Source organism: Cornus florida, unplaced genomic scaffold, assembly GCF_030987335.1.
Source record: "Cornus florida cultivar Cherokee Brave unplaced genomic scaffold, ASM3098733v1 CherokeeBrave_3.0.0_Hap2_Chr05, whole genome shotgun sequence".
In the NCBI taxonomy this organism is placed as follows: domain Eukaryota; kingdom Viridiplantae; phylum Streptophyta; class Magnoliopsida; order Cornales; family Cornaceae; genus Cornus; species Cornus florida.
The window spans coordinates 49,278,516-49,350,604 of NW_026775575.1; the positions used below are offsets into that span (position 1 = coordinate 49,278,516).

At 37.5% G+C, this 72,089-nt stretch overlaps 1 non-coding gene and 1 pseudogene across 1 annotated transcript; both read right to left on the minus strand.

Annotated features, from left to right (window-relative positions):
• Positions 1-8,843: 8,843 nt before the first annotated feature.
• On the minus strand, positions 8,844-8,950 carry LOC132310668 (small nucleolar RNA R71). The gene has a single exon (XR_009482670.1). It is a non-coding gene; the product is annotated as a small nucleolar RNA R71 (small nucleolar RNA).
• Positions 8,951-43,549: 34,599 nt separating this feature from the next.
• Positions 43,550-52,369, minus strand: LOC132310144 (trans-resveratrol di-O-methyltransferase-like; annotated as a pseudogene).
• Between the last annotated feature and the right edge of the window lie 19,720 nt (positions 52,370-72,089).

A 72,089-nucleotide genomic window follows, 5' to 3' on the forward strand; every position in this document is an offset into this window, starting at 1 on the left:
ACTTGTTTTGTTTATGATAATTGCCAAATACAAAATAATATCTCACAAACATATACTCATATCATCACAAACAAGCTAGCATGTAAATGCAACCAATAAATCTTCCAACTAAGCAGTACAAGTATAATAATACACATCATTTTTAGCATGTTTTCACTACATAATCACATCACCATCATCTTAACTCATATTTTACACTAAGGAATGAAAATAAGAGAAATCATAGCATGCTTACTTAATAAAAGATAAAGTTTAGAGCATTAGAAATCCCTACCTCAAATATGCAAGCCAGACAAGCCTTTAGCTAGCACCCAATTTCGAAATTCTCTAAACCCTACCAATAGTGGTATCAATTTGAAGCCCTTGCCATGTAGAACAAAACTTCCTTCTTGGCCATTAGCAAATTTTCACTCAAAACCCTTTAAATATAAGCTTTAAACAAAGAGAACATATGTATGTATATAGATATAAAGAGAGAAGAAGATGAAGAGTTTGGAGAGAGAGAGAGGAAATATTAAAAATGAGGAGTAGGAAAGAGGTTGGTCAAGTCTTCCAAACCCAAATGTGGTCCTTGTGCCACTTGTCAACAAATGGTAGATTCTGTAACGACACACTCCACCACATGGTATGATATTGTCTGCTTTGGGCCTGAGCCCGCACGGTTTTGTTCTTGAGCTTTACCCCAAAAGGCCTTATACCAATTGGAGATAAAACCACCACATATAAGCATTTCACATTTCCTTTACCCAGGCGATATGGTATTGTGCACCTGTATCTCGCCCAGTGTGATAGCCTGCCAGTGCCTAACACCCGCCTACGGCACACCTGTCTACATGGCCGCCATAATCACCCCCCTTTGGGCCCAACATCCTCATTGGCCAAGCTTCTGGTTAGGTCAGGCTTTGATACCATTTGTTACGATCCACTCCACCATATGGTATGATATTATCCGCTTTGAGCCTGAACCCGCATAATTTTGCTCTTAGACTTTACCCCAAAAGGCCTTATACCAATTGGAGATAACATCACCACATATAAGTACTTCACCTTTCCTTTACCCAGGTGATGTGGGATTATGCACCGTAGCTCGCCTAGTGTGGTAGCCTGCCAGTGCCTCGCACTTGCCTACGGTACACCCTCCCACAAGGTCGCCACAATCACCCCTCTTTGGGGCCCAACGTCCTCGTTGGCCATAATTCCAGCTAGGTCAAGCTCTAATACCATTTGTAACGATCCACTCCACCACATAGTATGATATTATCCACTTTGGGCCTGAACCCGCACGGTTTTGCTCTTGGGCTTTACTCCAAAAGGCCTCATACCAATTGAAGTGACACACCTACATATAAGCACTTCACCTTTCCCTTACCTAGGTGATGTGGGATTGTGCACCCATAGCTCACCAGTGTGGTAGCCTGCCAGTGTCTCACACCCGCCCACAGGGTCGTCATAATCCACCCCCCTTAAAGGCCCGATGTCCCCGTCAGCACATATCCAGCTGGGTTAGGTTCTGATACCATTTGTAACAACTTACTCCACCACATGGTATGATATTGTCCGCTTTGGGCTTGAGCCCGCACGATTTTGCTCTTGGCTTTACCCCAAAAGGCCTCATACCAATTGGAATGACACACCTACATATAAGCACTTCATCTTTCCCTTACCCAGGTGATGTGGGATTGTGCACCCGTAGCTCGCTAGTATGGTAGCTTGCTAGTAACTCTCACCTGCCCACGGCACACCCGCCCACAAGGTTATCACAATTACCCCAAAAGGCCTCACACCAATTAAAGTTGTACCATCACATATAAGCACTTCACTTTTCCTTTACCCAGGTGATGTGGGATTGTGCACCCGTAGCTCAACAGTGTGGTAGCCTACTAGTGTCTTGCACCCGCCTACAGCACACTCGCCTACGGAGTCATCACAATCCACCCCTTTGGAGGCTCGACGTCCCCGTCGGCACGCTTTCGACTGGGTCTACCATGCATTTGTAACTATCCATTCCACCACATGGTATGATATTATCCGCTTTGGGCCTGAGCTAGCACGGTTTTGTTCTTGGGCTTTACCCCAAAAGGTCTTATACCAATTGGAGATAACACCACCACATATAAGCACTTCACCTTTATCTTACCCAGGTGATATCGGATTGTGCACCCATAGCTCGCCCAGTGTGGTAGCCTGCTAATGCCTCGCACCCGCCCAAGGCACACCCGCCCACTAGGTCACCACAATCATCCCCCATTGGGGGCCAACGTCCTCGTTGGCCACATTTTAGGTTGGGTCAGCCTCTGATACTATTTGTAATGACCCACTCCACCACATAGTATGATATTATCCGCTTTGAGCCTGAGCCCGCAGGATTTTGTTCTTGGACTTTACCCCAAAAAGCCTCTTACCAATTGGAGATAACATCACCACCTATAAGTACTTCACCTTTCCTTTACGCAAGTGATGTAGGATTGTGTACCTGTAACTCGCCCAATGTGATAGCCTACCAGTGCCTCGCACTTGCCTATGGCACACCTACCCACAAGGTTGCCACAATCACCCCTATTTGGGGCCCAACGTATTCGTTGGCCACACTTCCCTATGAACCTGACCCAGCCAGAAGTGTGGCCAATGAAGGTGTTGGCCCAAAGGGGGCGTGATTGTGGTGACCATGTGGGCGGGTGTACCGTGGATTGGTGCGAGACATTAGTAGACTACCACATTGGGTGAGCTACGGGTACATAATCCCACATCGCTTGGGTAAGGGAAAGGTGAAGTCCATATATGTGGTAGTGTTATCTCCAATTGGTATAAGGCCTTTTGGGATAAAGCCCAAGAACAAAACTGTGCGGGCTCAGGCCCAAAGCAGACAATATCATACCATGTGGTGGAGTGGGTCGTTACAGATTCCCACTTTGCTTAAGTTACTATTGTGCTCTTACTTAACATTCTATACTCCATCCATGTCCCCAAAATATCTCCCTCATTGCATAAATATATGTCTGAAATTACCACAATGCCCCTCAATGAAAATGACAAAACCGAGAGGAGTTCCTGAGCCCAAATATCGTCTTAACTTCCGAAAAATTCTAAAAATAATCCCGTCACTTCTAAATGACTTAAAAAAATAAAAATGCATTTCTAAAACCCTCGGCTCGAGAAATGACCTAAACGGCCCTCTAGGACGATACACGAAAAATAAATAAAAAAAAATTTTAAAAAATCAAGATAAATTCGGGACATTACCTTTGCAAATAAGCTCTCATCTTTAATTTTCAAAAATTGTAATTGTCTCATTTGAAAAAAGGACCACGTTGATTAGCTCAACCCTCTTTTAAAACATAAGACAAGATGAAAGAAATTTTGAAAACAAACAAAAATTTTCCACTAGGATCAACTCAATGTGTAGAGATTGACTCTAATATAATTGTGAGTTGTGACTAACAGGCCTGTGGCCTAGCTGTACAAGGCTCCTACTTTCCAAAGAGAGGTCAAGAGTTCGAACCTCAATGGATGCAGTGTGTGTGAGTCCCAACTAGGAAAAAAAATAAATAAATACAATTGTGAGTTGTGCAGCGGAATAGATTATGGGAAGTTTGAGTTTTTATATCTGTTTTAAGAGAGGAATTAATCACATGTTTCTTTATCCAATTTACTCTACTAAAAGTACCTATTAATTAAATAATCGCACGCAAATTAAAAGCAAGTAAAGTTTAGAGTGACACTGGATTTTAGCGAGGAAACTAATTAGAAAACCTCAAGGTTTTGTGCGCTATCCCAAGCGTAAAAAGATCTACTATGTATAAAACAAAGTATATCAAACTTTGACTTAGACTCCAAACCATTCGCTCTACCAAGACTTAATTTGCTGAACTTCCCTGGCTTTACAACTTCCCATCCAACAGCTTTCGACGTCAGACTTATGCCTCGAACCTTGTAGAAGGATTGCTGGTAGATCAACAACACTCCATAAGCGCCTTGATCCCTTTAAAGTGTGATATAAAATTCTTCTTGTTTGAATTTGAATTTGATGTAGAAGAAACAAGATCTATTTTTTTTCTCATTGCAGATTCAATTTTTTAATAGACTTGAATACGATCAGGATTTGAACAATACCATTAATGCACTCGTGTGTGTATATAGTGTGTATGTTTTATAAAATCTCACAAAAAGGCTTTTAATTATAATCAAAATTTTAATGCAAAAAGGCACACAACCCTAGATGAGAAAATATGTTTATATAGACTTTTAAAACCCTAATGTCACTTGGAAACACAAGTTAATTTCGTGCATGAGTTTTTAGAAGGAAGTTTATGCAAAATAGGAAGTTAAAACATAGTAGGAAACAAGTTACCTAAAACTGTTGAGAAACTTGAATTGTTCAGCTGCCATGAACCAGTTCAAGTTGGCCAATGTTTTTTTTTTTTAAAAAAAAAAACAAACAAAGCTTTACATTTTGAACCAGTTCAGCTACCTTGAACTAGTTCAAGTTGGCCAGACCTGAACTAAAGGCATGGACATTTAGAAAATTTTTGGCAACACTCAATTTTGAAAAACATACAATGTATGTAAGTGTCCTAACCTTTTAACTCCACTTCCTAAGGTGTGGCTCTTATGGTGTGTCGTCGCACCAACGTCTAAAAGATGTGTACTAAGAGTATGTGAGTACAATGTGGCCAAGTTTTAAATTTATAAATGCCATTACTACCTCTAACTAAAAATATAGCTAGGGTGAGTAAGGATCGTCCCAAGGGATTGTGGGTGCACTAGTTATGGAAACAATGTATAGGGTTAGTAGGTCGAATGATCAAGAGATGGTGTGTTTGGTTGATTAAACTACAAGCTAAACTAACCAAGTTCAATGTAACATAAGCAATTTAGATGAAATTTAGAGAAACCAAGAGAGTGAGGTCTTGAGGTCTAGAGATCACCACTAAACATTACCATTCTAGACATTTAGTGCATAATTAATGAGGGGAAACATGTGTAGCAATTTGAAAGTGTGTGATTGATTGTTTCAACAAGTATGGATGACCAATTAAGCATATATTGTCTAAGCAATCTAGTGAATAGCACAATACATCAAATTAAGCCATTAATCCTTCATTTAAGCTCATAATCCAAACACATCACATGGTTAGAGAATAATAGTACTTGCATTCATAAGTATAGAATATCAAACAACAAGCATGGATTGTCCTCTCATCCAACAACTAAGGCTACTACACTACAACCAAGCTAAGTGCATGAAACTTAAACTAAAGAAATTAAGAGAGAGGCACAACCCATCAAGACATGAGTATGAACCATCAAATAAACCATAATAGTATTATATTAAGCACTATACCTTGATAATCTCTAGATCCATAGCATTAACACACATAGACATGCAGCAATAACACAAAAACTAGAGATAAACACATGAACATCTATTCTAACGTACATAGACATATGGATAGAATGAAATGATCAATTGGAAGTATTAAACCACACAAATCATTGAATAAATAAGATTCATATATAAAATAAATGTCAAGACAAGATTACAACACAAATCCCCTCAAAATACAAAGCATTAGAGTCTAGAAGGCATGCTTAGGGCTAACTCTAGCCCCAAGAAGATGTTTAGCCACTCATTGAAGTAGTCATCCAACCCTCAAGGGCTATCTCCATGGTAGAAATGACCTCCTTCTTGATGGAAACCCTAGAAGAATGGACGAACTCCCAAAGATGCGAAAAAGCTCTTGATGAGCGCTGAAAAGTGCGCATTTAAACCCTTTAAGCTTAGGTATTCTAGAACCTTTATTTATCTTATTTTTCCACCTTAGATTAATTTTGTATTATTTCTATTTTCAGGTGTTTATCCCCAAAATAAGCTAACTCAACTAAATAAGAGCATAATTGAAGCAATCTTGAGATGAATTAAAGAAAGGAGGAATGTGGAAGCAAAAGGAAGCAAGTGGTGGAAATTCTGCAAGTTTGATTGATCTCAGAAAATATTTGATTGATCGAAAGTTCATCGATCTCAGCATTTCAAGATGGATCCTAGCTCTTTTGTCCTTATCCAAAGATCCCATAAAGTTTGATCGATCCAACTTTTTTCCGATCGACCGAAAAGATTCCATCTTATCTAGTTGTACCACCTTACCTACCACACTTGTCTCTTTCCCAAAAAATATCTTCAAAATATCTTAGATATGTCATTATCCAAAAAGGCGCCGCCATAGAGGATCGATCCAGCTTAAATTTGATAGATCTCAGCCATGTTCGATCATCGTACCACAAGTTCGATCGATCGAACTTCCTCAAGCTCAAGAAAATCCAAATTCCAGCTCATTAAAAGTTATCTCATATCCAATCATTGGAAGGAATATTGGTGTACGAGCCTAGCTCATTAGGGGTGACATTTAACCTACCTATATGAAGAATATGAGCCATTCTTGACATATAGTAGATACATACACTAGAGACACAATTTTTAATATTCTTAGTGAGGAAGAAAAGAAGAGAGGAGGCTAGAGACACAAGCTTGGAGTTCTTCCATCAACCAAGAAGAGGAGCAATCTTTACCATGGAGTTAGCCCTTGAGGGTTGGAGGACACCATTCATGAGTGGCTAGACATCCTTTTGGGGCTAGAGTTAGCCCTAAGCATGCTTTCTACATCTTGATTTATGTATTTTTGAGGGGATTTGTATTGTGATAGATGTTTTGACATATTTATATACATAGATCTTGTTTATTCAATGATTTGTGTGATTTAATGCTTCCAATTGATCATTTCATACTATCTATATGTCTATGTATGCTAGAATAGATGTTCATGTGTTTATCTCTATATCTTGTGTTATTGATGCATGTCTATGTGTATTAATGCTATAGATCTAGAGATTGTCTAGACATAGTGCTTAATGGAATGCTCCTGTGGTTTATTTGATGGTTCATACTCATTTCTTGATGGATTGTGCCTCTCCTTTAGTTTAATTAGTTTAATTTCATGTTATTAGCTAAATTGTAGTGTAGTTGTAGTTTAGATGTTAAATGGGCGGATAATCCATGCTTGTTGTTTAATGTTCCATACTTATGAAAGCAAGTAGCATATGTTTCTAACCTTGTGATATGTTTGGATTGTGAGCTTAAAGAAAGGATTAATGGCTTAATTTGATATATTGTGCTATCCACCATGTTGCTTAGACAATATATGCTTAATTTGTCATCCATGCTTGTTGAAACAACCACACACACACACACTAATGTTACAATACATGTTTTCCCCCTCATTAATCATTCATTAAGGGTGTAGAAAAGCTATGCTTAGTGGTGATCTTTAAACCCCAAGATCTCTCTCTCATTTTCTTTCCATTAAATTTAATTGTTTACTTTAGTTTAAATTGCATCTTAGTGTAATTTAACCACCAACCAATCTTTTGATCACTCGACCTACTAACCTTAATCTCGATTCCATAACCTAATACAACCCACCAATCCCTTGGGACGATCCCTACTCGCCCTAACTATATTTTTAGTGAAAGGTAGTAGTGGCAATTTATAAATGTAAAACTTGACCATAGTCCAACACCACTCTCTTTTGCACAAACTTTGGGTTAGGTCACGACAAGCCACCAAGTTTTTGGCGCCGTTACCGGGGATTGATCGAAGGCAACGTCGTATTTCTGGAATCAATTAGGAATTAATACTCTTTTGATCGTGTTTCTACTTTGTTTTCATTTTCATTTTGGTTACTTATTGTGTTGGTTCTTATTTGACTAGGTGCATTGAGCTAGAAGGTGAGCAAAGGAGCATTTCAAGCAAGGAGCTAAGCAAAAGCAAGGAAAAAGCTAAAATCTAAAAAATTTTGCAAGGCTAAAATTGAAAATTGAATTGAAGTGCTAAAGGACCCTTTGTGAGCTCTTTCTTAACTCAATCTCTAGTTAAATCGTCGGCCTGCGTGGAGGCTTGTATTTCAATTCTTAGATAAATCGTGAGCCCACGTGGATACAATTTTATTATTATTTGCATATTGTTGATAGCATAGGAGTATAGGAACATTGTATGAGGATAAAGTTTGTTGATTGTTAATTTGTTGCGAAGGTGAAGTGATTGTTCATTACTTGTTGCTTGTTGTGTTTTGTTGTGCATGCATGGTTGTAGATCACTGAAACCTACTCTTGTCCCTCTAAATTTTCATCTTGAATCCGTTGTTCGAAACCCTAGGGGAAGAGGAAGTTCTAGTCAATCCATTCTATCAATGGAAGGACATAATAAGGACCATGTGGAGGACCTTTGTCACATAGACCAACAAGGTATCCTCCACCCCAATGTGCATCATGATAACATGTAAGTACCATTAGGCATGCTGAGGCCATTCATTCACCCACCACAACAACAAAGCCAAGTTCAATTAGGAATGTCCAGGCCAATCTATGCTCCACAACCTCCCATAGTTCAAGGCAATCAAGGTGTCCATGTTGCACCTCCAATGGCTAATTCTCCCCTTGCTTTAAGAGATCACTATGTGCCTAATGAATATAATACACCTACATGCATTCAATTGCCACCATTTAGAGCACACCACTATGAGATTAAACTACAAACCATTCAAATGCTTCCTAACTATCATGGACTTCAAAGAGAAGAACCTTACAGGCATTTGGATGAGTTTCTTGAAGTATGTTCCACTGTGAGACACACGGACATGCCGGAAGAGGTCTTAAGGCTTAAACTTTTTCCATTCACCCTTAAAGACAAGACAAAATATTGGTTTAACAATCTTAGGCCTTTTTCAATAACTTCTTGGGTAGAAATGCAACAAGAGTTCTTAAAGAAGTATTATCCGGTTTCTAAGACCAATGCCATGAGAACCTTAATTCGAGAGTTTTCACATGGGGATGGGGAAACGTTCCATGAGGCATGGGAAAGATTCAATGAATTGCTTAAGAAGTGTCCACATCATGACATGCCCAAATAACAGTTAGTTCAATATTTCTTTGAGAGCTTATCCGACAATTATAAGGGCATGGTTGATGCTTCCGTGGGTGGCTTTTATATTAATAGGCATGAGGATGACGTGTGGCGTCTTTATGAGAGCATGAGTGAAAATCCTTTGCATCGAACTTTATCTTCTAAGAATGGTAGGAATTCAAGTGGAAAGAAGAGTGTTGGCTTACATCAAGTTGACCATTCCAATGAAATAGCCACCGAGATGAAATCCTTATCTTAAAGGTTTGATTAATTCTTGATCAACCAAAACTCGGCAAATCAAGTATCTTCCGTCCCTAACCATTCCCATCATGCATCCAATGAGACATGTATGACTTGTTCAAGTGTTTAACATTCTACTTCCAATTGTCCCAATAGACATGCGCAAAGTGAGCATCATGAACAAGTCAATGCAACTTTTGTTAATCAAGGGAACAATCCTTATGGCAATCACTATAATCTTAGTTGGAAGAAATATCCCGAATTTCTCTTGGAGAAACCAAGGGGAAGGCTCAAACCCTCCCCAAGGTGGTTTATAAGGGAAGTATGTTCCACCTCCGATGCAAAGCCAAGGTTCCCAAGGTTTTAGATCATCGTTTCAATCACAAGGAAATTAATTTTCTAATTCTCATTTTTCTAATCAACCATCATATTCTCAAGGAAATTGTAAGAGTCCCACTTTTGAAGAGAAAGTTTTGACCGCTCTAGGCACTCTAGAGGCGAACACTCAAATGCTTCATTCTCATTCTCAATCCATTACTAATCTAGAAACCTAAGTAGGGCAAATAGCTAGCACTTTAAATACTAGAGAGAAAGGGAAAATGCCTTCGAATGCCCTACCCAAGCAACAATGTGTTGTGGAGACTCATTCCTCATCGGAAGGTCACACAATAGAGCATGTCAATGCGGTGACTACCTTGAGAAGTGGGAAGATTGTGGACAACCAAGTAGGCATGTCCAATGAAGAGAGTGAACCGGTGCAACCCAAAGTTAACACCCATCCTGTTTCTTATCATATTCCTCCTTCATTGCATATGCATGATCTTTCAAATGAGAATGTGTTGAAAAGTGATTTGAAAAGAAAAATTTGTAAAATGATTTCAAAACATCTTGTGTTGAAGAGACTTCAAAGAAAATTTTTGAAAGAGTTTTTGAGCCAAGAGCTCCATTTCCGGATGCCTTAAAAGGATCCATTTCAATTGACAAGCAAAAGGCAAAAACAAATGAAATTATGGATGTGTTTAGGCAAGTGAAGGTTAATCTTCCACTTTTGGATGCAATAAAGCAAATTCCAGCTTATGCCAAGTTTTTGAAAGACTTATGCACCCAAAAAAGGAAGAAAAAAAGCCAAGCACCTAGGAAAGTGGTCTTAACCGAGTAAGTAAGCTTAATTTTGCAGCATAACACTCTTCCAAAGTTTAAGGACCCTAGTTCACCTACCACTTCATGCATCATTGGAGATCATATCATTAATCGGGCTCATTTAGACTTAGGAGAAAGTGTTAACCTTTTTCTATACTCGGTATATGTCAGATTAGGCTTAGGAGACTTGAAACCGACGTTGGTGGTTTTACAACTTGCCGACTGATCCATCAAAAAGCCTAGGGGTATCATTGAGGACGTATTGATTAAGATTGATAAATTTTTCTTCCCCGTTGATTTCGTTGTCATTGACACGAAACCGGTCCCGAATCCTAAGAGCCAAATTCCCGTTATCCTTGGCCGTCCTTTCTTGGCAACTGCGAATGCCAACATTAATTGTAGGATGGGGATAATGAAGATCTCATTTGGCCACATGAAGGTGAAGTTGAATATCTTCCATTTGACCCCCAATTCATTTGACAAGCATGAAGAAATGAATGTTGTAGAGAAATATCATGACCTTGAATGTGAAGGAATAGAGTCTTTGTATGAAACCAAAATTCTAAAAAGTTCATCTTCAACCCTAAATTCCAAGAAAGTAGTTTCAAAATCTTGTTTTGAAAGGGCATGGAAGCCCAAAGATCATTTTAACCAAGGACCAAAAATTTCTTTTGAGCCTAATCCAACAAGTTCTCTAGGGAACCATTTGTTGGGTAGAGTTTAAAGCACTTATCACACCATCAAGGAGGGAATGCACTACAAGATGTTTGATCTGGGCTAAAAGAGCCCAACGTCTTGCTAGAGACGTTAAAGACTAGTACATTCGTAAGGTGTCACAACCCTATCCTCCCTCATTTCTATTTTAAATTTCATTTCTTGAGAAGTCTAGAAATTTGGTTTAGGTTCATATACATTGCTAGGAACTGTGATTAGGATTGTATGCACTTTCATGTTGAAAATGAGCATTTTGCATAAGTTCGATTGATCTCCAAGGAGGATTGATCGATCAAACTCCATACCTGCATCCAACCTGCATCCAATCACCTCTCTGTCCAATCGTTCGAAGAAAACCTTCATATTTTAGCTCTCTGTCCCATCGTTCGAACTTGTTCCTAGATCGATCTTTAGTTCTTCGATCGATCAAACTTCATCTTGGATCGATCTGCAGTCCCAACACTTAGAAAATTTTTAAACCTGCATCCAACCTGTATATTTTAGCTCTCTGTCCCATCGATCAAACATGTCTGCAGGTTTTTACATGTTCGATCGATCGGAGTTCATCTAAGATCGATCTCTGTTCTTTGATTTACTGTTTTAAGTTTGATTTTTTTGTTTTGAATTTTAAATTTAAAATAATAATAATAATAATAATAATAATAATATATTTTATTTTATATTCCAAAAAATATTTTATTTTATTTTTGTTTATTTTTATTTTATTTAGTTTTATTTTTCAAAAATTAAAAAAAAAAAAAAAACAATTTTGTCTTTTAGTGAGGAGAGATCGATCGCAGTTCGATCGATCTGAGATTTCAGTTTGATCGATCGAATTGGTAACAGAATGTTTTTAAAAAACCAAACCTAAGGTTATTAGATCGATACCACAGATCGATCTAACACCCTCACCTTCGTCCCTCGCCACTGCAACTCACTTCCGTACCTCCGGTGAACCCTTCGACGAGTCCATCTCATCTCGAATCTCTCCACCTCATCTCGGATCTCAGATTTCATCTCCCTCTCATATCATTTCTCGGTTTTGGGTAAGATCCGAGATCCTTCTTTTGATTTCAAGCTTTATCTTCATGAATCCATGCTTTCCATGTTAGATCTATGATGTTTTGATGATGAATCTTGCTATTGATGAAACTTTGAAGCTATGTATACATGTGTATATATATGTATATATAGGTTTTATATTTTTGGGTTTTAATTCTTGATTTTGGGGGTCACGAGCCAAGGAAAGTGACCAAAATTGTTGATTTGTTGTGTAGAGGGGCTCACAAGCTTGTTTGTGAGGCCCCCGTGCCATCCACGTCACAAATCTGTGACTTTTCAAATTTTACCTCACAGTTCAATCGATCGAACTATTCTCAGATTGATCTGTAACAAATCGATCTCACTTATTCAAGATCGATCGAACTTGCATCGATCTCACATTTTTGTGATTGATCGAACTTCACAAATTTGCGTCACACATTTCACACACCATCTCTTGTGTTTCATGCTATCTCATACATAGCCAATGCCTGTGTTTTTCACATTGGATGCATTCTATACTTATACTGTCTAGCATGCTTCACATCATATCACTTATTCTTTGTCACTTGCATAGATTCATGTTCCTTATCTGCTTTATCTATCCTATTTGACATATATGATTCTATAAACTGTGCTTTAATTCTTTATACTGACATTGACTTCCTTTTTGCAAGTTTTCCTTTTATTTTGCAGGCCATGGCTAGGGTCAAGACTGTTGCTCGTAGACATTATCACCACAGGGCCAGGCGGAGATTAGATGACCAGGCAGGTCCATCTCACTTCCAGGACCCTATTTATGAGTCCGAGCCAGAGCCCTCTCATATTCAGGAGGAGCCAGCAGAGCCTATTCCACCTCAGTCTCCATCCACTGACAGTCGACTATAGCCTTCGGCTAAGGCATCTTCTTCACAGGCTGGTGCTGAGGTTGAGCACATACCATCTCCATCACCACCATCAGCTCAGCCAGCCTAGGACTTAGACCGGCCATTGCCGAGATACTCACGCCTTTAGGTGGCGCATGAGTCGGTCTTCAATATAGACTACTTTTCCCGGTCTATTCTTACTAGACCAGCATATGATGATATAGACCGGAGGGGTATCTCAGCCATACTAGCCCCTGTTACATACCCAGTGTACTCGAGGTTGGTCCGGATGTTCTTCCAGAACCTCTGACCTACCCCGAGTAACCTGGCGGAGCTGCAGACTCCAATGACGGCTACCCTATCAGTATCACTATGGACACTCTTTCCAGATCTTGCCGCTGTCCACAAGTTTGCCCTCCCAATCTCCATGATACATATCCTACCCTATGGAGGCCCTCATATGCAGACATGGCCGTTGCACTCACAGGTCACTTTGCAGGTCGCGAGATTTTCCCCACTCGGACTTATTTGCCGGACAACCTGTGGTTCTTTGATTCAGTGCTATTTCGAAATATTTTTATGCCCGGCCACAAGATACAGAGGCGCGGCGACTATCTTACAACTTTATACGCCTTTTATACAAGGCACTGGCTATCCATTCCTGTGCTCATCTGGAGCACTATGATGAAGCTATATGTTGATCATATTAGCAAGGCCAAGCCCAAACGGGCTAAGTATCTCCCATTCGGCTATCTCATCACACAGATATTACGGGACCAGCGCTATCCCTTCCAGCCACAGGAGCGCACTGAGTTTGGGGCTTGCTCATTCAAGAAGAATGATTGGGATAAGAGCTACAAGGCTCTTATCAAGAGTTTATAGGACAATGTTGTAGAGGCAGCTGAGGAGCTAGAGAAAGGAGGAGTTAGAGCAGGCAGCGGCTGCAGTAGCAGAGTAGGCGGCAGATGATGTACCAGTCGATCCGGATGCCATGCATATGGATATTGACTTGGAGCAGCCTGTAGAGTACCCTGAGCATCACTCTCCAGTTGGGTCGCCCGTTCACAATGAGGAGAAGGCTTAGGATCATCATTCTCCCGCTCCAGCAGCACCTGAGGCTCTACTTCAGATACCCAGCTTCGGAGAGTGTCTTCAAACTCTGGAGGATGGCATGGTTTCCATCCGGGCTAATATTGCTTCACTCCGCACGAATGTCGTAGCTACATTACGTGATCTATCTAGAGACATCCGCAGAGCACGCCCTGCTCGTCCTACCTCTTCTTCATGATTTCCATATCTTCTTTTCCTATTTATATATCTGTGATATCTGTCATATTTTTGCTACTGTTATATACTTGCGGCCAGTCTGTTGGCCTAGACACTGGATGTACTGTACTATTCTTTATTTCTCTTTTATGCATACTTTGTTTTTGGATGTCATATATACGTATTGATATATCTGTCTATGATTGACTCCATCAGGTGCATCCTAGTGACTTCAGAGAGAGAGAGTAGTGCCCAAATTTTTCAGGACCACCCTTTTTCCTCTCTCCTTACTTTAATTTCTTATCCCATTTACACTTGCATGTCCACTGTGCACCTGTTATTATCCCCTTTGTTGTCTAATGAACTTTTATCCAGTGCCATCTTTTCAAGACCATAGTTAATCCCAAGTTTGGGGGGGCTATGCCACCTACTTGGGATACTTGTGTCCCAACCATTCTTTACTTAGCTGCACTGGTATATTCTTTCCTTTGTTCTCTTTGCACATTGAGGACATTGTGCCATTTAAGTTTGGGGGGGGGGGTAATGGTGTTACTTACAGTGTTGGCTTTCAATTCAAAATTTTGAGCATGACTTATGTATTTGAGGAGTTTTCTATGATTGGTCCATAACTAGCTATGATTTTGATCTTTTGAGAACTATATTGCTTAAAATTTAAAAATTGTTTGACTTGAGAGTCTAATACTCCTTGTATGCCTTGTGGATGCCATTTAGGAGTAAAATTTTTGAATGATTGATATCATGATTGCACTTGTGGTCCACATCATCCTGATTTTGTGATTGTTTTAAGATTCACTCTAGTATTCTACACTAGCACAGGCGCACACTAGCATTCATTTGTGGGGTACATGCTTTGTTGATTATTGAATTGGTTATATCCCAATTGGGCTAGTAGTGCATTGAAAGCTTTCATTTTGATAAAGGTGGATAACAAACCCTTTTCACTAAGTAGCCAGGATTCTAGCTTCATCAAGCACTGAATTTCTCACGCCGAAAGGTGGAGGGCCCAAACTCTAGAATAATAATTGAATTTGTTTATTAAAAAAAAAAAAAAAAAAAAAAAAAAGAGTTGCAAAAGCAATAAAAAAAAGTGAGAACTTCTCTCAAAAGGTGAAAAGTGGGAAATGATTAGATGGAGGTTGTCTTAATTTATAGCCTAGTTGATTTAAGCTTATAAGTCCTTAGGGGTGTTTGAACACCTAGTGCCCTAAAGCCGTCTGGTTTGGGAGTCATTGACCTAACGCTCGACCTCATGGATCGCTAGAAAGCTTAATAGATCAATACATTACACCATGCTTCCATCTTTGATCCTAAAAAAAAATAAAATAAAATAAAAAAAAATCGAGTGAAAAGAATAAGCGCACTTAAAACAATAAAGCTTTAATAAAAGATCTACTATTTGTTTTGATAATCGGTACTAGATTTGTGTGCTAGTTTGAGGGTAAGGATGTGATCATTTCTTTAGTTGGCTCAGATAGCAACACACTTGATGCTGGTCCACTTAAAAAGGATTTTAGAGTTGTTTTGGTTTGCATGACATTTTCTTGATGTGTGGAGGACCATACTTGCTTACTTGATGTTGAAATTTTGGGAGATTGCTTGGAAAAGGTTGAAAAATTGCATACTTGATGTAGTTTTCTTCCAATGCTTGTTTGCAATATTGGTACCTCTTTTGAAAGAATGAGCTTAATGTTTATGGGTATCATTTTTGGAAATCCTCACGAGACTTCACTCGTCCACTAGGGGTAACCTAGGGGTTTAAAAGGCTTGTTGTATATGCAAAATGTAATCGTGTTCCCTACGAAAGTGGTGTTATCCATTTATTACTTTCTAGTTCATAGTTGTATAGTTGTTCATTTCATTCATTTACTTTCTAGTTCATTGCTATGGACTAGTAATATTTAAGTTTGGGGGTGTGATGAGTGCTGAAAAGTGCGCATTTAAATCCTTTAGGCTTAGGTATTCTAGAATCTTTATCTATCTTATATTTCCGCTTTAGATTAATTTGTATTATTTCCATTTTCAGGTGCTTATCCCCAAAACAAGCTAAATCAGCTAAATAAGAGCATAATTGAAACAATCTTGAGATGAATCAGAGAAAGGAGCAAAGTGGAAGCAAGTGGTGGAAATTCAGCAAGTTCGATCGATCTCAGAAAATATTCGATCGATCAAAAGTTCATCGATCTCGGCATTTCAAGATAGATCCAAGCTCTTTTGTCCTTATCCAATGATCTCACAAAGTTTGATCGATATAACTTTCTTCCGATCGATCGAAAAGATTCCATCTTATCTAGTTGTACCATCCTACCTACCACACTTGTCTCTTTCCCAAAAATATCTTCAAAATATCTCAGATTTGTCTTTATCCAAAAAGGTGCCGCCATAGAGGATCGATCCAGCTTAAATTTGATAGATCTCAGCCATGTTCGATCGATCTCATCACAAGTTCGATCGATCGAACTTCCTCAAGCTCGAGAAAATCCAATTTCCAGCTCATTAAAAGTTGTCTCATATTCAATCATTGGAAGGAATATTGGTGTACGAGCCCAGCTCATTAGGGGTGACATTTAACCTGCCTATATGAGGAATATGAGCTATTCTTGACATATAGTAGATACATACACTAGAGACACAATTTTTTATATTCTTAGTGAGGAAGAAAAGAAGAGAGGAGGCTAGAGACACAAGCTTGGAGTTCTTCCATCAACCAAGAAGAGGAGCAATCTCTACCATGGAGTTAGCCCTTGAGGGTTGGAGGACACCATTCATGAGTGGCTAGACATCTTTTTGGGGCTAGAGTTAGCCCTAAGCATGCTTTCTACATCTTGATTTATGTATTTTTGAGGGGATTTGTATTGTGATAGATGTTTTGACATATTTATATACATAGATCTTGTTTATTCAATGATTTGTGTGGTTTAATGCTTCCAATTAATCATTTCATTCTATTCATATGTCTATGTATGCTAGAATAGATGTTCATGTGTTTATCTCTATTTCTTGTGTTATTGATGCATGTTTGTGTATTAATGCTATAGATTTAGAGATTGGCAAGATATAATGCTTAATGGAATGCTTTTGTGGTTTATTTGATGGTTCATACTCATTTCTTGATGGATTGTCCCTCTCCTTTAGTTTAATTAGTTTAATTTCATGTTATTAGCTTAATTGTAGTGTAGTTATAGTTTAGATGTTAAATGGGCGGACAATCCATGCTTGCTGTTTGATATTCCATACTTATGAAAGTAAGTAGTATATGTCTCTAACCTTGTGATATGTTTGGATTGTGAGCTTAAAGAAATGATTAATGGCTTAATTTGATATATTGTGCTATCCACCATATTGCTTAGACAATATATGCTTAATTTGTCATCCATGCTTGTTGAAACAACCACACACACACACACTAATGTTGCAATACATGTTTTGCCCCTCATTAATCATTCATTAAGGGTGTAGAAAAGTTATACTTAGTGGTGATCTTTAAACCCCAAGATCTCTCTCTCATTTTCTCTCTATTAAATTTAATTGTTTACTTTAGTTTAAATTGCATCTTAGTGTAATTTAACCACCAACCAATCTTTTGATCACTCGACCTACTAACCCTAATCTCGATTCCATAACCTAATACGACCCACCAATCCCTTGGGACGATCCCTACTCGCCCTAACTATATTTTTAGTGAAAGGTAGTAGTGGCAATTTATAAATGTAAAACTTGACCATAGTCCAACACTACTCTCTTTTGCACAAACTTTGGGTTAGGTCACGACAAGCCACCAGCTCTCTCTAGTCTCTTGCATCTCCTCCTCTATTTTCTTCCTCTCTAAGAATGAGATATGATATGATATTGTCTCCTAGGAGTTATGATGTATATTTTGTAAAAGAGGCTCAAAATCCTTATATGGGAGGCTTAAGTGTCACACCCAATGTTTTGGATTCGTGCACTATGGTCCTTCAACTGATTGCACCATAAGCCATCTTTTAATGAGCTGGAACTTTTTTTTTTTTTTTTCCGACTTGAGGAGGTTTGATCGATTGAGCTGTCTTGAGATCGATCGAACATTGCTGAGATATATCAAATACTGCAGAGATCGATCATCCTTGGCGGTGCCTTTTTGAATAAAGACAAATCTCTGAGATATTTTGGGAAAGAGACCAAAGTGGTAGGTAGGGTGGTAGGTGAGGATAAGATCGAATATTTTTGATCGATCGAAGAAAGGTTGGATTGATCGAAGATGATGAGATTTTTTTGGATAAGGACAAAGGCTTGGATCCATCTTAAAATGTCTAGAATGATCTTTCTCTGATCGATCGAAGGAATGTTGGATCGATCGAACTTGTTAATTTTTCACACTTTGTTTCATTCTGCTTCCACTTTGCTCCTTTCTTCCATTCAACTTGAGATTGCTTCTTTTAGGCTCTTATTAGGCTGAATTAACTTATTTTGGGGATAAGTGCCTGAAAAGGGCAATAACACGAAATTAGTTTAAAACGGGAAAGTAAGATAGATAAAGGTCCTAGAATACCTAAGCTTAAGAGGTTTAAATGCGCACTTTTCAGCACTCATCATACCCCCAAACTTAAATATTGCTAGTTCCTAGCAATGAACTACGAAGTAAAGGAATGAAATAAATGACTATACAAGTATAAACTAAAAAGCAATAAATGGATAACGCCACTTTTGTAGGGAACACGATTGCATTTAGCACGTGCAATAAGCCTTTTAAACCCCTAGGTTACCCCTAGTAGACGAGTGAAGTCTCTTGAAGGTTTCCAAAAATGATACCCACAAATATTAAGCTCATTCTCACTAAAGAGGTACCCATATTGCAAACAAGTATTGGGAGAAAACTACCTCAAGTATGCAATTTTTTAACCATTTCCAAGCAATCTCCCAAAATTTCAACATCAAGCAAGTAAGTATATGATCCTTCACACATCAAAAAAATGATCATACAAATCAAAACAACTCTAGAATCCTTTTTGAGTGGACCAGCATCAAATATGTTACTATCTTAGCCAACTAAAGAAATTATCACATCCTTACCCTCAAACTAGCACAGAAATCGAGTACCGATCATCAGGACAAAGAGTGGACCTTTTATTAAAGCTTTATTATTCTAGGTGCACTTATTTTTTTCACTCGAATTTTTTTATTTTTATTTTTTTACTAATCCTAAGGATCAAAGATGGAAGCATGGTGCAATGTGTTGATCTATTAAGCTTTCTAGCGATCCATGAGGTCGAACGTTAGGTCAATAACTCCCAAACCAGACGGCTTTAGGGCACTAGGTGTTCAAATATCCCTAAGGACTTACAAGCTCAAATCAACTAGGCTACAAATCAAAATAACCTTCATCTAATCATTTCCGACTTCTCACCTTTTTGAGAGAAGTCCTTACTTTTTTATTCCTTTTGCAACTTTTTCACTTTTTATTTTTTATTTTTTTTATTTTTGTATTTTTTTAAATTTTTTATAACAAGTTCAATTATTAACCTAGAGTTTGGGCCCTCCACCTTTCGGCGCGAGAAATTTAGTGCTTGATGATGCTAGAATCCCAGCTACTCAACAAAAAGTGTTTGTTATCCACTTTTGTCAAAATGAAAGCTTTCAATGCATTACTAGCTTAATTGGGATATAACTAATTCAATAATCAACGAAGCATGTACTCCACAAATGAATGCTAGTGTGCGCCTGTGCTAGTGTAGAATCCTAGAGTGAATTTCAAAACAATCACAAAATCAGGATGATGTGAACCACAAGTGCAAGCAAGATATCAATCTTTCGAAAAATTTACTCCTAAATGGCATCCACAAGGCATACAAGGAGTATTGGACTCTCAAGTCAAGCAATTTTTAAATTTTAAGCAATATAGTCCTCAAAAGATCAAAATCATCTCTAATATGGATCTCAAATCTCAATCATGCATTTAAAGCTCACTTAAATAGAATGTGACAAAGATACCTTATCCCCAAACTTAAACCGCACATTGTCCTCAATGTGCAAAGAGAACAATGAAAAAGATGGAAAGAGTATACCATGGTGGCAAAGACATGAAACTTGACAATGATCCAATTCGAAAGACGTCTCCCCCAAACTTGGAATCCATAACCTACTTGAATAAGCACACAAACTCATATCAAGTGTTAAATGGGATAAGAATAATCAAATCATGCATTCTAAGGCAATATAACACAAGTTGCAAGAGAGATATGAGGTCAAACCCTAGCTAAAGCATGAAAGTAGCATGACTACACATAAGGGCATAATGGTGAAATAAATTTTTGTAATTTTTATTTTATGAAAGTATGTACAATGAAACGAAATGCAAGAAAAATAAAGAATAAGATGCATGAATAAAATACAATTTTTTTTTTAGAATGAAAACACACAAAGAAAAACGAAAAATGCAAGTAATATACAAAATGGGTGTGAAGTTTAAAGTCTTTAGCAAGACGGAATGCCGCTTTAAAAGATCGATGATTTTTTTTTTTTAAGTAGTATGAAGCATCAAATCGATCGAACTTAGATCGATCTAATCTCGATCGATCAAACAGGTGAAATCCTATAGACATCATCGAACGATGGGACAGAGAGGTGAAATATGCAGGGTTCCAAAAATTTTCTAAGTATAGAACTTCAATCGATCCAAGATAAACTGGATCAATCTTGGAATTCTCAGATCAATCGAGCATGAAGTTCAAACAATGGAACAGAGAGGTGATGGGATGCAGGTGTGATGCAAGTATGGAGTTTGATCGATCGAACCTCTTTTGAGATCGATCGAACAGGCAAAAATATGCAGGAAATTGAACTTTCTTTTGAAACCAATGAATGCATCACTATATCTCTTCATAGATTGGATCTACCAAAAGGGCAGCTTCCATATGCCTTTGAAAAACTTGTCCCTCAATGTAAGGTTTCAACCTTTGCCCATTCACCTTGAATGTGTTGCCATTTTTAAAATTTTGAATTTCAACCGCCTCATGAGGCGCAACAGAAATGATTTCATAAAGACCTTCCCATTTGGTTCGCAACTTTTTGGAGAAGAGTTTCAATCAAAAGTTGAAAAGCCAAGCTTTATAACCAGGCTTAAAAGATTTATTTCTAATGTGTTTGTCATGAAAAACTTTGGTCCTCTCTTTGTAGAGTTTAACATTGTCATAAGCATTGTGCCTCAACTCTTCCAACTCATTCAATTGGAGTAATCGGTTCTCTCCGGCTTTGTCAAGGTTAAGATTGAGCTTTTTAATTGCCCACCTAGCCTTGTGTTCTAGCTCAACCAGAAGATGACAAGGCTTTCCATAAACAAGTCTATAAGGAGGCATGCCAATATGAGTCTTATACGCCGTCCGGTAAGCCCACAAAGCATCATTCAACTTACGTGACCAATCCTTCTGGGTTGTGTTAACCGTTTTCTCAAGAATATGTTTGATTTCCCGGTTTGAAACTTCTACTTGCCCACTTGTTTGAGGATGGTAGGGGGTAGCGACTTTATGAGTGACGGAGTACTTAAGGAATAATTGCTTTAAGAATTGATTGCAAAAATGCTTTCCTCCATCACTAATCATGGCTTTTAGCATACCAAAATGAGTGAATATGTTGGATTTAATGAATTGCACAGCTACAAAGTGGTCATTGGTTTTGGTAACACAAGCCTCCACCCACTTAGAAACATAGTTAACGGCAAGCAAAATGTATTGGTATCCATAAGACATAGGGAAAGGACCCATAAAATCAATGCCCCAAATGTCAAAGATTTCGACAACAAGAATATTTGTCAAAGGCATCATATCTTTTCTTGACATTGACCCCATTTTTTGACATCTCTCACACTCCTTGCAAAAATTGTAGGCATTTCTATGAATGGTGGGCCAAAATAACCCACTTTGAAGCACCTTCAAGGCGGTCTTCTTCACACTAAAATGCCTACCGCATGCAAGAGTATGACAAAACACAGGCACACTTGGAATTTCACTCTCGAGAATACACCTTCTCACAATTTGATCTGGGCAATATCGAAACAAAACAGGATCTTCCCAATAGTAATTCCGGATGTTAGCAAGGAAACGCTTCTTCGCTTGCTTTGACCAATTGGTCAGAAGTTTGCCAATTGCCATAAAATTCACAATGTCGGCAAACCAAGGCATTTGTCCATTAGAAACTTTGAATAGCTATTCATCCTGAAATGAATCATGAATTGGTGAACTCGAGGAATATTCTACCATTAATCTTGAAAGGTGATCGGCAACCACATTTTCGGTGCCTTTCTTATCTTTGATTTCAAGACCGAATTCTTGAAGAAGTAAAATCCACCTTATTAAACAAGGCTTTGTTTCCTTCTTAGTCAAGAGGTGTCTCAAAGCAGCATAATCAGAATAGACAATGACTTTTGCCTCTAAGAGGTACGACCAAAATTTGTCAAGAGCATATACTACGGCAAGTAATTCCTTCTCGGTAGTGAAGTAATTCAATTGAGCTCCCGAGAGGGTCCTGTTTGTATAGTATACAACACATGGAAGTTTTCTTACCCTTTGCCCCAAAACTACTCCTATGGCATAATCAGAAGCATCACACATGATTTTAAAGGGTAATGACCAATTGGAAGGTTGCATAATAGGAGCACATGATAATAAGTCACGCAATTTATGAAAAGCATCAAGGCATGCTTGATCAAAGATAAAAGGAGTTTCCTTGGCGAGAAGATTGCACAAGGGTCTAGCAATTTTGCTAAAGTCTTTGATGAAACGGCGATAGAAGCTGGCATGACCTAGAAATGAGCGAACCTCTCTCACCGTAGAAGATGGAGGTAATTCAGAAATGAGATCAACTTTTGCTTTATCCACCTCAATTCCCCTTTTTGAGATGACGTGACCCAAAACAATACCTTCTTGAACCATGAAATGGCTCTTTTCCCAACTAAGAACAAAATTTATTTCACGACATCTTTTAAGCACCAAATTTAGATTTTTGAGGCATGCATCAAATGAAGACCCAAAGATAGAAAAATCATCCATAAAGACCTCAAGATACTCTTCTACCATGTCCGAGAAAATTGACATCATACACCTTTGGAATGTTGCGGGAGCATTGCACAAACCGAAAGGCATCCGTTTATAAGCAAATGTGCCAAAAGGACAAGTAAATGTAGTTTTCTCTTGCTCTAGGGGGTCAAGGGCTACTTGATTGTAACCCACATAGCCATCGAGAAAACAATAATATTGTTGCCTGGCCAATCTCTCTAGGATTTGATCAATAAATGGTAAAGGGAAGTGATATTTCCTAGTAGCGGCATTTAATTTTCGGTAGTCAATGCATACACGCCATGAATTGGCCGTACGCTTAGAAATTGCCTCTCCTTTTGCATTTTCAACCACCGTAATCCCTGATTTCTTAGGAACTACTTGAGTAGGGCTCACCCATTTGCTATTAGAGATTGGATAAATAATACCAGCATTTAAGAGCTTCACGACTTCCTTTTTAACAACTCTTTCATGTTGGGATTCAATCTCCTTTGGGCGTCTCTAAAGGGTTTTGCATCCTCTTCCATAAGAATGCGATGCATACAAATAGAAGGGTCAATTCCCTTTAGATCCGCGACACTCCACCCAATAGCTTCATTATTTTCCTTAAGCACATTTAAAAGAGAATTCTCTTGATCTTTTTCAAGATTTGAAGAGATGATGACCGGAAGAGTCTCTTTCGGGCCTAGGAAGGCATATTTAAGATTAGGAGGGAGAGTTTTAAGCTCAAGAGTGGGTGAAGAGACTAGAGATAGGACCGGTGGAGTGTTAGAGAGTGGAATGAGAGGTTCTTTTGGAGCTTTCCAAGGTGGAAAGTCCAGACTTGCAACGGATTCCATTAGATCATTAACCTCATTCATAGATCCTTCATTATCAAATCCACAACTTTCATATATTTCAAAGAGACAAGATGCAAGAGGATCCTCGTCTAAAAGAGATGAAAGATTGTCCTCGGTTGGTTTTTTTATAACCATTGAAGGAATGGACTCCTCCACAATCTCATCTAAGATATCTATGAGGTAACACTCGTCTTCATCAATGGGATGTCGACTTGCATTGAATACATTAAGCTTAACCATCATGTTACCAAAAGAAAGGTCCATAACCCTGGATCTACAATTGATAGTTGCATTTGCGGTAGCAAGAAATGGCCTTCCTAAGATGATTGGAATGTGGTTGGTAGGATTAGCAACCGGTTCGGTATCAAGAACCATAAAATCGACCAGGAAGTAAAACTTGTCAACCTTGATGAGTATGTCCTCAATCATTCCCCTAGGTGTTTTGATAGATCTATCGGCTAATTGAAGCACCACCGAGGTTAGCTTCAACTCATGCAAACCTAGTTGGACATACACGGAGTAAGGAATCAAATTGACACTTGCCCCTAAATCATGAAGAGCTCTACGAACTTCATGGGTTCCAATTACACATGAGATGGTCGGAGCACCAGGATCTTTGAACTTAGGTGGAGTGTTATATTGAATGATGGAGGTCACTTGTTCCATTAGGAACACCTTTTTAGGGCTTTGTCCCTTGCTCTTCCACTTTTGGTTGCAAAGATCTTTTAAGAATTTTGGATAAGGCGAAATTTGCCTATTTGCATCCAAGAGAGGAAGATTTTTGTTGACTTGTTTGAAAACTTCCATCATGTCATGGATTTTTCCTTCTTGCCTCCCAAAAGGCGAAGTTTCTTTTAAAGCATAAGGAAATGGAGCTTTTGGCTCATAAGACCTTGCAACTTGAGGAGATGATGAAGAGGGTGGTGAGTTCTTGATGGTGACATTCTTATCCAAGGAAGTAGGAGTAAGATTGGAAACGGGACGGGTGTTAACTTTTAGTTACACCGGTTCACTATCTTCCTTTGGTTGTTCAACCCTATTGTCAACTTGCCTACCACTTCTCAAGGTAGTGATTGCTTGCACTTGCTCTTAGGAGGGACACTCTGATATGGAGTTTGCTTCCACATAATGTTGGGCTTCTGGGATCCTTTCGGGTTGGCTAGGAAATTTACCCATCTTTCTCGCATTCAATGCATTAGCTATCATCCCTATTTGAGATTCAAGCTTTGATATCGATTGAGAATAAGAATATAACAAATTTGTATTCATTTCCAAACTACCCAAAGCCACTAAGACCTTATCTTCAAATGTGGGGTTGTTAGAAAGTGCATGAGGATGATTAGAGCTACTTTGAGAATTATAAGCTTAAGGATGAGAGAAATGATTCATTCTTTGATGAAAAGAAGAAAGTGAGACAAATCCCCTTGAACCTTTATTTCTTTGATGAGGAGGGATATATCGATTTTGAAATTTTTTAGCTTGAAACGGATCTGAATGTTCAGTCCACACCGGAACATAAGTATTTGAAAGAGGGTGAGCAAATGTGGCATTGACTTGTTCATAGTGTTCATCAAGCGCATGTCTATGGGGACAATTGGAAGTAGTATGCAATACACTTGAACAAGTCATGCATGGCTTACAAGAATGATGAAGATGATGATTATGAAGAAGAGATGATTGATTTGCTAGTTTTTGACTCAATAAAAACTGATCAAGTTTTTGAGTGAGGGTTTTGACTTCGGCAACAATCTCCATTGGACTCTCAATTTGACACACTTTCAAATTTTTCTTTTTGTTATTAGAATCATGACTCAACCGAGAAGTGTGACGCTTATGTAATGAATTTTCACTCATTTTCTCAAAAAGGTGCCAAACATCATCTTCATGTTTCCCAAAATATGATCCTCCACATGAGGTATCAACAATGTCCTTGTGAATGTCGGATAGACTTTCATAGAAATATTGAACTACTTGCCATTTAGGAATGCCATGGTATAGGCATTTCCTTAACAAGTCATTCAATCTTTCCTAAGCCTCATGCAAAAGTTCTCCTTCCCTTTGAGAAAATTAACGAATAGAAGTTCGCATAACATTGGTTAAACTCATGGGGTAAAATTTCTTTAAAAATTCATTTTGCATTTGTACCCAAGAAGTTATTGAATTTGCCCCTAAGTTGTTGAACCAATGCTTAGCCTTGTTTTTAAGAGTGAAAGGGAAGAGAAGTAGCCTAAGAACTTCTTTCGGGACATTCATGTACCTCACAGTAGAGCATATTTCAAGGAATACATCAATATGTTTATATGGTTCTTCACTATCTAAGCCATAGAAGAGTGGACACATTTGAATAGTCTCAGGCTTAATCTCATATTGATCAGCTCTAAAACTAAGAAGCATGATACAAGTTGGTACATGGTATTATGGAGATTATAATGATTACGAAGGACCATTGGAGGAATTAGAGCTTGAACTCCAGGAGGAAATTGGTTGAAAGGCGGGTGTTCCATGAAATTGGGGTCTAAAAAACCAAGATGACCCTCTAGATTTTCCATTAGGATGATGAAGTGTGGGTTAAGACCGCACAAAAATCAAAACAATCACTTCGCCCCTGTAACAAATCAATCAACAAATCTCCACATACAATGATCCCATACTCCCATGCTTGAACAACATGCAAAGAAAAGTAAATTGTTTCCACGCGGGCTCACGATTTATCTAAGAATTGAAAAACTTGCTCCACGCGAGCCGACGATTTAACTAAAGATTGAGTTAGAAAGATCTCACAAAGGGTCCTTAAGCAACTTCAATATATTTTCAATTTTCAAGCCTTGTTATGCTTTGCAATTTTTAGATTTTTAGCTTTTTTATGCTTAGCTTTGCTCTTTGCTTTGAATTCTCCTTTGCTCAACTTCTTTTGCTCAATTCACCTAATCAAATATGAACAAACACAATAAGTAACAAGAAAGAAAATAAAGTAAAGACACGATCAAAAGAGTACTAATTCCTGTTTGTTTCCAAAACACGGCGTTGCCAATTTGAATCCCCGGCAACGGCGCCAAAAACTTGGTGTGTCGTCGCACCAACGTCTAAAAGATGTGCACTAAGAGTGTGTGAGTGCAATGTGGCCAAGTTTTAAATTTATAAATTCCACTACTACCTTTAACTAAAAATATAGCTAGGGTGAGTAGGGATCGTCCCAAGGGATTGTGGATGCACTAGTTATGGAAACAATGTATAGGATTAGTAGGTCGAATGATCAAGAGACGGTGTGTTTGGTTGATTAAACTATAAGCTAAACTAAACAAGTTCAATGTAACATAAGCAATTTAGATGAAATTTAGAGAAACCAAGAGAGTGAGGTCTTGGGGTCTAGAGATCACCACTAAACATTCACCATTCTAGACATTCAATGCATAATTAATGAGGGGAAACATGTGTAGCAATTTGAGAGTGTGTGATTGATTGTTTCAACAAGTATGGATGACCAATTAAGCATATATTGTCTAAACAATCTAGTGAATAGCACAATACATCAAATTAAGCCATTAATCCTTCTTTTAAGCTCACAATCCAAACACATCACATGGTTAGAGAATAATACTACTTTCATTCACAAGCATGGAACATCAAACAACAAGCATGGATTGTCCTCCCATCTAACAACTAAGGCAACTACACTACAACTAAGCTAAGGGCATAAAAATTAAACTAAAGAAACTGAGGGAGAGGCATAACCCATCAAGACATGAGTATAAACCATCAAATAAACTACAATAGTATTTTATTAAGCACTATGCCTTGATAATCTTTAGATCCGTAACATCAACACACATAGACATGCATCAATAACACAAAAACTAAAGATAAACACATGAACATCTATTCTAGTATACATAGACATATGGATATAATGAAATGATCAATTGAAAGTATTAAACCACGCAAATCATTAAATAAACAAGATTCATATATAAAATAAATGTTAAGACAAGATTACAACACAAATTCCCTCAAAATACAAAGCATTAGAGTCTAGAAGGCATGCTTAGGGCTACCACTAGCCCCAAGAAGATGTTTAGCCACTCATTGAAGTAGTCATCCAACCCTCAAGGGCTATCTCCATGGTAGAAATGACCTCCTTCTTGATGGAAACCCTAGAAGAATGGAAGAACTCCCAAAGATGTGTAAAAGCTCTCTCTAGTCTCTTGCCTCTCCTCCTCTCTTTTCTTCCTTTCTAAGAATGAGATATGATATGATATTGTCTCCTATGAGTTATGATGGTATATTATGTAAAAGAGGCTCAAAATCCTTATATAGGAGGCTCAAGTATCATACCCAATGTTCTGGATTCGTACACTATGGTCATTGAATTGATTGCACCATGAGCCAAATTTTAATAAGCTGGAACTTATTTTTTTTCGGACTTAAGGAGGTTCGATCGATCGAACTATCTTGAGATCGATCAAATATTGCTGAGATTGTGATACCCCCAGATTTCTGGATGTTGGTTGGCCAGGCCCATGCCCGATTACTTGAGGATATCAAACCAATTAGGCAATAATCGAACACAGAATACAAATAAGATAAACAGGGATAAATAAAATTGCTAAAGCGAAACTAGAATGATAAACCAAAAACTGAAACCTCAGAATTAATTTTATAATAAGAAATTCTTCTGATACATTTAACTTCTCCATTCTAATACAACTCGGGAATCCATCTGGTAGACCCCTAATAAAATTCCAACATTGGAAACAACAACTGAAAAAAAACCATAAAGAAACTCCTACGTCGTCGGAAGATTGAGTAGTCGTCTCTGCTCAGCACGAACAAGCTCTAAGACCTAGAACCGTCCGTTACCTGAAAAATAATAGTGGGTCAGGCCCACGAATAAATTCTATCTTAACTACAGTCCAAACAGAGACCCGATACGCAGATACATCCTAGATGTCTCAACTATATCTATATAATCTGTAATTATATATATATATATATATATATATATACACACACACACACACTACAGGACTATCACTGAACTATGATGAGGGTCTCAACCTAAATAGAAGGCAATATGCAAAACACACCTGAGTGGGCATAACTACCTAAACCTAACAGGGTATACCTCAACCACCATAGCCAGCTACGCATCTTACTGCATATACGCTCCCTAACCGATGATCTTGAGACTCAAGCTCATACTGCGGTACCATAAATATATATTTAAAGTCCGATCCAATTCATCCATAAGAAATCCAGTTAGTCGTTCAGCTTGTTCTGCCACACAGACTAACATAAATTATATATATATAAATTCCATCCAAATAAAATGTTGTGTCGGTCAACTGTTCGTCGTCCAGACACGACATAAATTAGAATTTAAATGTTTTAATTAAATCCCTATCCTTCCTAATACAGAAATATAAATAGCCATCCAGTATGTCGTTCAACTGTTTTAGTTGACATGACATGAAACCATGTAGGATTTAACTGTTTTAGTTAATAGGAATTAACATTTTGATCTAATTCGTCCCTCTATATGCCATCGTCTTATACCGGTGCATATCATGCAAATGATCCATACACAATGCAACATTTCAAGCAGTACATCAAATAATATTCACACAATCCATATAATTAATAAAGACAGAATTTAAACAGTTTATTAACTAAAATCCATAATAATTTCCATGTAATTGACGAGACAAAATTTAACAGTTTGTCAATTTAAAATCCAAAATCCATCCCTGTAACTGATGAGACAAAGTTTAACAGTTTGTCAATTTAAAATCCAGAATACATTCATGAACTTGATAGAATGTGATTTAACAATTCTGCAATTAAAATCCAGACTCACATCCATGCAATTTGATATAATATAATTTATTAATTCATCAAATAAAATCCAAGATAACCATAACAAAATCCAACCTGTATATGACTCTACCATACATCCAGAACATCTATGCAATTTAATAGAATATAATTTGTTAATTCATCAAATAAAATCCAAGATAACCATGTATATGACTCTACCATGCATCCAGAACATGATTCGTAAATCATTCTACAGTCCATTAAAATTTTAAAATAAAATTGACCAATTTAATACTGCTTATTCGTTAACAGTCTGCAAAATTGGTTAAACTTTCCTACGGTTAAATCTATGAGCACAAAGACATTAATTTATTCAATGTGGCTCCAATATAGCATAATATGATGTTTGGAATCCATGTTCCAACCCTTTTTAATTGCTAGACACAGTTTGAGCAATTAAATCCTTCCTATCCATTACACATGTGAACAGCATGTGACTTGTTTTAGATTTTCCTACTGTTTAAAACATTAGCATATAAATAAGTTGATGTATCCTAGGGCTTTAATACTCCATGAATTAATGTTTAAGCTCATCTCAATAATTCAACACAGTTCAGAATAACAAATTTTTAGTCAAACAGTGCAAATAAACAGTCCAAAAACACCCCAAAATCAACCCAGTACGTATAAAACACCATAGAGCCTGCTTTAAAAAAGATGGAGCAAGCTCCAAGCATCCCAAAGCCGGCTCCCTAACCCTTGGAGCTGGCTCTGTAAAGAGGGGAGCCGGCTCTCTCTCCCTCTCTCAGAGTTCTGCATTTCCTCACTTTGTTTGTTGCGTTTCCGGCCATTTTTAGCCCTTCTGCTCTCCATGAATACCGCTCCTAAGAGTCTAAAGAATATCCAGATGCATCCCAATGGTTTTTTTTGACAGTTTAAGTTAATTATAATGACTTAAAACTGCTACCGATTCATTACATGTTAACATAAACTGGGACTTAAATTTGCAAGCATAGTTACAGAGTAAACCAAAACTCACACAGTCGCTTAATTTAATGTAAACCAATCATGCAAGGTTTAGTTACCATTTAATTAAACCCTGGAGACCATCTAGATATGCACAAAACACAGGCTAACGGGAGAGAGAAAAAAAAAAAGAACTTACCTCTGCGGTTTTTGAATAAAAACCTCGTCGCCGTCTTCCTAAGTTTTTCCGGCGATCGCGACTACCGTCAAGGACTCCTCTGCTCCGGTTCTAACCCTCGAATAGCCCTTAACCTTCCTCCTTGGTCTGGCCTAATTCGTTGGCCAAAACCCTAGCTTCTTATCTCTCAGTTTCTCTCAAAAACCTCTCTGTATTCTCCCGTCACTTACTTCTGCTATAAGGGTTTTTCCAAAACCCTATTGCAGACATCACTTACTGCTGCTATAAGGGTTTTCCCAAAACCCTATTGCAGACCCTCGTGCATATTTATATAAGTTAAATAAAACCCTAACTCCAATCCAATAACTAAGTCGGCTAATAATACAAGAAAAGAAAAGAAAAGAAAATATAAAATATATAATATATAAGTTGGCTACGGATTTCATACTTACATAAAACCCTAAAATCATATTAATTAGATTTACCCCATATACATATACCCTAAAATATATGTATAAACATCTATGGGTATTAACTGTATCCATTATCCTCCTATTCGAATAGTCCATGAGATCCAAACGGTTGGTCCATCACTACTGTCCAAGCCCATTCTTTTAAACTAAAACAATTAAAATAGACATTTAATCTAACTAAAATTTACAATTAAACAATTAAATAAAAATTAAACATATACTTAAGTTAAAACCAACAAATCAATTCACACAACACGTAATTCAATTTCACATAAAACAAGAAACCATCAAAACACATAGCCACGTAAGCACCTAAAAATAATAAAATAAATAATGAAAACAATAAAATAAATAATAAAATTTCAATTATATCCCTTTTAAAACTAGGGGTATTACAGAGATCCATCGAATACTGCAGAGATCAATCATCCTTGGCGGCGCCTTTTGAATAAAGACAAATCTCTGAGATATTTTGGGATATTTTGGGAAAGAGATAAAAGTGGTAGGTGGGGTGGTAGGTGAGGATAAGATCAAATATTTTCGATTGATCGAAGAAAGGTTGGATCGATCGAAGATGATGAGATTTTTTTGGATAAGGACAAAGGCTTGGATCCATCTTGAAATGTTTAGATCAATCTTTCTCTAATCGATCGAAGGAATGTTGGATCGATCGAACTTGTTAATTTTCCACACTTTGCTTCATTCTGCTTTCACTTTGCTCTTTTTTTCCATTTAACTTGAGATTGTTTCTTTTAGGCTCCTATTTGGCTGAATTAACTTATTTTGGGGATAAGCGCCTGAAAAAGGCAATAACACGAAATTAGTCTAAAACGGGAAAGTAAGATAGATAAAGGTCCTAGAATACCTAAGCTTAAAGGGTTTAAATGCATTCTTTTCAGTGCTTATCATCTTACCTTTTCACAATCTTCAAGCTATCGACCATGAACAAATCTTCAATTGCACTTCCGATCTCAAACATGAATTTTAAACTCAGAATTACAACTTGATCGGACTCATTTTGATAATGAAATTAGCCAATCACAAAATATATATACCTCACAGAACTTTCATATACATCTTCTGGTTTTGATTGAAAGGAATTCTCTTGCTATAATATTTGATATATCTCTATTTTTTAACTTGTCTAAACCAATTAATAGTGAAGGATAGATGATATAGAACAGATTGCAGATCACTTTGGAATCCATTTGGGCCGTAAAAAGGTCAAACGACTAGGCTGAGCAATATTTTTTGGGATAATATATGTTTACAAGTCCATTTTGACCTAAAAATACCCTATTCTAATAGGAAACGGCCTAACTCATAAAAATCAGAAGCTTTGCTGCTAAGGTGGGGCGTCTTTAAGCCGAATTCAATCATTTAGGGCTTGGGAATTGTGTTTTCCCAATTTTGAATATTTCAAGATTTTTGTTAGAAGACTAAATGGATTCGAATTACTTTTATTTTTCGTATTTAGTAGTTTTTAGCAATTAGGTTTTGTACTTTATTTTTACATAATTTTTGGACAAGTTTGATTTTGAGCAGTTTCTTTATACTGCTAGTTTCCTTTGTTGATTAGGGTTTTATTCATAAATACATTTACTGTAGAGTAGATCACTCATTCAATTATCAATACGTACAATATCATATTTTTCTTTTAAATTTCTACTCCTTTGTGGATTCAAAGTAACCATGTTCCTTGTGACCCTGTTTCTTGCAAATAATACACAGCTTTCTGCTACATAAACTAGACTAAACAAAAAGGAAAAGAAAATGATTAAAATGAGGAAAAGAATATAGAAAGCGATATAATTGTCATGACATAACAAAAAATAAAAAAGAATTAAAATCTATGAAGAAGCCATCATTATATTATATCATGGAAGAATGTTTATAAACTGAGACTTATATGCCTATATTTATGTGTTTTTCTGTTTCTAATTGTGTGCAACATTTTTTTTTTTTTTTGTTTTGTTCTCAAAACTCCAAACTAATGAACAATGCATTCTTTGAAAATATCATACTTCTACTCTAAATTTCTTCCCCACTTTGAATTTTATTGTTCATTTTTAATTTGATCAAACCATCACGTATCCATGCAGCTAAATGATCATATTAATAGACTATGCACTGAGATGAATATTTGACTATATTTCCCAAGTTAAAATGACTATATTTGACTATATTTCCCAGGCTAAAATGAATTTTTAACCAAAAAATTTCATGAAACTTAAAGACCCGTAGAAAAAATCTATAGTAATTTGTTGCATAGTGATTTTGTTTAGTTGTCTACTGTTTGTTATTGTTTTTAATATATATATTGTGAGAATGGCAGTATGGAAAGGGAAAAGGGCAAAATAAGGATATCAAATTTACTTTATGTCAATTTTTGTTAAAAAATGGTCAAAGGGATCGATGTATTTGTACATTTAAAATAAATAAATAAACAAGTGATTAACCAATAGGGGAAGGGGGTGAATTGGTTCTTCCACTTCTTTTAAATACTTGTTTCAACACTTAGTCAATTTTTTGGTTTACTTGAAGTGTTGTGATCACAGTTTGTTATAAATGTTTGGAACCATAATGACAATCACTGAGACACAAGATTTTACAAGGAAACACCTCTCAATGTAAATCCACTAGTTGTGTTGCAAGTTAATACACACTCAGTTGTCTCATACTCTACACACACACCTTAGCTCACCACAGTGTATACAACACTCCTCCTGCCCTAAGCACCCTTGCTTGGACCTCCTGAGCTCACATAGCTCCTCAAATATATGAAAACATATATAACAACATTATAAAATGGCTCTTAAAACTAATAAGAGTGAGATCACTACTCAAAGATGAACACAGTTGAAACCCTAGTTTAACTTTTATAGAGTCTGAGGTTTGAGATGTCAATTTACAATGCAGCTTTACCACAAACCTAACTTTAATTCACAATGCAGCTTCACCATAAACCTAACTTTAACTTCCATAACCTTTACTCAACTAAATACACTCTCACATATGACAGACACAATGAACACAACAAGATATAAGTGTTGGAATTTTATATATATATTTAAATAATAAAAATTATTTATGACCCTATGCACTACGCTTTCTAAAAATAAGATTGCAATGTGATTATTGATACTTGATGGATTGGGTTGTACTTTCCAATTTGGTGGTCTAATTGGGAGTATAGTTTTATACCGTTGGATTGTGGTTTTTCAACTTATTTGGTGTGATTTAATTCTAACCATTAATATCTAAGTTTCCATGATAGGAAGGGAGACTTAGATATGCTTGTTTGTAGAGAAGCCGTCCCCCCCTGTTGTTGTTATATATAGGGGTTTTAAAACCCTTATTCAATCCTATCGTATCGACAACTTTTAGAAGGGGGTAAAGCGCTCTATTTTTTTTTTCCAGATCTCTCAAAGGGCCATAAGGAATTCTCAAAGGTATATGTGCGTTAATTATCAATCAGGTATGAGCCTAAATTCCCTATTTAATTAATTGTAATATTCTTGATTTATACATGTGGATTATTTATTTAAACCCAACAATTGGTATCAGAGCCTGACCCAGCCGGAAGTGTGCCGACGGGGACGTCGGGCCTCCAAGGGAGGTGGATTGTGATGACCTTGTGGGCGAGTGTGCCGTGGACGGGTGCGAGAGGCACTATTAGGCTACCACACTGGCGAGTTATGGGTGCACAGTCCCACATCGCTTGGATAGAAGAAAGGTGAAGTACTTACATGTAAGTGTGTCACCTCCAATTGGTATGAGGCCTTTTAGGGTGAAGTTCAAGAGCAAAACCGTGCGAGTTCAGACTCAAAACGGATAATATCATATCATGTGATAGCAAATTGTGTACATGAGTCTTGCTCGTAAGGAGTCGAATTAGCCCGACTGCCTTTACCTTCGTTCCAATAGTTGAAAGTAGCTTCCAAAGTAGTTGTTTTATTTTTCTGTGTGTGCGCGCGTGTCACTGTGTGTGATGGCTATCAAAAGCTGAATGTATATATATTAAGGTGCCTTGTCTTGTTTTGTTTTTCTGTGTGCGCGCGCGTGTCACTGTGTGTGATGGCTATCAAAAGCTGAATGAATATATATTAAGGTGCCTTTTCTACATGTGTCTTTCATGGGAGTCCATAATCTATGGCAGTGCAAAAGTAAATAAATAAAATTAAGGGTTTTATTTTATATTATATTTTATATGAAGATAAATACCACCTTTATTGAAGTTGGCTCAGCTAAAATTTCAGTTAATAATACTGTCAAAGGACTTACCATCAGAACACATGGAAATCAAGAGCCAGGCTTTAACAAAACAAAAGTTAATGAGTTTTTTCGTGCATTATTTTACCTATATTTTAGCCTATTTTGTGTTGAGATTTGGTCACGAAATTATTGTCACAATTCATGATGTGAATACCGGAAATAGTGTCAGTGGTGTGAACTTGTGATTTAAAGATTTGTGACTTGTTTTTTTTTAGCGCTCTATGTCTTTAAATAGCAAATTCTATATGGAAAAGTTTCAAGTATTTTTTTTTTTTTTGCATGCAATCAGTTTGTATGCAAATTTTTGTGCACGCCGAACGAGATGGGTATGTAAAGAAAGTTTGTATGGTTGGTTTGATAACCATAAAATGTGTGTACGGGTAATTGTGACCGAACTTTGCAAAATAGTGTTGGACAATTCCAAAAGACTTATCTCCATAATATATTCAAATATATATATATATATTCAAGTTTCTTTTAGCATCTATTATGATTTGAATTAGTGGGACAAGTGTCAAGCACTAAAATATAGATATGTTTGGTTCTGCACCTCATCAAGGTACTGGTTCTGTACCTCATCAAGGTACTTAGACAAGTACTGATATATAGGCAGATAATATATATGATAAATTTTCTCTAAAAGTTATTCCACCGCCTGTAATAGGTGTGATTGGGGTGTGTCATAATTGAGTTAAAGATTTAAGTATTTTTTTAAAAAAAATTATTTATCAGAAATATAATATGCATGCATCATGTTTTAAGATTTCTTTTAATTAAAGTATATAAAGAATTGAGATTTTTTTAAAAATTTCGATTGAAGTGGATGTTATTATTATATTGTTTACTATAATTTCTTAAGATGTATGAGGGGGCTTTATTTTATTTGTATTAAAGCCATTTATATTACGGTGAAATTAAGTGTTCCATAATATTTGGGTTTAGTTTATGTGCATTATAAAGAAATTGTTTAACTTAAATAAATGGAACTTCAGTTTAGGTTTTTCCTTGGAGTTTAGGAAGACCGGTAAAGTGACCGTTTCAAAGGTAATAGCTAAAGTGGGTGCTGTCTGCCAAAAGGTGACACGCTCATGGAGGTTATTATTTTATTAAATTTTAAGGCATTGATCTTATTGAGGTCTTACAATGCACTTACTTACATAAGTGCGTTTGTTCTGCCAAAAGGTGATCAATGTCTTAGTGTGGGATAAGTGAGTAAAATATTTGAGAGTGTTTGGATTATAACTAAATAACCTTCTTGCCAAAAGGTAGTGGAAGTGTTTAGCAATAATGCAAGTATAATCAAATAGATCTATGTAGATTTTATCGCAGGTTTGGGAGGTAAAGTACAATCTAAAATTCTTCCAAAAGGTGATTTTTAGATGGCATTTTATTTGTTCCCGCAGGGTGGACAGTTTTGCACATAGTAAAACACCATGAGAAATTCGGCTTAAAACTCCAAGCACGAATTAAAGTAATAATCCCTAAAGTTATGACGTATTGTTTTATATGTTGATTATGTGGTGTTATTCAATATAACATTTATTCTGGTTACAGACGCTTCCGCAATTTAAAGATAGCTCATAGGGATTGAACTATTGAATGGTTAAAATTATATTGCCTAGAAGACATATTTTGATATTATATTGGGTTTCTTAGACCACGAGTCTATATTTTTTTGAGGAAGAAACCCATATGCCCAGTGCGGAGTCTTCTTAGGTAGAACATTGTTACAATTTTAGGTGTACTAAAGTTACTACCATGCCACTAGGTTAATTTATGCTTCTATTGGTGATATTATTTATGGTGGTATTCTAGTTTTGATACTGCCAGGGAGCTTCTTGATTTTATCAAGAAAGAGCTAATGGGCATTAAGAAACAAGTACAATACTATTATCTGACATAATTATGTTAGTGAGATATGATGGTAATGGTTCAGTTAGGGAGTACATCTATAAGATGTGCAAGCTGGTTAATGATTTGAGGAAGTAGAGAATCATATTTGCTAATAAGTTAATTAATCCACATGGTGATCTATTTTCTACTTAGATTGTTTCAGTTTTTTAAGGTGAATTATAATTCATAAGAAGTTAAATGTGGCATTGACCAGCTATTTGCACTTTGTATGATTGAAGGGGAGTGACTCAAGGGTGTTAAAACTGAGTGAGCTCATCTTGCCGTGACAGTAAGAATAGTTTGAAGAAGAAACTAGGTGGCAAGAAAGTGTATAAGACTAAACAAAATAAAGAAAGACAGAACAATACATGAAAAGACATTGATCATGGAATGATAAATGTTTATTCTGTAGAAATAAAAGGCATAAAAAGAAAAGGCTATTGTGGTGAAAAGAAAAACAAGTATGAAAGAAAATTGCCATGTTAATATTTGAGTCAAACTTAGTAAAAGTACAGTTACATGGTAGATGGATCCGGATGTGATCTTACCTGTTTCTTGTTTATCTATAGACTCGATACCTTCAGAATAAAATCGTGCTTTGGTTAAAGAGGATTTATCTATGCTATGCATAGGATATTGGGGAATGTCTTTCCAAAGAGACTTGAACGCTTGGTCAAGGATGAGATTATTGGGTCACAAATTTTATGCGTTGGTTGTATCAAAGGATAGATGCAGAGAAACGCAATTTTGCGGTTAGTCGGTTATTTGGTCTTTTAGACTATATTTATACTGAATTTTGTGGCCCATTTCTTATTGTAACTCGTTTGCGGTAAATGTATTTCATTATCTTCATTGATAGGTTCTTAAGGTATGATTGTATACTTAATCCACCAGAAATCTGAAGCACTTGATATGTGTAAAATTTATTAGACTAAAGTTAAAAGTAGTTCGTATAAAGATTATGGTTTGAAGATCGGACTAAGGTGGTGAATTTTAATGGTAGAATGGTAAGGATGGTGTAAATCGTAGTACTTTCAGTACATACTTAAAGATCAATGCATTGTATTACAGTACACCACGCCTAGTTCTCCTGCGCAAAATAAAGTTACAGAAAAGAGAAATTGTGGAGATGTTTTATAGAGATAGAGTTACATAATGCAGATATTAAGGAGCTTGATACTCGCACTGTCAATGATTATGTTATTGGGCATCTTGAAAGATTAAAGGATTCAAGATTTTACTATCCTGTTGACCTATGGAGATTATTGAAATATGTCATGCATATTTAATGAGAGTGGTGAATCTAGTGGGAGTTTAAAATATTGTAGTTTCTTTTGTAGAAAAGTTTTTTCAGCATCTATTTTATTTATTCCTGGATTCATTCCACTTTCTTTAGTGGTTTCAGTTAAAGCTCATGTTCCCATTTTTCAGTTATTCCCACTCAATTAGTTATTTCTTCTTTGCAAGTTTTCTTTCAGTTATCTAGTTCCTAAGCCTGTTTAGCTTAAGAGATCTTCTAGAGCTTGGAAGTGTGCTGTAGTTGGTGATTTGCGGTATTTGATGGATATAAGATAAACTAAATGGCCAAGTGCTTAAGTAAAAGTGAAGTGTTGTTTTCTTTGAGATTATTTTCCAGTTTCATTAAAGGACTCTTTAAGAGTCATTCTTTCATTATCACTCATTTATGGCTTAAATAAGTTTTACAGCAGTAGTATCCAAAATTTTTGATACAGTGGTTACTAATTGTACGTTCAAAGAGAATGTTATGGATAAATGCATATACCTTAAGTTCAATTGGAGTCACTTTGTTTTCCTTGTCCTATTTGTTGATATTTTGCAAGGTAGCAATAACATTCATGTAATACATGATATTAAGAATTTTATGTAAAGAATTGACATGAAGGACATGAGTATGCAAAGTATATCCTTGGCATTAGGATCCATAGAGAATACGCTATAAGAATACTTGGACTTTCTCTAAAGGCTTATATTAATTAAGTATAGGAAACAATTTAAGGGTGATCAAGTGTAGTAAGCCCATTGACATAAAGTACATTTTCAAGCGTGAGAAGGTTAAGGTTGAAGTGTCATTAAGATTTTCTTATATGGTTACAGAAAGATTGTTGCAAATCATTTTACTAAAGTCTTCAGCCGAAGATAATAAAGTATTTAAAGAGCACGGGATTCGAATAGGTGTTCGAGAGTCATGATGGTATGATGTCTGGTATTTCTTTTATATATGCTACATTACAGTTAGTTTCTTTACGCCTTATGGTGACAGTTATTTTTCCTCCAGTTTACGCCTTATGGTGATAGTTATTTGTATCCAAAATAAAGTTATGATGTATGATTATTATTATCTTGATATATATGGTTTATGCACGTGCTATTATGTTTGTCTGGGAGTGGTGTTTCACTCTTGAGGTTATTTAGGCTAGATATGAGATTGACACCATATCGGTAAATCCAAACATAAGATTTGTCTGGGAGTGGTAATACACTTATGAGGTTGTTTGGACTAGATGTGAGATTGACACCACATTGGTAAATCCAAACATAAATATTAAAGTTTGCCTGTGGGAGTTTTTTCACACTCCATGTGGATAGCTTGGGCTAGATATGAGATTGGCTCCATATCGGTAAACTCTCACACTGAACAGAAGGTTGGCGGTTTGCTGTAATATGTTCAGGTGATATACCACGATGGTATGAAGTAGGATGGATAGCTTGGGCTAGATATGGGATTGGCTCCATATCGGTAAACCCTCACACTGAACAGAAGGTTGGCGGTTTGCTGTAATATGTTCAGGTGACATACCGCGATGGTATGAAGCAGGACGGATAATGAGGTGTGCGTTTAGACCCCATGCAGTTTGCACATCTCATGAAATATAATAAAAACCACTATATTTGCTTGAATCCTAGATGGAATTAGTTTTGAGACTATGGATTTGTTTAGACTAATATATTACTTGTCTATGTATTCATGATCCACTATTGAGGAAATTTATAGAGGATAGTGTTTTAAAGTTTCAATCCATCAATTTCGATAATTGTGTTTTCTAAATAAAAAATGAGTGGCCACTCGATTTTTATAAAGTGTGTTGCAATCTATAGTGTCATTTTATAAAACTTAGAGTGCATGGACCAAGTGGGAGATTGTTGGAATTATATATATATATTTAAATAATAAAAATTATTTTATGGTCCTATGCACTACGCTTTCTAAAAATAAGATTGCAATGTGATTATTGATACTTGATGGATTGGGTTGTACTTTTCAATTTTGTGGTCTAATTGGCAGTATAGTTTTATACCGTTGGATTGTGGTTTTCCAACTTATTTAGTGTGATTTAATTTTAACCATTAATATCTAAATTTCCATGATAGGAAGGGAGACTTAGATATACTTGTTTGTAGAGAAGCCGTCCCCCCTTGTTGTTGTTATATATAGGGGTTTTAAAACCCTTATTCAATCCTATCGTATCGACAACTTCCAGAAGGGGGTAAAACGCTCTTTTTTTTTTTTTTCCAGATCTCTCAAAGGGCCATAAGGAATTCTCAAAGGTATATGTGCGTTAATCATCAATCAGGTACGAACCTAAATTCCCTATTTAATTAATTGTAATATTCTTGATTTCTACATGTGGATTATTTATTTAAACCCAACAATAAGAGCTTCAGTACATAGAACATGCCATTTTCTCAACTATCAGTGATTAGTTAGCTTTGAGGATTCAAACCCCGAAGCAGTCTGAGCACAGCTTAGTTCTCAGCACAAAAAATCTCAATAAGTCATATTTCACTTGCTCAAAACGTATTATGCAGTGGTTTAAGAAAGGATGAACAATTTAACTACATAACAGTAGCAAAAAACATAGCACAGAACTTAACAACATGAATATATGTATCTTAGAAGTGAGGTTTGATGTGTCAAAATCAATTTTAGTTTCAATCAGGACTTGAGTTTGATTTGTATAGCCTTATATCATCAAAATACTCTTACTCAAATAGTAAACACAAAGAATATAGCAAGGTATAACACCCTCAACTCAATCTAATTTCAACTAAACTCATAAAATGGTTAGGTTCACACTGTCAAAATCTGTATCGACCATTTCTCTGACCAAAAAATCACTTTGCCCAGACTTAATAAATCAACTATATAAACATGCTCAAATGATAAACAAGATATTCATAACATAATAACAACATTACAAGCTCAGATCAGAGGTATTTGTACCAGAAAACTCAACAAAGCTAAGATATGAGACATGAAACTCTACTGCAACAATAATATGAACATGAACACAGTTTCTGCAGAAATAAAATGATGAAATAAACTTGCCTTAGCCTTCACACAATACCAGAAATAACTCAGATCAATTTGGACCACTCAATCCATGAATTTGCACCATAAAATTGATTCATAAGGCCTCCATCATCACTTTAGTGAAATGCTCTCTTATAAACAGAATTCTGAGATGAATTTGTAGCTCAATTCTTGGATCAAAACTCAGAAAAGATTTTTTATTTGATCACTCGAGATTAGCACTCACATTGCAGCTTACAAGGGTTTCAAAATACACACACTATAGAGGCTCTAAAGTTGCTAATGTTATAACAGTGTATATAGACTAGTACACTGAGTTGTAATCCTGCCCTAATGAAGAAAGAAATGTGACACATTCCACCAATCATTGGTGAGGGAATATTCCAACATTCCCTAAGTGAAAGGACCATAATGCCCCTACCAGCTTTGAGGTTTTTATCCTTTAGCGCACTGGTAATATTAACAGCTCACAAGAATACATATACCTGATATATACACCAAGATTGGAGCCAAATAAATTAATAGCTGTCCTCACTCTCTCACTCTAGGACCATTGAGCGCGTGTCAAGCAAATACATTACATACACAATGACCAAAATACCCTTCCAGATGACACTTGTCTCAATATTACAAAAACATGTGTTGCAGCCTATGTACATGCTAACCAATTTAATTTTTGAGCTCTGTAGTGCAATGTAGTATCCACAACAATTGTAAAATGATCTCACACATGTGTGAAAGGACTAAAACACCCTTGAGAATAACTGAGATCAGAAATAATGTGTTGTACCAAAAAATTGTCATTTTAAACCTGTAAAACTGCTATGTGACACAATGTACCTTTCTTATAGAAGTTTAAATAATCTCAGCATACTTGAGTGACCATAATACCCTAGTGAATATCAGAGAAGATTGCTGAAATGCCCTTGAGAGGACAGATGCCCTTGTATATCAGAAAATTTTACATTTTCAACCTGTTTTGAAAGTCTAAGATACAATGTACCTTCTCAAATGAATTTCAAAGGACCTCACATATGTAGAAATTTACAATATTGCCCTTGAAGCTACCTGTAGTGACCACTGCAGACCAGAATTCAAGTATATATATAGCAGAAATGGATCTGTGAGTACACCTTTGACATTGAAAGGGCAAACCCTAAATAACAAGTTGGGACCAACAATATGGACATTGCTCACTTTTTAAAAGTAAGAGGTCAGTGTGCCCAAAACCTATAATATAGGGTGGATGTTTGCACTTAACCCTAAAATAAAATCATCAAAACACATGTTTCTGTTAGTGTACCTCAGCAGCTAGGCCTTGAACCAAATACAATGAAGCAGTTAAACTACACCTTCCCCTTTTATTGAACATTTATCTGAGATTTCATACCTTATTCTTAATTATGGACATTTACACAAGTCCAATATAATAAACATATAACATGCTTAACCATGCATATGTTAAATACAAAACCAAACAGTAGTTACAGTACTGATAAAATATTTCTTCATCATCAAGGATAAACCTCAATGAGAGACCTTAATCCCAGTATGGGGGTTATCTTATAGTCACTGAAACCAGCATCAAAGAATAGCTTTGCCCATTCTTTCTCGTTTCTCTCTCTACCGGTGACAAGAACCATCATCAGCATGTCGAAGAAGAGCTGAGTTTCTATAGATTCATCATCTCCTTTCTCATTTTCCACCTTTATGTCTATGATAATCACCTTTCCTCCCTTGTCCTTGCTCGGAATTGCTTCTTTGCATCTTTTCAGAATCTTCACACTCTCTTCGTCGCTCCAATCATGCAATATCCACTGCTTGTCATTTGCACTCATGTTATCATTAGCATAAACTTTTCAAAATCAATACTGAAAAAGGTGAAAAACTACTTAAATAATTAACCAAGCTTTAAATGAACAAGTAACCAAATTAATTAATTAAATCCGCCTTCATTTGGATTAATTATTGTATAGACAAGTAACTATCATAGGCTCATAGCTTCTGTGTTTATTTTTTCAACATGCCATATACTATAAATTTCCCGTGAATGAAACAGCTAGTAATATTTTATATCACTAGCTTATACTTGAATAATTTCACAATATTTATTAGTAGATGTATTTATCAGAAATTATAAAGAAAAAAGAGTACGTATGTTACAAGACTACATATGATTATGAGACTATTTGACATTTCTGCTCCCCGATAAATGATAATTTTTTTTAAAAAATAAATAAATATATATTGAAGTTGATAAATATTTAGAATAGTTTAAAATGATATTGATATCATTCAATTTCCGGTTAGGGCACAAGGGTACAAACTAGATTCTTAAGGCTTTATCAGAGCATCAATTAACCTAAAGAAAGAATTAAACCCAAAAATAAAACTGATCCAGAAATTTAAGATTGTCCTGGACTCGATCAAAATTATCCAACTAAAAACGTAGACTAATAAGCGTTTAATAATATATTACATACACAAAAAAAAAAAAAAAAAAAAAAAAAAATGAAAAGAAAAACATGAATTTTGAGACCTTCCGTTTATATATATACATATATACACACACACATACTTGCACACAATTGTGCACAACGCTATGTGACTTTTGGTAAAGCTATTTTACCAAAGTGATAGGTGAGCGTTAAGTCCCATAAAGCAGCACAACAAATATGAGGTTGAGCATGTGTAAGTTTTTTTGCTGAAAATATATATATATACATATGTGTGTGTGTGTGTGTGTGTGTTTTATATTTTTAATATTTGATAAAGGTTTTGATTTTTAGAATAACAAATATGACTCTATATATATTTCAGTAATTAGTAATACATGTCAATTTTTATATTATGACAATTAAATTATGATCGAAAAAGCACAGTTAAAAGTGAAGTGGCACTATGACATATTATAGATCATATATATATATATATGTATAGATACCAAAAGGGTGGCTCTTTACTTCTCCCTTCCTTCACAAAACTAGAGTAAATCAAAAAGAAAACTCCATATATAAATTTCAAGGGGCTGGGCTAGCTAGTTAGAAAATAATTGGGGCTCGATTAGAGTTTTAGGATCGTTTTTTTTTAGGTGCAAACAATTTTTTAGGACCTACACCTGTAGATATAATCCGACCTTGACCTTATCGACGTGGGAGCGTCTTGCACAGGTCCCTGAATTAGTCAGAACATACCCCAGACACCCCAATTATTATGAAAAAAAACAAAAACAACTGCATATACCTTTAAGAGAATAGCATCTGCAGGAGGAATTGCCTCAAACATGTCACCACCAAAATAGTTCAAGTTCTTTGTCCCTTGCAAGCCAGCAACCACATGAGGTAGATCATGCACAGTGCACTACAAGTGTGGGAACCCATCCGAGATGGCTTTCGCCACAGTCCTGGTGCCACCCCCAACATCAACCATTGATTTCAACCCCTCAAAAACACCCTTACAATCTTTAACAACCATGCTCGTGACCAACTTTGCATCACTAGCCATAACATCATTGAAGAAATGGTTCAGCTTTGGTTCATGGCCCGCGTAGTCCCAAAATGTCCTCCCATGAGCCGTGTCAAATGGCGTGGGATCACCATTTTGGAACCACTGGCTCACATGATGTCATGGCTTTGTCAAAATAGGATCCAGCATGGCTAGCAAAAATGGTCTCACACTCAATAGCTTATCCTTGAGGAGGAGGCGAGAAGCTGGTGTGAGCAAATAACCATCTTCTTCTTCATTTTCGGATACTTTTTGCTTGACAAAGAAGCCAGAGTGTATTAAGGAAAATACGGATACTAATACTGGTGCCGATATGGAAGCTAATAGCCACAATATGCGTAACCAAGTATTACATCCCTATAATCTTGGACGCGGCTCTATCAGTTCCCAAAAACAAGCTCTTGGTCAACTTTCCATTATTTCACACAGCTAGCATTTATAATTTTTTGTGCAAAAATAACCCCTAGAATTTCTCCATTAGTGTGCTGTAATTGCCGTGGTGTTTTTCAATTTGTTCCATATATATTTGTACAATATCATCGATTAAAGTTAACGCTGCCTTCAACCATTTCAAAGAAAATCTTTTCATGGTATCAGAGCCTAAAACCTGCAAGCTAGAAACTGTGTCTTCATCCTGCTCTTCAATCCCAAAAACCGAATCTGAATTGAGCATTCAATTGTTCCACCAATGTTCATGTTTAGTATCAGTGAAGTTGGAGACTACAAATTTTCTTTTATGGCGTTCACAAATCCTTCCCTTAGTCCGCAGCCTCGGTGTTCTTCACCATCTCACTTGTGAAGAAAAACCAGAAGAAGAGATCAAAGATGACAAGGGCAATATGACTCCAAATCCGCAGTACACAGTGTGGGTCAATAATGATGGGCTTCTTACTTCATGGCTGCTTGGAACCATGAAGCAAGATGTCCTCAGTTTAATATTCGAAACAGAAACTACAACAGCCTTTGAAGTTTGGAAGTCCTTGCAACAACAATTCCTTCCCATTACTGTAGAAAAGGAAGGGCATTTAAAAAATATGTTGATGACTCTTAAAAAGGGTTCTCGGTCCTTAGACGAATATCTATGAGACTTCAAATCCATCTGCAACAATCTCGCGGCGATCAAAAAGCCCGTTTCTGACCTTGACAAGGTCTTTCAATTTTCCTGTGGCTTAGGCCTAAGTTATGAAAACGTTCGTATTGCAATGCTTTCTAAGGCTCCTTACCCTACTTTCAGTGAGTTTGTGCTAGCCCTGCAAGGATATGAACAGTCATTTTCTGCCCAAAAGGAGGAAGAAAAATTATTCATGGAGCACGCATAGGCTTTCGTTGGACAACGAGGTCGTGGTCGGAACAACAGAGGAGGCAGAGGATATTTTAATTCACGTGGCAGAGGCTTTACGCCAGCTAGGCGTTACAATGCTCAGAGTGGAGGCCAAAATACTCATGCCAGCATTAAGCATTCGAACAACAACAACAACGTTGGACAAGCTAACGAAGGAAACCAGCAACAGCGCTCCAATGAGGCAAATCATATCCTGCCAAATTTGTGGTAAACCAAATCATTGTGCAATTAATTGTTGGTATCGTTTTGATTACTCATATCAATCTGAAGAAACTCCTCAAGCTCTTGCCGCCCTTGCCATAAATGATTCCAATGACCAATCCTTCATTGTTGATTCTGGAGCTACATCACATATGACAAATGATGCAGGTAAATTATCTTGCATTAAATCCTATAGTGGTGGTGGTGTGATATATGTTGGGGATGGAAATTGTTTGCCTGTATCTCATACCAGCGATGCTTGCATTATGACAAATAAAGGAAAATTAGATTTAAAAGATGTTTTGGAAGTTCCAGAATTTAAAAAAAAAAAAAAAATTATTATTAGTCGGAAAATTTACTTTAGATAATCTATGCACTTTTGAATTCACCTCTTGTAGTTTTGTTGTTAAGGATCGAAATCGAAGGATAATCGCAAGGGGGTATAAAAGGAGACAATTATATGCTTTGGATGGAAACTATTAGGAGGCACTAACGGCAATAAAAAAAGGGTGGCACTTCCTCCACCATTTGGCACGAATGACTTGGACATCCGAATTCGAAGACTTCGTCCTTGTTGAAAGAACAAAAAGTCATTGATGTCACTCATTGGGTAGCTAAACCTTCCTTATGTGTTAGTTGGCAAATGGGTAAAAGTTGTAAACTGCCCTTTAATAAATCAAATAAAGTGTCTAAGTTTCCTCTATAAAAAATACATTCTGATCTTTGGGGGCCAGCCCCTTTGAGTTCTAATCAGAATTTTCGATTCTATGTCATTTTTGTTGATGATTTTTCAAGGTTTACCTAGATATATACTTTAAAACGAAAGTCAGATTTTTTGACCTACTTCCTCAAGTTCCAAAAACTAGTGGAGAATCAGTTTGATCACCGAATTAAAATCTTTCAATGTGATGGTAGAGGAGAATTCAGTTCTACTGATTTTATTAATCATCTTGCAAATTGTGGCATTGAACAACATATTTCTTGTCCTGGAACTCTTGAACAAAATGGAGTAGCCGAACGTAAGCATTGGCACATTGTAGAAATTGGGTTAACTATGCTATTTCATGCAAACTTGCCATTATCATTTTGGGTTGAAAGTTTTCTCACTGCCGTGTATCTCATCAACAGGTTACCATCCTTGTATCTAAAAAATGTTACTCCCTATTACAAGCTCTACAATCGACATCCCGACTAAAATGGCTTGGGGGTGCTTGGATGTCAGTGCTTTCCCTCTCTATGATACCAAAATCAATCAAAATTATCCAAAAAGACTTATCCATGTGTGTTCCTTGGCTATAGTCCTAGTCACAAAGGCTATAGATGTCTAGAACCAAAGACAAGGAAAGTTTACATATCGCGACATGTGGTGTTTAATGAAGAAAATTTTCCATTTTAGCCACAAGTTTCAGAGTCAGAATTACCCCATTTATCTGTCTGAATATCCTTCTTTAGATGAATGGCTCGACAAAACATCTAAGGAAAGTCTTTCTATGGCGGCAGACCAAACTTTGGAACATTTGACCAATTCCACACAAGAATCATCAGTCCCTTTAATTTTTGACTTTGTTAATTGCTGTGATAATGGTTTTGATGCAGGATCTTCTCGAAATAATACTATAAATTGTGCTGAAGATCAGGAACATAAAAATTCTATTTCTTCTTCCATTTTAGACATTGAAGACATCTCTCCACTCTCTGAAAATATCACGCCAGCCGAAGATTTTTCAGTTGAATCTTCTCCAGCATTCACGCCTATTTCAGATTTTCCTTCACTAACTGAAAATTCACCTACTCGTCAATCCTCAGAATTACATAGAGATATGGTCATTGATCTGTCTAATGCCTTTCAAGGTACTGCAACTTCCTCCATGCAATTAGCTTTGATGCAACCCATGCCAACAAACGCGGACCCCATGTAAACAATTCGTCTAGTACGTGAAAAACACCCTCCTCCATATTTACGTGATTATGCTACAATTGCAACTACTGCCAATTTCACTTCTTTGGAGCCCAAGACTTTAAAGACAGCTCTAAAAGATAATCATTGGATTAATGCAATGAAAGATGAGATTAAAGCTCTCAATGACAATGCAACATGGGAACTCGTTCCCCGACTCTCTGACATCAATATTGTGGGCTCAAAATGGATGTATAAAATTAAGTACAAAGAAGATGGCACTATTGCTCGCTACAAGGCTAGCTCGTTTGGTCGCTAAAGGATTTACTCAAGTCTCAGGAATGGACTATGACAAAACTTTTAGCTTGGTTGTAAAATTGACTACCATACGCCTTGTCATAGCCCTTTCTCTCTTGTTCAACTGGCACCTGCTGCAACTTGATGTTAAAAACGCCTTCTTGCATAGGAATCTCAAAGAGAAAGTTTACATGGAGCAACCTCCGGGCTTCGTTGATACACACCAACCCAATGATGTTTGCCTGTTGCAAAAATCTCTATACGGACTAAAGCAGGCTCCGCGCGCCTGGTTTGACCGGTTATCACAATTTCTTCTTCAACTCGGCTTTTATTGTAGCAAAGCCGACTCTTCACTTTTCATTTATCGCACCAGCCACATAATTACAATTCTCTTAATTTATGTTGATGATATTCTTGTTGCTGGGAATGATAATCAATTCATTTTGGTGCTTCTTGAATAGCTTAGCAAAGAATTTGCTATTAAAGATTTAGGCCCGTCGCACTATTTTCTTGGCGTGGAGATTAAACGGTTTGATGGAGGGCTCTATCTTTGTCAACAAAAATACACCAACGATTTGCTTCAGCGAACACACATGCTGGAAAGTAAATCCACTGCCACACCACAAGCTCTCAAGGGTCACTCAAGTTCATCCGATAATGTTCCTGTAGAGGCCACTAATTTTCGCAGTATCGTGGGTGCTTTACAATATTTGACGTTCACTAGGCCTGATATTGTTCATGCTGTAAATCGGGCCTATCCACACTTTAGTCATCCAACATGGCCAATTTGAAAGCTGTTAAACGGATACTACAATATTTTAAGGATACTCAACATTATGGCCTCCGCTATCTTTCTACAAGTCCTGTCTCGTTGTATGGTTTTAGCGATGCCGATTGGGCAGGTTGTCCCACAACAAGAAGGAGTACAACGGGCTATTGTGTTTTTCTCGGAGCCAACTGTATTTCTTGGTGTTCCAAGAAGCAACCGACCGTAGCCCGATCTAGTACCGAAGCCGAATATTGGTCCATGCCTTTTATGGCTGCTAAATTAACTTGGCTAACCTTTCTTTTAAAAGATGTTGGTGTATCTTTAGTTAAACCACCTCAATTGTTTTGTGATATCATTAGTGCCTTACATATGTCCATAAATCCTATGTTCTATGCTCGAACCAAGCACATTGAACTTGATTACCACTTTGTTCATGAAAAAGTTGTTATGGGAACTCTTGTTACTCGATTTATTTCTTCTATCTCACAGTCGGCAGACATCTTCACAAAGCCTCTATCAAAGGATGTGTTTTCCTTGTTTCGACGCAAGCTGGGTGTTCATCCAAATTACCACGCCAGCTTGAGGGGGGCATATTAAGGAAAATAAGGGCCTGTTTGGTGTTTGTTCTGTAGTGTTCTGTGTTGTTCCAAAAGTGCTACAATAGCACTATTCTAGCCCAAAACATGTTTGGCCCGCATTGTTTTGTTCTCAACAGTAACGTAACACTTTCAAACAAATCCACTATTTAGCCCAAAAGCTGGAACAAGATTTTGGTGTTCTATGTTATTCTAGCCCAATATTTACTGTAGCTAAACATGCTTTAATCTCGTTCATCCATCCCAAATCATTTCAGCCTCCCAAACGCCTCCATCTCTATTCTCTCTCTCTCACTCTGCAACTGCAAACTTGTATGGTTTTTGTTTTAATTTTTTTTAGGACAAATCATTTCAGCCTCCCAAACGCCTCTATCTCTATTCTTGCTCTCTATCTCTGCAACTGCAAACTTGTATGGGTTTTGTTTTAATTTTTTTTAGGGCAAATCATTTCAGCCTCCCAAATGCCTCTATCTTTATTCTCGATCTCTCTCTCTGTAACTGTAAACTGTTATGGGTTTTGTTTTAATTTTTTTTAGGTCAAATCATTTCAGCCTCCCAAACGCCTCCATCTCTATTCTTGATCTCTCTCTCTGCAACTGCAAACTGTTATGGGTTTTTTTTTTTAATTTTTTTTAGGGCAAATCATTTCAGCCTCCCAAATGTCTCCATCTCTATTCTCGATCTCTCTCTCTGCAACTGCAAACTGTTATGGGTTTTGTTTTAATTTTTTTTAGGGTAAATGATTTCAGCCTCCTAACTGCCTCCATCTCTATTCCCGCTCTCTCTCTCTGCAACTGCAAACTTGTATGGGTTTTGTTTTAATTTTTTTAGGGCAAATCATTTCAGCCTCCTAAACGCCTCCATCTCTATTCTCATTCTCAACTCTATAAATCCATTTTTAGGGTAAATAATTTCAGCCTCCCAATTGCCCTAGTCTCTTTCTCTCTGCAACTGCAATTCTATGTGTATGGAAAGTTGACCAAGAGCTCTGTAATTCTTGTTTTGCAAACTAATCAAGCTTTGTAATTAATTTATTTTAATCATCAAAAAAAAAAAAAAAAAAATTCTATTCCAAAATTCTCACTCCAAATTTTTGTCCCAAATATGTTTTATTCTCATTTCAGAACGCTACATCACAAAACACTTGTTCTGTTCTAGGCTAGAGCATTACACTACACTACACAACACTTCCCAAACGGGCCCTAAGGATACTAATACTGGTGGTGATATGGAAGCTAACAGCCACAATATGCGTAACCAAGTATTATATCCCTATAATCCTGGACGCGGCTCTTTTAGTTCCCAAAAACAAGCTCTTGGTCAACTTTCCATTATTTCACACAGCTAGCATTTATAATTTATTGTGCAAAAATAGCTCCTAGAATTTCTCCATTATTGTGCTATAATTGCCGTGGTGTTTTTCAATTTGTTCCATATATATTTGTACAATATCTTCAATCAAAGTTAACGCTGCCTTCAACCATTTCAAAGAAAATCTTTTCAGAGTGTACTAGAATACGCATGAGGCGATAGAGAATGTTTTGGCCTGGTTGATGTTGAGCACTGCAACAAGCTCGGAGAGAGTCATGGGTTGTCCATGCTTGTAGATGATGTCTGGTACGCCAAGTTGAATTGCACATTTTAGTGACAGTTTATGAAGTTGAATGTGTGGTTCCATATGTGAGCTTGAGAATGGAGAAGCTCTTTATCAAGCTCATCATTGGTCATATCCATCTTATAAACTAAGCTTGCGAAACTCTTAAAACATTGATCTATACAAGTACCAGCAAGCATTATTATAAATAAAATAATAATAATAATAATAATATAGCATACCCTTTCATTTATATATAAGATAGAGGAAAAGGATAACAATAAGCAAGCAAATGGCCAAAATTTGAAATAGCATATTCTTTAAATTATATATAAAATTCAGTGAGGACAAGATAACAATAATTAAGCAAATGGTCCAAATTTTTTTTTTAACAAACAAATGGTCCATTCAATTTGTATATTTTAACTTCCACATGATTCACATCCAGCTAATAATTAATTGTACTATTCTCTTCTATATATTCTAATACAACAAAAGTCATTTATTTTTTATATGAGCATCATTTTGGGATTGAATGCATGTTGTGGGACACGAGCCTGGACTTTATGCACTACATGTATCACATTCGGATCCGTTCTCATAGATCACATTACCTCATTTGAATATGATCGAAACAATTAATTATATATTTTCATGTATATCTTCGCAATAGTTTAGATGATTTAATTATAACTTTAAAGTGAAGATTATTTTAGTTCAGAAGAGATTTTGCAAGTGATCACAGTTAGAAAGATGGAGTGAACCACTATATAAAAGATGAATTAAAGCACATTAAAAATGATCGAGACTCTTCAGAATGTTGACATGTTAATTAAAAATGTATACACTAATTGTTAAATACTAGCACTTAACACTAATTAATATCAAATTTTGACTTGGTCAGTTGAATCAGTCAATGCATGCTCATGTTGTTATGAAAAAAGGATCGAATAGGAGTTTTGAGAACAAAAGAGAAAATTAATGACAAGAAAATTAAATAGGCACACACACAAACGAGACAAGGATTTACGTGGTTCGGCTATGCCTACGTCCACAGGGAGAAGACAGAATAATATTTCACTATATCAAGCCTCGCTGCCCACAGCTTTAGCCACAGGCCAGTCAGTCACAGGCTAGTAGGCCTACAGCTTCGACGAAGGGGGTTCGCGGGGCTTGTCATTATTGTAAGCAACTAGGTCACTTCAGGAGAGAGTATCCGAAATTGCAAGGTGGGAAACAGAGTGGTATAGGTTCACAGGTCGCACCAGCACAGTCAGCAGTTGTGCAGTCAGGTTTCAGGGTGCCTCAGGCACCGCAGTTAGCAGCGCCACCAGTTGGTTCTTATCCGGTCAGAGGCTCTACGCCTACTGCTTCCGGACATCAGTCTGGCCACCATGGCAATTCACAGTAGTCTGGGGCTCAGGGATAAGCTTACGCATTGCCAGAGGCCGATACCTCTACTGGGACTTCTACAGTTTGAGGTATCTTTCCAATTTTCAGTTCTTGGGCTAGAGTTTTTATTGACATAGGTGCATCGCATTTATTCATATCTACTTCATTTGTATATTCATTGGGTCTGGAAGTCACGCAGCGGGATGGTTTCCTTTGTGTTGACACACCAGTTGGGGGTCCAGTGTTTTTGGGTCGTATTTGTCAAGGTTATGTTATCGAGATAGCTGAGCGAACTTTAGAGTTTGATTTTATTGTTTTCGACATGACAGGCTTTGACGTCATTCTCGGGATGGATTGGTTATCCTTCTTTCGTGCTACGATCGATTACTTTTATGGGAGGGTGACTGTTTGCACTCCCAAAGGAGATTATTTTCGCTTCGTAGGAAATCGGAGTGATTCCCACTCGATGATGATTTTAAGTATCGGTGACTAGAGTCACCATAAGTCCTACTTGGCTAGCTTGTTAGCTGACGAGGATAACATTTCGGGCCGTGTTTACCCAGCAGTTGTTATGGAGTTCTTAGATGTTAATCTGGAGGAATTGACGGAGCTTCCTCCTCTTTGGGAAGTTGTCTTTGCCATTGATGTCATTCCCAGTACTGTACCTATCTCTATGGCACCGTACCACATGGCACCGGCAGAGCTTGACGAGCTGAAAGCTCAATTAGATGATTTAAAAGCTAAAGGCTTTATTCGTCCTAGTACTTCACCCTGGGGAGCACCGGTTCTTTTTGCGAAGAAGAAGGATGGGTCATTAAGACTTTGTATCGATTATCGCAAGCTGAACCACGTCACAATCAAGAACAAGTATCCTTTGCCTAGGATTGATGACTTGTTTGATCAGTTAAAGGGAGCCACTTGTTTTTCAAAGATTGATTTAAGATCAGGTTACTGTCAGTTGAGGGTTAAGGATGAGGATATATCCAAGACTGCTTTTCGTACACGGTATGGCCATTATGAGTTTCTGGTGATGCTATTTGGTTTGACCAATGCCCCAGAAGCTTTCATGGATTTGATGAACCGAGTATTCAGTGACTATCTTAACAGATTTGTAGTGGTGTTCGTTGATGACATTCTAGTATACTCAACTTCGGTGGAGGAGCATGAATATCATTTAAAGACAGTGTTGTAAATCCTTAGGGATAACCGGTTGTATGCCAAGTTCGAGCAATGTGAATTTTGGCTACTGGAGGTGAAGTTCCTTGGACATGTTGTGTCAAGGGGCGGAGTTACAGTGAATCCGTCAAAATTTGAATCGGTGATGGATTGGGAATGTCCGAAGACAGTGTTTGAGATTCAGAGTTTTCTTAGCCTAGCCGGCTATTACCGGAGGTTTGTTCGGAATTTCTCTCGTCTAGCGGCACCTATGACTCGACTTACCAGCAAGGGGGTCAAGTTCATATGGAACGAGGCTTGTGAGTTTGCTTTTCAAGAGTTAAAGGTCACGTTGACATCGGCTCCACTGTTGATCATTCTTGAACGTGGTTTAGATTATGTGATCTTTTGTGATGCCTCGCGGGAAGGTTTGGGTTGTGTCTTGATGCAGACAGAACGGGTGGTTGCTTATGGGTCTTGATAGTTGAAGACTCACGAGTTAAACTATCCGACACATGATTTGGAGTTAGCAGCAATTATCTTTGCCCTGAAGGGGTGGAGACACTATTTGTACAGAGAGAAGTTTGAGGTTTTCTCCGATCACAAGAGTCTCAAGTATCTCTTCTCTCAAAAGGATTTAACTTGAGATAGTGCAGATGGGTTGAGTTCATGGAGGATTATGACTTTGAGTTATAGTATCATCCGGGTAAGGCCAATGTAGTGGCCGAAGCATTGAGTAGGAAGTTACAGGGGACTCTTGCTAGCATTTCCATTCACAGATGGAAAATACTAGAAGAACTTGTAGACCTTGGTTTCCAGTGTTATGAGGATGTTTCGCAGGCTATTTTGTTTAGTCTTGTGGCTCAATCGGCTCTTGTTAGCAGAGTTATTGAGGCACAGTTAGAGGATAGGGAGATGAAGTCAATCCATGTTCGGATTTTAGGTGGTGAGAATGTAGAGGGTTGGACCTTATATTCAGACGGTGGTCTCTGGTACAAGGGGATGATGTTCGTTCCTTTGTCTTGTCGTGAAGACATTCTTCAGGATTTTCACCACTCTCGACTCGCAGTTCATCTTGGTGGTACGAAGATGTATCACAATCTGCGACGACAGCTTTGGTGGCAGGGCATGAAACGAGACGTTTCACAGTTTGTGGCTCGATGCCTTACTTGTCAGCAAGTGAAGGCGGAGCATCAGAGACGAGCAGGATTATTGCAACCATTACCAGTAGCTGAGTGGAAATGGGAGCATATCACTATAGATTTCGTAACGGGACTTCCGAGGTCTCAGGCAGGGAATGATGCCGTTTGGGTTATAGCTGACAGGTTGACTAAGACGGCTCACTTCTTGCCTATGGCAGTGACAGACACTGCAAAGAGACTGAGTGGACTGTATGTGAGGCAGATTGTCAGGCTTCACAGGGTTCCTGTATCCATTGTTTCGGATAGGGATCCGCAGTTCACATCTCATTTTTGGCAGAGTTTCCAGGAGGCTCTTGATACGGGGCTTCATTTTAGCACGGCATTCCATCCTCAGACCGATTGTCAGTCAGAGCAGACCATTTAGGTATTGGAGGATATGTTACAGGCTTGTATCTTGGATTTTGGTGGTAGTTGGGAGGACTACTTACCTTTGGTTGAGTTTGCCTACAACAATAGTTACCAAGCCAGTATAGGCATGGCACCTTTTGAAGCGTTGTATGGCAGGCCCTGCAGATCTCCAGTTTGTTGGACCGAGGTTGGTGATACGGTTGCCTTGGGTCCCGACATTGTCATTGAGACTATAGAAAAAATTAAGTTGATTCGGCAGCGGTTGGTTACTGCACAGAGCAAACAATAGAGTTACGCTGACAGGAGAAGACGATCCTTGTCTTTCGACAGACTGGCAAGTTGTCTCCTAGATTCATTGGACCATTTGAGATATTGGAGCGCGTCGGTGAAGTTACTTATCGTTTGGCTTTACCGCTAGACCTGGATAGGGTTCACGACGTCTTTCATGTTTCTATGCTGAGGAAGTACGAGCCGGATCCATCACATGTTTTACGATAGACAGATGTCATTGTTGATGAAGATGTAACCTATGAGGAAGGTTCAGTCTAGATTCTTGATTCATGAGAGCAAGTCTTGCAAACCAAGACCATTCCATTGGTCAAGGTCTTGTGGCGACACCACGGCATAGAGGAGGCTACCTGGGAGGTCGAGTAGGAGGTTCGCTCCCGGTACCCCCATTTGTTCTCTCTTTCAGGTACGATTCGATTTTGGGGACGAAGTTCCTTTTAAGGAGGGTAGGTTGTAATGAACCGGTCATTTCCTTTTTTTTTTCTTTTTTTGGTGAATATCTTTTTTCGTCTTTTTTCTATTTCGTCCTTTAGTAATTTTTCATTTTTCCTTACATAACCTCACTTTTTGTGCTCGGATTTGATTCTGGCTTTGCATACATCCATGATATTTAAATTCCATGATATCTACATTTTCACTTTTGTAGAAAAGCATGTTAAATGGTTACTTTTCTTGTAAATGGCATGAATGTATAACTTTTGATAATTACTCTAAACTTGAGAGGTTTTGTGTAATTAAATAAAGTAATTATTTTTCGTCTTAGGGACCATTTTGTAATTTAATTTGAAATATATTTTCAAAAAGGACCTTTTTGCAATTTTTGAAAAAGGTGACAAGTGTCACATTCCTAAGGTGCCACTTGTTGATTTTGTGGTGAAACCACTTGGAAGCCTTGTTTGATGACACATGGATGGTGAAGATTCACCCATTTTTTGGCCTAGGATAGGAGCACTTGTTAGCATAGATGGTTGACAAATGTAGGTTTGACATTTAATCTTGGAAGATTACTTAGGATGATGACAAGTGTAGGCTTCACATTTGGTCTTGCATTAGTGTGTGTGTGAGAGGTAGTGCAAGAGTACCTAGTGAGTGGAGAATCCCACCATTTTAACTTAGGGTTTTCATTTTTAATTCATTTATCTCTTTCCTCTCAAGAACCCTAACTTAGCCACCATTGGAGCAAAGCTTGACCTAGAGCTTTGACTTCATTTTTGATACCCTTCCACTCACCTTAGACCATTAAGCTTGGAATACAAAAGCCTTACCTCATCTTCCTCTTCATAACCCTAGAAGGAAAACTTGAAATTCCTTTGTTTCCTTTGGATTCAAGAGGAACAATCCTATTGTAAGGTAGGGGTGGTTGTATGTTTATCCTCTTTGGGTTTTATATATATTGGAGCTTGATATATACTAATTACATAACTTTTTAAGTTCTTGTACTAGTATGTAAATAAAGATTTTAAATGCTTGACATAGGATTTGTGGATTAAAGCATGTATGTGACTATTAAATTGTATAGGTAAGTTATTGTCTAATAAATTGCCTAATACTTAAGATTCCATTGAGGTTTTATTATGGATATCTTGAGATTACATTTATGATGTTAAGTAATATAGATTTCATTGAAAGCTTAGTATGAAAATCTTGTGTGTGGTACTTATAATTACTTGTAGATAGATTACTATATCTCATGATTTACAACTATGGCCTACATTGATAGTAAATTGATATAACATGATGTGTAGTATCATTAACTTGCCACTTTAGACAAGTAACCTTAAGACATGGGTTGTGTTGTTTTACCCTACTTGTGCTTGGTAGGTAGTTTCATGCATTGAGATTGCGTAAATGTCATGAACTTGTTGATTTTTGGAAGCTTGTAAGGATATGAAATGTTGATGGCTAGGGTTTGGCTTTAGTATGGAGGATAAGAATTCTCCTAAGTTGTAGTGCGCACTAGGTAGAACCTTGTGGGTTGTAATTACCCAAAATAACTTGTCTGGTCTCGTGGCCACATATCCTAGTCTTTCCATTATTTAATTTCGTATTACTTTCCAAGTTGTAAATCATGGATTTCTTGTAGCTTGTGATTTGGTAATCTTAGTTTTAATGTGGTTAGTGTACTTATCTTGTATACTTGGATGCTACGTGTTTATCGTTTCAAACATTTGTATAGCTTGAGATGATCCCTTATAGTACCATGGAAACATAGACGTTAGGTGGAGTGCGCCATTGCGATGGTCTATGTTTGGTTCACATTATACTTAAAACTATAGAGTATGCGCATGCACCACATCCTACGAGTAACTTGATTACTCACCCTAGTTGTTTCGGTTATTTTGCAGGTAAAGAAACTTTGTTTCGGGATGCATCACTTCCTTAAGTTACTTTAAAGTCTTAATGAAGTTTGTTGTACTTTTGAAAACATGCAAGTGTTAACATGTAGTATCATGTTGGTGTAAAATGCTATTTTCATTTTGAAATATGTAATGTGTACCTAAGTACACTTTTTGATGCTTAAATAACATGTATGTATTGAGGCCAAGAGCCAAGCATGTTTAATTTAGCACTTGTAGTCATTTGGTACCAACTTTTGCTTTAAGAATGTATTTAAACAAACTTTGGAGGTTTAGCATGTGAGATTCTTGTAAATGATGTGTATGAGGCCATAAGCCGTTGTTTTATGTATAAATAATTCATATTAAGGTTGTTGGCATGTCTACACATCCATATATCATTGAAAATCAGTTTAAAACATTCAATTTTGAACCAAATCATCATGGGATTCAAAGCATAGGTTGAACCTTAACACCTTAGGCTTATAATAGGCTTTACAGCAACTTTTCGAGGTGTATCGGTCGACCGATGGCCTATTTCGGTTGACCGATGGCCTCAAATCGGTCTACCGAACCAACCAACCTTTAAAAACATGCCTTCAAAAAGTACTCGATCTAGTTCGGTCATCCGAAACTTTATTTCGATTGACTGAAACTCCTCTCATACACCTGTCTTCCAGATTTTGCTTCAGCACTGAAATTTCAACTTCAAATGGGGTGATTCTTTGAGCCTAAATGGGGTGATTCTTAAGCCTAAAGTCAAGGATTTTGAGTCAGATTTCCAATGATATCAATTCCATCCTCATATTCAACTCACAGTGGGAGTGATTAAGTTTTTAGTGGGAGGGTGTCAGTTTTCGCTTAAACTGGGAAAGAGCGTTTTGTAGAATTTTTGTCCAAAGTTCTTAGAACCTCTTGGAATGTTGTGAAATGATTTGTTTAGGTTGCGTGGACCTTATTTGACTTGTTTAGAGTCAAGTTTCCTTTCTCAATTGTAAATTGACCATTTCGCCCTTGATTGATGAATTTTGCCCGTTTAAACTCCTATTCCTTTTTTTTTTTTTTGCTCTCTTTAACTTCCATGACTTCATGGAAGGTCACATCAGTGTCTTAGGGATGACTTCTAACTCTAGAGACCTTGGTTTATCTTTTGCTTCCGCATACGGATCCATTACTGGATTAACTTACGGGTCATCACTGATGCGCCGGGTTGAAAAACCTGGGTCGTTACATTGATTGCCTCACCAAAGCAACAATGTGTTATAGAGACTCATTCCTTATCGGAAAGGCACATAATTGAGCATGTCAATGCGGTGACAACCTTAAGAAGTGGGAAGATTATAGACAACAAAGTAGGTGTGTCCAATTCAAAGAGTGAACCGGGAAAACCAAAAGTTGACACCCGTCCCGTTTCTTATCATATTCCTCCTTCATTGCATATGCATGATCATTCAAATAAGAAAGTGTTAGAAAATGATTTGAAAAGTGAGTCCAAAATTGATTTGAAAGATGAATTGAACAAAGTTTTGAAAAAGGATCTTAAAAATTCTTGTATTGAAGACTCTTCAAAGAAAAGTTTTGAAAAAGCTTTTGAGCCTAGAGCTCCATTTCTGGATGCCTTGAAAGGATCCATTTATCTTGATAAGCAAAAGGCAAAGACCAATGAAATCTTTGAAATGTTTAGGCAAGTGAAGATTAATCTTTCACTTTTGGATGTAATTAAGCAAATTCCGGCTTATGCCAAGTTCTTAAAAGATCTTTGCACCCAAAAGAGGAAGAACAAGAGCCAAGCACCTAGGAAAGTGGTCTTGACTGAGCAAGTGAGCTCAATCTTGCAACATAACACCCTTCCAAAGTTTAAGGACCTCGGTTCGCTTACTACTTCTTGCATCATTGGTGACCATGTCATTAATCGGGCTCTTCTAGACCTAGGAGCAATTGTTAATCTTCTTCCATACTCGGTATATGATTAGTTGTCAATTATACATCAACCTTTGCAATAGCACAAATCATTGTAAAATAGGGCTATTGGTCGGGTAAGTCGAACCACAAGGAAAGATAGTTTTTGGATTGGTTTGTTTGTCACATACATTAACTGAAATTAACTAAAAATATATAATTTGAATTTCAAGTAATGAGAGTGTGGGAAAGGCTAGGGAATTGACTTCACCACAAGCCATATAAACATGCCTAATTGCAATTAAGTTGGGGAACAAAATATACATGTAACCATGATATGTAGAAATGCAAGACAACTACAATATCTTCAAGAAGTTCACACATTCAAGAATTAAGTATAATCCATCAAAGGTTGGTATAATTCATCTATCTAAACTATGGTATAGCATGAAATATCCTTCCTAAGCTATGAACTATCTAAGTCCTCAATTTGTGTGGTAAGTGCACATGAAGTCAAAAATCAAGCCATAATCCATCAAAGGTTTCCCTAAGCCATGGACTATCAAAATTTCCATACAACATGTTAATAAAACTATTGAATAATCTCATCTTCATTCTCACTATAAAGATGTAGGTAGCATAATCATGAAGAAACAATTTCTAAGACAAGATAAGAGTCTCAACAAGATTAAATATGGAATGCAACATAAACACATCAAAGTGTATCTCTAGATTATACGATTTGTCACATATATGCAAAGTTCCCCAAATATAAACACAATTAAAACATATTTACTTGACAAGGGTTACATCAACTCCCTAGGAAGAGAGTTAGTTACCTATAGAAGCAATGGATAAAGGAGAAGAGATGGCCAACCCTTCCATTTTCGCACCTAGGAGCCACCCACAAGCCAAGCTCTCAAGAACACTCCTTTCTCTCTCCAGAACCTTACAAAAATGAGAGATATCTCTTTACAATGTTACAACCTTCTAATATATATCCTTAGCCATCCATCTACCCCCAAATATGTGGTCCTCTAACTCCAAGACCATTTAGAGCAATCCCCTAAATTAAGGGATAACATTTGGTAAAGAAAAGTGAAACCCATGCCTGCTTGTCTGCTGTCTGGCTGGTGCCCGCTGGCGCAGGGCGGGCGCCTGCGGATGCACGAAGTTTCTGCCCAAATCGGCGGGCGCCCGCAGGTGCTTGTGAGCTTTGCGCACCTTTGGTAAAATGGCCATAACTCTCTACTCCAAACTCCAAATGACGAATGGTTTGATGATTTGGAAATAAAACTTAAAATTATAAGTATATTATGCTTTAATGGAAGTCCAATTCTCAAGTTTGGTGACTCAAAAATGAAGAACAAAGTCGAACTTCACTGCTGCCAGGCTGTAAATTTTGGCATTGCACACCTAGGGTAAAAATGACATAACTCTTTGTTACAAACTCCAAATGATAAACCGTTTGATGATTTAGAAAGCTAACTTAAATATCTAAGAATGTCATGTTTTAATGGGAGTCCAATTCTCAAGTGTAGTGGGTCAAAAATGAAGAACAAAGTTTAACTTCACTGCTGCCAGGTTACTTTTGGCTCAGTCCGCTTTGGCAAACATCCTCCTTAGTGCTTTTTGCAGGGAAAATATGTAATGACCTAGTCTTTTTCCTCCTTTTTCATTTTCGGCGATTTTCTTTTTTTGTCTTTTTCCTATTTTGTCTTTTCCTTTTTTTCATCTTTTACCCGTTTATCGTTTTTCCTTGCGTAACCTCACTTGTTGTGCTCGGATTTGATTCCAGTTTTGCATGAATTTATGGTATTTGATTTCCATGACATGGTATTTTTACTTTTCTTGAAAAGCATGTTAGATTAGTACTTTTCTTGTAAAGGGCATGAATGCATACTTTAGTGTAATTATTGATAACTTTTGGGGTTTTATTGTAATTATGTAAAATAATTATTTTTTGTTTTGGAGACCTTTTTGCAATTTATTTTGGGAGATATTTTGAAAAAGGACCATTTTACAATTTTTGAAAAATGTGACAAGTGTCACATTCTCATGGTGCCACTTGTTGGCAATTGGGTTGAGAGACTTGGTACCATAGTTTCTTGACAATTGGAAGGTGGAGAGTCATCCATGTGTTGGCCTAGGATTGGTGCACATGTAACCATTGATTGTTAACAAGTGTGGGTCTAGGATTAAGTCTTGGAAGAGGCATTGGATTGGTAACAAGTGTAACCTCAAGATTTAGTCTTGCATGTGTATGTGAGAGAGGTAGTGTAAGAGCACATAGTGAGTGAAGGTTCTCTAGACACTCCACTCACCATTTTCACCTTCTCCTTCATCTTTTACACTTGTTCTTCAAAACCCTTGTAAAGACTCCATTAGAGAAAACTTAGTAAAGAGCTTTGACTTCGCTTTTGGCACTCTTCCACTCACCTTAGACTTTTGACCTTAGGAGAGAAAAGATTCCTTTCACTCTCCTCATCAAGAATCCTAACCTTGTTTTCCATTTTGTGCTTGGTAGCTTGGATTATAGAGATTAAATTCTCTATTGAGGTAGGGGTGGTAGTATGTTTATATTCTAAGTGTTTTATAATCCTTGAGGTTTAATATATATTGTGTACATGCTTTTAATATGACAGTATTGCATATTATAGGAAACCCTCACTTCTTGACTTAGGGTTTATTGATTTAAAGATGTATGATATGTGTAAACCATGTGTAGAAGGATTATATAATTTAGTAGAAGCTAAATTCTAGTAAATTCACATGTGGTAGTAATATAGAACTCTAGTAGAATTATTAGTGCTATATACAATTCTTATTGACTTGAATTGCTATATTTTTGTGATAATAATTCTAAATTCATGTGAATTACAAATTGTGATTAATTTATGAGTCTATTGCTAAATGTTGATAATTAGTATATAGAGCTTGTTATTGAGGCATGATTTGAATTGATAAATTTGTGATATTGTATTGTGTATAATATGTTGATGTGAATTTGTCATTTGGCATGCCATTCTAGACTTCGAACCTTAAGACATGGCTTGTATGGTTTCAAAATACTTGTGCATGGAAGGTGATTTGTATGCCTTATTATATATATATAAGTTTTAAACTTGATATATATTTTGGAATCTTTTGGGACATTGTTACATGTGACATGGCTAAAGTTCAGCTTTAGTGCGGGAGGTATGAGTTCTTCCCAATTGAGATAGTGCGTACTAGGATGGTCTTCCCAGCGGGTTAATGCCCAGAATAACCGTATTGATCTTGGTTAAGTCCGAGACGTGATGTCCAAGTCTTCCATTCCTTGTTTTCGCATTAAATTTCAAGTTGACAACAAATGCTTAATTGTAGCTTGAAATTCTTGTTATTGGCGAATTGATGTTGTTAAGTACATTGATATTAATTTGTATTGCTAAAGAATCATTCAAGTTATCTTAAGATGATCTCTTAGCACACCTTGAACATAGACGTTAAGTGGAATGCTCCCTTGTATTCGTCTATATTGATCTTGTAATGATATTGAAACTTTAGGGTATACACATATGCTTCTCCTACGAGTAACTTGATTACTCACCCTAGTGGTTTGGGTTGTTTTTCAGGTAAAGAGACTATGTTCATGGATACTCATTATCCTTAGAGGCTTTTGAGCTTGTTAAAGCATTTTTTGTATATTAACATGCAAGTGTTTAGCATGCTTAACTTTTGAAGTTATATTTTGTATACCATGTATGTATGGTACTTTTGAAGATTATGTAATTTCCTTGATGTGTAAAGATGTTAAGTAATCGCTTTTGACTTTTTAAGCATGTATGTAATGAGGCCAAGGGCCAAGCAAGTCTACTTTTGTACTTAGACACTTTTGGTAACAAAGTTTTGCTTCGAATGTCTTTTAATCAAATTTTGAGGTTTGAGAAGTCAAAATCTTGTAAATAAAGTGTATGAGCCAATGGGCCATTATTTTATATTTATTTACTCATATCAATCTTGTTGACATGTTTACATTCTCAAAACTCATGAAAAATCAGTTTTACATATCCATTTTGAATTAAAGTATCATGGAATTCAAAGTTGAGGTAGTACCTTAACACCTTAGGCTCCTAGCAGGTTTAGCAGTAGGTTTTCGAGGTGTTTCGGTCGACCTAAACACCATTTCGGTCCACCGATGTCAAATGGTTTTGTGTTTGCACAGTAACTTCACATTCCAGTAGCCAAATACACTGTTTAGGGGTCATTTCGGTCGACCGAACCTTTATTTCGATCTACCAAAGTAATTAGAACCTTTTCTTCATGATTTCAAGTCTCAGCATCTTCATTTTGGTCGTCTAAAACTTCATTTCGGTCGACCGAAATAGCTTGATCCTGAGCCTAGCCTCTTTTGAGTTTCAACACTGATCATCCGATTTCAACGGGTCATAACTTCTTCATTTTTAATCCAAATGGGGTGATTCTTGAGCCTAAACTCAAGGATTTTGAGTTATCTTTCCAATGCCACCAATATTATTCTCAAATTCCAAACACAGTGGGGGTTATGTATATTTTAGTGAAATAGTGTCAATTTTTACTTTAACCTGGACGGGGCATTTTGTGGGATTCTTAGCCAAAGTCTATGGAACCTCTTGGAATGCTTCAAAATGATTAGATTAGGTTGTATTAACCTTGTTTGACTTGTTTAGAGTCAAGTTTCTCCTTTTAATAGTGAATTGACCATTTTGCCCCCTTGGATAGCAAATTTTATCCTTTTTGATCTTTGTTTCCATTTTTGTCCTCTTTAAGTTCTGTGACCTCATGGAGGATCAAATTTGTGTCTTAAGAGTGACTCTTATATCTATAGACCTTGGTTTACCTTTAGCTTCCGTAATTCGAATTCGTTATCGGATCATTTTCGGTTTATCACTGACGCACCGGGTTAAAAAACTTGGGCCGTCACAAGTGGTATCAGAGCACCTAGGTTTGAACACCTTAGGATGATGGGTTTTGGGTGCATATCACACTTTTGTTGATCTACCTTGATTTATGTGCATGCTTTTGATAACATGTTTTAGCTTTATAATATGTTTATGTGTTTCCTGATTACACGTTTGGTAGTATGACATGTCTTTATGCTTATATGCCTATGTGGTTAAGAGCACCTTTCTTTGACATGTATGCTTATCTGCTTAAGTGCTTAACTGTTTAAGAAGTTTTCGTTAATTGTTTTAGCATGACAATATGTTGCATATCTTGTCTTGCTTTGTGTTTCGTGCATTCATAGTGTGAATTGCACTTAGTCATAATAGCTTGTGTTATTGTTGACCACATTTCCTTCGTGCATTTAGCATCATAGTTGTCACGCATGGAGAGTCTTCACGTCAGTGCTCTGAGGAGCAAGTGGTTGACACTGAGTTCACGAGGGGTCCGGGAAGGCCCAGGATTCCAGTTCGTGGCATGGATGCTAATCCGCCACGGGCACCGACTTATAAGGAGCGAGTGGCTCAGGGAATCAATCAGGGGATCGCTGAATCCCTACAGGAGTTGATACGTAGGCAGGTGGCAGGAGTGCAGATTCCAGCACCAGCACCGGCACCGGCACCGGCACCGGCACCGATAGTCAATGAGGCACTGGAGTACTTCATGCGATTACAGAGGGTTAAGATTGATCCATTTGTAGGGAGTTCAGATCCGCTAGTCTCGGAAGCTTGGTTGGACCTTATGGTTCGCAAGATAGACAGCATGGCGGTACCCATGGACAGGTTGATGATTTCCTTGACTGCTTCTTTGTTCATGGGGGATGCAGATATTTGGTGTAGGTCTATGACCAATGTTCACAATGTTAAGTTGATGACTTGGAATGAGTTCAGGGGTTTGTTCTTCGAGCGCTTCTTTCCTAGGGCTATGAGGCAGGAGATGAGGACACAGTTCGCAGGTCTTTATCAGGGCACTATGAGTGTCATTGAGTATGAGACACGGTTTACTTCTCTCTCTCGTTATGCCGAGGATATGGTAGCGACAGACGAGGCCAGGGCAATGAAGTTTCATGATGGGCTACATCTTGACATCAAGCCACGGGTCTCCATTCTTGATTTGAGGACCTACAGGGAAGTGGTCTAGAGGGCTATGCTAACTGAAACAGAGGAACGGTATCAGTTACGGATCAGGGGTTCACATAAGCAGCCTCGCGAAGATAATCCATCATCTTCCAGGAGTCAGTGGAAGAAGGCTAAGGCAGGGTACAGTACTCACTCACGGGGGGCATCACAACAGAATTGTTCTGCACCCACAATTCCTGTATCTACGGGATCAGCTCAGGGAGTGGTGTGTTACCATTATCAGCAGCCGGGGCACATCAAGCCTCGCTACCCACAGCTTCATCCACAGGCCAGTCAGACTTCAGTTTCTACGAAGACAGGGCAAGGAGCTTGCTTCTATTGCAAGAAACTAGGTTATTTCAAGAAGGATTGTCCAAGATTGTTGAATAAGCCACGTAGTGGCACTTAATTCACAGATGGTACTGGCACAGTCTGCAGGGGTTCAGTCTAGTTTCAGAGTTCCTCAGGCACTACAGTCAATGGCGCCGGTTAGCACTTATCCAGCCAGGGGTTCTACACCTACTGTTTCTACACATTAGTCAGGCTATCATGACAGTTCACAGCAGGGCACAGGGACTCAGGGACGAGCCTATGCTCTTCCACAGGCGGATGCTTCCGCAGGCACCTCTTTAGTTCGAGGTATCTTTCCAGTTTTCAGTTCTTGGGCATGAGTTCTTGTTGACACGGGTGCATCACATTCTTTTATTTTTGCATCATTTACATATTCATTGGGTCTGGAGGTCACACTTCAGGACTGTTTTCTCTGTGTTGACATACCAGTAGGGGGTCCAGTGTCTTTAGATCGTGTTTGTCGAGGTTGTACTATTGAGATAGCTGGGTGGACCTTGGAGTTCAATTTTGTTGTTCTCGACATGACGGGTTTTGATGTCATTCTTGGGATGGATTGGTTGTCATTCTTTCAGGCTACGATCGATTGCTTCCATGGGAAGGTGACCGTTTGCACTCCCAAGGGAGATTGTTTCTATTTTGTGGGAGATCGGAGTGATTCCCACCCGGCTATGGTTTTCAGCATTAGTGACTAGAGTCGCCACAGATTCTACTTGGCTAGTTTGCTAGTTAACGAGGATAGCAGTTTGGGCCGTGTTTTTCCTGCAGTTGTTGAGGATTTTGTTGATGTCTTTCCAGAGGAGCTTTCGGAGTTACCTCCTTTAACGGAAGTGGTTTTTGCCATTGATGTCATTCCCGGCACGGCACCCATCTCTATAGCACCGTACCATATGGCACCGGCAGAGCTTGATGAGTTGAAAGGTCAGTTGGATGATTTGAAGGCTAAGGGCTTTATTCATCCTAGTGCTTCACCATGGGGAGTACCAGTTCTTTTTGTGAAGAAGAAGGATGGGTCTTTGAGACTTTGCATCAATTATCACAAGTTAAATCAATCTACGATCAAGAACAGGTATCCTTTGCCTAGGATTGATGACTTATTTGATTAGTTGAAGGGAGCGACATGCTTTTTGAATATTGATTTGAGATCAGGTTACTATCAGTTGAGGGATAAGGATGAGGATATATCCAAGACCGCTTTTCATACACGGTATGGCCATTATGAGTTTCTAGTGATGCCATTTGGTTTGACCAATGCTCCAGCAGCTTTTATGGATTTGATGAACCGTGTATTTAGAGACTATCTTGACATATTTGTGGTGGTGTTCGTTAATGACATTCTTGTGTACTCAGCTTCGAGAGAGGAGCATGAGTATCACCTGAGAGCAGTTTTACAGATCCTTAGGGATAACCAATTGTATGCCAAGTTCGAGAAATGCGAATTTTAGTTACCAAAGGTGAAGTTCCTTGGACACGTTGTGTCAGGGGGTGGTGTTGCAGTGGATCTATCAAAGATTGAGTCTGTGATGGATTGGGAGCATCCGAAGACAGTGTTTAAGATTCGGAGCTTTCTTGGCCTAGCCAGCTATTATAGGAGATTTGTTCAGGATTTCTCTCGTCTAGCGGCACCTATGACCCGACTTACTCGCAAGGGAGTAAAGTTCATATGGAATGAGGCTTGTGATTTTGCTTTTCAGGAGTTGAAGGTCAGGTTGACATCAGCTCTAGTTTTGATCATACCTGAATGTGGTTTGGGTTATATGGTCTATTGTGATGCTTCGAGGGAAGGTTTGGGTTGTGTTCTGATGCAGACTGAACGGGTGGTAGCTTATGGGTCTCGACAGTTGAAGACTCACGAGTTGAACTATCCGACACATGATTTAGAGTTGGCAGCAGTTATCTTTGCCCTTAAGGGGTGGAGACACTATTTATATGGGGAAAAGTTTGAAGTTTTCTCCGATCACAAGTGTCTCAAATATCTCTTCTATCAGAAGGATTTGAATTTGGGACAGCGTAGATGGGATGAGTTCATGGAGGACTATGACTTTGTGTTGTAGTATCATCCGGGGAAAGCCAATGTGGTGGCAGATGCATTGAGTAGGAAGTTACGGGGTACTCTTGCTAGCATTTCCGTTTACATATGGAATATGCTAGAAGAGCTTGCAGATCTTAGTTTGCAGTTGTATGAGGATGTTTCATTGGCTATTTTATTTAGCCTTGTGGCTCAACCGGCTCTTGTTAGCAGAGTTATTGAGGTACAGCAGGAGGATGGGGAGATAAAGTCCATCCACGATCAGATTTCAGGCGGCGGGAATGTAGAGGGTTGAACCTTGCATTCAGACAGTGGTCTCAGGTACAGAGGGAGGATGTTTGTTCCTTTGTCTTGTCGAGACGTTGCGGGATTTTCACCATTCTCGACTCGCAGTTCATCCTGGTGGTACGAAGATGTATCACAATTTGCGGAGATAGTTTTGGTGGAAAGGCATGAAACGAGATATTTCTCAGTTTGTGGCTAAATGCCTTACTTGTCAACAAGTGAAGGCAGAGCATCAGAGACCAGCAGGTTTATTGCAACCACTACTAGTGGCAGAGTGGAAGTGGAAGCACATCACTATGGATTTCGTGACGGGACTTCCGAGATCCAAGGCGGGGAATGATGTCGTTTGGGTCATTGTCGATAGATTGACTAAGACGGCTCACTTTTTACCTATGGTAGTGATAGATGACGCAGAAACGCTTAGTGGACTGTATGTGGAGTAGATTGTCAGGCTTCACGGGGTTCCGGTATCCATTCTTTCGGATAGGGATCCCAGGTTCATATCTCACTTTTGGTAGAGTTTTTAGGAGGCTCTTGACACGGGGCTTCATTTCAGCATGACATTCCATCCTCAAACTGATGGTAAGTTAGAGCGTACCATTCAGATATTGGAGGATATGCTACGGACTTGCATTTTGGATTTTGGGGGTAGTTAGGAAGACTACTTACCCTTGGTTGAGTTTGCCTACAATAACAGTTACCAGACCAGTATTGGCATGGCACCTTTTGAGGCGTTGTATGGCAGACCTTGCAAATCTCCAGTTTGTTGGACCAAGTTAGGTGATACAGTCGCCTTAGGTCCCAATATTGACTTTGAGACTACAAAGAAGATCAAGTTGATTCGGCAGCAGTTCGCTACAGCTCAGAGCAGGCAGAAGAGTTACGTTGACAAGAGAAGGAGATCTTTGTTCTTTGAGGTAGGAAGTAAATGTGATTAATCAAAGAAAAGAGCAAAGTGGAGAAAGAATGAAGCAAATGAAGCCAAAGGTGGCAAGCAGCAAAGTTCGATCGATCCAAGTTCAAGGTTCGATCGATCGAACAATGATAGGTCTCAGCACTCCAAGATAGATCCAAGCCTTGACCCAAAAGCATAAATTTCTAAAAGTTCGATCGATCCAACATCATCCTTCGATCGATCGAACACTTTTGTCCTTATTCAAATGATTGATCCTATCCACAGCTATACCACCCGCTATCCACTCTTGTCATTTTCTCATAAATATCTCCCATAAATATCTCGGATATGTCTTTTTTCCAAAAAGCTCAGCCAATTGGATCGATCCAGCCTAAGTTCGATCGATTTCACTTACTTTCGATCGATTGAACTTCCCCCAGTGCGAAAAAGTTAAAATTCCATCTCATTGAAAGTTGTCCTTTATCCAATCATTAGGGAATATTGTTTGCACGACCCCAAATCATTTTGGGTGTCATTTCGACCTACTTATATAAGGATAAGGATTGTTTTTTCAAGGGAGATCCAACATTATTTTCATATCATTTTGGAGAGGAAGCTTAGAGGAGGAGGAGGCTAGAGACACCATTGGAGACTCTTCATCAACAAGGAGCAGATTTCAACCATGGAGTTAGCCCTTGAGGGTTGGAGCATCATCACCACGAGTGGCTAGACATCCTCTTGGGGCTAAAGTTAGCCCCAAGCATGCTTTCTATATCTTAATCTTGTGTATTATTGAGGGATTAGTGTTGTAATTAATTTTTTGACACTTTGAAATATATAGATCTTGTTTATTCAATGATTTATGTAGTTTAATGCTTCCAATTGGTCATTTCATTCTATCCATATGTCTATGTATGCTAGAATAGATGTTCATGTGCTTATCTCTAGATTTTGTGTTATTGATGCATGTCTATGTGTATTGATGCTATAGATTTAGAGATTGTCAAGACATTGTGCTTAAAAAAATGCTTTTGTCATTCTCTTGATGGTTCATGCTTATCTTTTGATGGATTATGCCTCTCCCTTAGTTTATTTTCATGCTAGTAGTCTAGATGTAGTATAGTTGTAGTGTAGTGTTAAATGGGAGGACAATCTATGCTTGTTGTTTGATGATCCAAGCTTTTGAATGCATTTAGCATATGTTTCTATCCTTGTGTTGTATTTAGATTGTAAGCTTAATGAAAGGATTAATGACTTGTTTTGATTTATTGTGCCTTTCACATGTTGTTTAGACAATATATTCTTCATAGTTTAGATATATTGTGCCTTTCACATGATGTTTAGACAATACATGCTTAACTAGTGATCATTACTTGTTGAATCAACCAAATACACACACACCAATATTGCAACCCACTATTTGCCCTCATTAATCACTTGTGAATGATATAGAAATGCATTGCTTGGTGGTGATCTCTAAACCCCAAGATCTCTCTCCCTGTCTCTTATTGCACTCTTTTGCTATTACTTAGTTTAATTTAGTTGCTCTTTAATCAACTAACCAACCAATTGTTTGATCACTCGACCTACTAGCCCT